The sequence below is a fragment of the Macaca nemestrina genome, chromosome X (genome assembly GCF_043159975.1).
Source record: "Macaca nemestrina isolate mMacNem1 chromosome X, mMacNem.hap1, whole genome shotgun sequence".
NCBI classification, from domain to species: Eukaryota; Metazoa; Chordata; class Mammalia; order Primates; family Cercopithecidae; genus Macaca; species Macaca nemestrina.
Window position 1 is genome coordinate 81402710 of NC_092145.1, and position 72089 is coordinate 81474798.

At 37.9% G+C, this 72089-nt stretch overlaps 1 protein-coding gene and 1 pseudogene across 1 annotated transcript; both read left to right on the forward strand.

Annotated features, from left to right (window-relative positions):
* Positions 1-5575: 5575 nt before the first annotated feature.
* LOC105496969 (leucine-rich repeat flightless-interacting protein 2-like) lies at positions 5576-40429 on the forward strand (annotated as a pseudogene).
* LOC105496962 (nucleosome assembly protein 1 like 2) lies at positions 40200-42743 on the forward strand. Its single transcript, XM_011767590.2, has one exon. It carries the CDS (start codon positions 40569-40571, stop codon positions 41955-41957), a length of 1389 nt encoding a protein of 462 aa, XP_011765892.1. The 5' UTR covers positions 40200-40568; the 3' UTR covers positions 41958-42743.
* Positions 42744-72089: the final 29346 nt, after the last annotated feature.

A 72089-nucleotide genomic window follows, 5' to 3' on the forward strand; every position in this document is an offset into this window, starting at 1 on the left:
TTGTGAGTATTCTTATGGCAATATAATTGTTTGCATCAATGCAATAAGAATTTAACTTTTTATTTTTATTTTTTGCAACATGACACAATGGGAAAAGGTCATTGTTTTACCAAGGCTTTGACTGGAAGGGTGTGCTTCTCTTTAAGGAGTCAATCTCAACTTGCAGCCAATAAAAGCCCAATGGGAGACTGGCCTCATACCCTCATCTACACAGTTCCTGTACAGGGTTTCTAACCTGTGGTCAGTAAATAATTCCACCTTATAGCAGGCTTAGGAGCTCCAAGTTTATCTTGGGACCTTAAGAGGAGAGAATCACCCAACTCACAGGTGTTTGAGGATACAATCCCATGGTTGGGCTCAGATTTAAAAGTTCTTTTCTGAGATTCCTTGTAGAACAGAATTCCATCAAAGCCAATCCAAAAGGCCTATGTAGAAATAATTATTCTTGCTTCACTTTATGCAAATAATCAGGCCTAGTATAAAACTAAAGTCTATTTCATAAACCACTCAGTCCTATGATGATTTGTTTTTTTAACAAAAACGAGGACTGGAGAGAGACAGAAATTATGTTCCAAAACTTATACATTCATCATTAAATTCTAAACTCACTAGTTGTATTTAAGTTTTCACGTACATTTTAGTCTAACCCTGCTTGCTCCTGTGAACCAACCAGCAATCCCTGGCTGCATCTCAGAAACAACAAGAGGGATAAGTAATGTAGAAATCTGGATCAATATTCTAGTTCTGAGCAATTATCCTGCAAATCCTGCCAGGTGATGGAATAATTGGGGAATAAATAGGTTGCTGATCACCTGGAGATTCCCTTTTGGGGAAGCCAGACCAAGGGAGCTAACCAAAGCCAAGCACCATGCACACAAATTCTAGCATGCATAACTATAACCACCAGTTAGCTGGGTGTGTCATAAGACCTCCTTTGCTCTCCCTTTTTGGAGGAGGATGCAGTTCCACAGTTGCACCTTAGCATTTGGCTTATAATAAGGAGCTCATTCAACACCTCCCCAACAAAAGATACATTTTTGTCCTAGACTCAATTCCAAGCTTCAGGTCAAAGCTTAGGGAAAGAAAACTGGATCTAAGGGATGCAGAAGCAAATGATAACAGAAGTTAAAAGGCACAGCACAGGTGAGCGTGGCTGATTCCTGCCAATTAAGCCAAGCCCAAGCTTCCTGTTTCATGGATAAAGGCCACATTGATATCTATGGAATAAATGAGGTATAGGGAACTCCAAGGCTACTGACAGCAGGGGAGATCAGGTGTATGTGAGTAAGAGTAGATGATTCCATCCCCCTAGGCCCCCCTGCTTCATGGGTGCAAGCCACTTTGGTACCCATGGCAGCACTTGCCAAGGTCACTTGGGACTCGGGGATGCAAGGATGTAAGAGTAAAAGAGGATGCTCCTCCGTCTCTCCCTCACATACCCTGGGTATCTGATAGGAAGATAAGGAAACCAGGGATGCCTTCTCCCCTCTTTCTAGATGGGTAGTCATTCATTTTTAGTCTGTACTCATTTTGAATGCATCCTGAACCCTTGGGACTACTTTTTAAAAAGCTCTTTTTCCTTTTTCCTCCTTGGTCCTCTCTTCACTGATAGGTAATTGTGTCTCTGTACTATGGGACATTCCCCTCAGATGCAGCCTCCAAAGTGGAAAGAGTTAATTTCCCTAACCTTCAACTAGTTGGCCTAGGATTGAGCTTAGGGGAAGGAAGCTCAGAAGCCCAACATACCCACAAAAGGGTAAAGTATTTTTTTTTTTTTTTTTGCTGTTTTTTTGGTTTTTTGTTTTGTTTTTTTTTTAAACCAGTCGGGCTTTTGGCCTCCTTCCCCCTGTGTAAACTGGTAAAAGGTCTTAGAATTTTTTAGCTATCCTTACCCATCCCCTTGTTTCATTTTGATACATGTTTTCTAATAACCCGGTTTCTCTGTTCTTGCCTTCAGGCCATCAGACTCCAAACGGTTATGCATCCAAAACCTCTGACTATTGCCCCTTCTGCTGGAAACCCTTTAATAGGCCTCTGAGGAAGCTCTGACTGTCATTTCCTGGAAACAGTTCCTCCTGACAGCAGGAAGCAGTTTAGATGGGTCTTCATCCCTATCCTTAATCTAAGGACAGTTAGATGTACTTTTTTTAGAGGGAGGAATAAGACAGCCAGGTGGGAGAGGGATCCCTGGAAAGACTCCAACCTGCCTGAACGCTGAGATGGAGCCTCAGGTAGTTTGCACCCTTTGCAGCAAGGAAGAGCCTGGCCCCTCCTCTTCCTGTGTGAAAACTAGGATTCAAAAGGCCGAGTAGGAAGCTGTGTGCGGGACTCTGACCTAGCAAGTGTCTCTGTTTCTCCCTTTTCTTCCTTTTCACCCAATAATACCCTGCTTTACTCCCCTTCAAACTGTCTGCAAGCCTAAATTTTCATGGCCGGAGATGCACAAGGACTCCATCTTTAGCTGAACTAAGGAAAAGTCCGGCAACAGTTGCAGCTCGGCATTTGCCTTATTTGAACATGGTTCAAACAGTTGGCTATGTATGATTGGCTAAAACTCAATGACTGGCACAAGTGTAGGCTACAGTCAGTTTACACCTCTACTTTTTACAGTTCATTATGTACAGAGAAACGTTTAAGCCAAACTTAAAATAAGTAAGGGGTCAGCTTTAGACTAAACTTGATTTCCCAATTTGTAGCACTTTTATTTAGAACTATACTCATCCCACCTCCCTGCCCCCACCCCATCTCTGTGGCATGGTAGCAATGAAAAGTAGAAAGCCTTCTGGCCAACAGAGAAGACTGCTGTCCTTTGGGGCTCTATTAAAAACTCATACTCAAAGCATAGTCAATATTATATCTGAATAGGAGCTCTTTGGAAAATATCTTTTCCCAGGGCATTGTCACTATTTGGTCTGACTCACACTTACTCTCACCAGAAAAGATGTTTTATATACAAGGTACTATCAAAAACAATAGCAATCAGCTGGCAACATCACTGATCCATAGAGCTGTCATTTCAGTTGAGGCTGTAAACCAAAAGTAAAATTCTAAGCCCCCTAACTGACTGAGTGGACCCTCTTCTTGGCCAAGGGGACCCAAAGAAACCTGAAAATATAGTTCAGACCATAAAAGGAAGGAGGGTGTTGGACATGCATCATTATACTTTCCTCTCTTTGGAGTTCAAGCACAACTCATCAGCATTAACATCAAAATAGAGATAGAGCAGACTCTTTGTAACAGTAAGATGACAAATTTAAAACTGACTCTAGTATAGCATCACATGATGATAGCAAGCCCTAAAGGAAATCAAAGTAGTTTACCCCAAAATATATTACTTTGACATATTTTAAATGGCTCTGCAAAACTATCTCTTATGCAGGAAATTTTGCATTCTGTACAGAATCTCCTTCCCTTACTAGGTCTTTCCAGATAATCTGGCACCTTTTAAGCTCTATGAAATACAACTGTTCTTTCTGAAGGTGGCTACCTGGAGGCTTCATCTATATGACAAGAACTTCAGCTTCCACAATTCCCTCTTACCTTAATTCAACCTGATTTCAACTCTTCAGGCAGGGATTCGCCCTTTAAACCAATTGTCAAATAGGAAACCTTTAAATCCACCTACAGTCTGGAAGTTCTCTCTTGGACATGTCTTACCTTCCAGGCCAAACCAATGTAAACCTTACATGAATTAGTTTGTGCTTTTGCCTGTAACTTCTGTCTTCCTAAAATGTATAAAATGAAGCTACAATTCAACTACCTTGGGCATGTGTTCTAAGGATCTCCTGAGGATGTGTCACAGGTTATGATGCTTAACCTTGGCAAAATAGACCTCTAAATTAATTGAGACCTGTCTCAGATACGTTTTTATTTACAAGGCAAAGAATAGTTTGGAGGAAAGTTTTCACGAAAGACCTAAAGAGTTAAACTACCATAGAGAACTTCAAAAAGCTCCGACATAATCTTGAAGATTTGAAAACCTGCACGCATGCACAGAGATGAGTGTATGCCTACAAAAAAACCTGTAAAAGGAGAGGGCTCAAGTAATTTATCTTGATTGACCTTGAAGCCCTGCATAAATAGGAAGTGAAAGCTCAGAATAACATGTAAACTGCCTGAAATTTGAAGACATCCCTTCAAATAAAGATAACTTTGGTAAAGAGTGGGAAATATATCATCCCAAGGAAATTCTTATTGACTAATTATTAGTCAATAACTAATATTAGACTAATTGACCACTAAATTACACTAAAATAGGGATGATACCTATAAATCCATTGTTTAAACTAGTTATTTAAAAATAACTAACAAGGAACTCAGTGGCTATGCTCTGCAGAAATACAGGATCCACAGAATTAGTTCAGGAAAATCACTAAACAAATAAGTAGCATCAAGAAAACAACAAGAATAAAAATAAAACAACAACAATAAATCCTCTGGTAGAATGGATCCAATACCAAAGTTGTTAAAATATATGATCTCAATGTCCAGTTTTCAACAAAAAATTATGAGACATGCATATAAAAGAAAAGTATGTCACATATACAGTAAAATATTCAGTCAACAGCAAACATTCCTAATGGAATCCAGATATTGAACATAGTCAAATATTTAAAATCAGCCATATAAATATGTTCAAAAAACTGAAGAAAATTATGTTTAAATAATTAAAAGAAAATAAGATGAATATGTCTTACAAAATATAAAATATTAAAATAAATATATAGATACTACTTTAAATTAATCGAAAATATTCTAGAATTAGAAATTTTTGCAACTGAAATTTAAAATTCCATTTTTTCTTCCAATATTACTGACTGGAAACATTTCCAGCATATCTCATCCACTTATAAGAACCAAAAGAATGTGTAGACAATTACACTTTGAATATATTATCCAAAAGGGAATGTGGGAGTTCAACATATAAGTAAAAGGAAAGCCCAAATTTTGGATGAAGAAGGAAAATGGGCAGCACCTGTGGCTAGGACTGGCTGAAAACTATGAGTAAATTTAAGATATGGAGAAGGTAACTGAGTTATTTTCTGTAGTTCACTTTCCCACTTGGGAATTGTACAATTCAGGCCACAGGAGAGTACACTGACCCTTATAATTTCTAAACCAGCTTAGAGAGTGGCCAGGAGATTGTGAGAATAAACTGCTCCATGTAGTGTTCCACACACTTCTTCAGACCAAGGCCAACTACTGAAAGATGTCATTCTTGACCCCAGCTCGTAACAAGCTGTTCATGGTCCAGGAATCTAGTGATGGCACTAGTCTTTGGCATTTGAGACTTGGGCTTGGGATTAGAGAATTAGGGCTTGAGTAGTGAAGGGGATAGATTCCACAATCAGAACTGAGAAATAAATATAGTGTGAACTCCAGACACTGGCAAAGGAACTGGGTTTCCCCCCTTGGGACCTGAGCAGGAAGACAGTTGCCAGAGAGGCTTGGTATTAAGCCGGGCAGTGTCTCTGTTGGCCTGGGTCTGTGTTACAGACTAAATGCAGTTGGCCATGAGTATCCCAATTGGCTGTCACAGTTGAGTTGGGTAAGAGAACCCTGTGAGGATTAGAGCATGAGAGAGAAGCAAATACCACTCTCATCAGCCAAAGCTGTGGTTGATGTGTATATTTATGAGGTACATGAGATATTTTGGTACAGGAATACAATGTGTAATAATCACATCATGTAAAGTTGAGCATCTAAAACCTCAAATATTTATCCTGTGTTACAAACAAACCAATTATACTATTTTAGTTATTTTAAAAAGGACAATTAAATTATTGCTGACTAAAATCATCCTGTTGTGCTATAAAATACTATGTCTTATTTATTCTTTCTTACTATTTTATTTTGTGGCCATTAACTATTACCACCTATCCCTGCCCTCCCACCACCCTTCCCAGCCTCTGGTAACCATACCTTTATTTTCTATCTCCATGAGTTAAATTTATTTGATTATTAGCTCCTACAGATAGGTGAAAACATATATTTGTCTTTCTGTTCCTGGTTAATTTTACTTAGCATAATGCATCCCAGTACTGTCCATGTTGTTGCAAATGATGGGACATCATTCTTTTTTTTTTTTTTTTTTTTCCTCACAACAGCTCTGGATCACATTTATTTTAGGCACATTTTAAAGATGAGGAGATTGACATGTGAGAGGTTGCATAATTCACACAGTAAGTTACACTGCCAAATTCACACAGTAAGTTGCACTGCCGGTAGTTGGACACAGGTATCATTTGTCCACCAAGCAAGTTCAGTTCATGCTCTGCCTACTGAGCCTCTCATTGTTCCATCCCATGGGAAAGAGTAACAATGGCCACCGCTCCTGACATCATGAGGATTTATCCAGGCTACTCTGCAGGAAGACAGCCAGTCTCTTAAATGGCTGTTGGTTCTGGGCACTCATCCAGAGTGCCACAGATACCTCTTTATGCATGAAGGAAGTACACGGTAAGCCTCTTTATTACTAGAGGAGAGTGGATGCAGACGTTGCCAGTTTTCCATTCACCCATTTGTTCTGCTCCTTATTTCTTCTGTTTACTTTTAACCATTTTCCTACTTACATTAGCATCTTGTATGTTGCTGTAACTCTTCCAGCAACATACACCTTAAGGCTAAAGAGAAAATTGAAATCATGTACTTCCGTAACAATGTCTGATAGGACTTGGCCAGTAAGAAATGACAATAAAGAAAACACCACTACTCTCACCAGGAAGGAAATTGTATCTATTAAAAAAAACTCAGTTTTAAAGTTATCTGAATTTTATCAATCCCTGATCTTGCTTGTCTCATCAGCTCAATTTGGAGCCTTTTGATAAGTACATAGGCAGTTGATAAGGTTAATCCCTATACAAGAAGGGATTAAAAAAAACAAAGCCCCATAATTTACATGGAAAATTAATATTGCTGGCTCTCATTAACTCTAGCATTCAGTACTATCATCTATAAAAGAAATCCAATTCAGTAAGTATTAAGAGATTACCATGGGAAACAAACACAGGATTGTAGACATAATGGGATTATACGTAAGAAATGTTTATTATTTACACAATAAATGAGATATTCCAGAGTATGAAAGGCCTACAGTTAGAGCAGATACCCACATAAGTAATGGTAACTCTGGCTTGACTGTAAGTGAGCCGCAGGAGAAACCCACAGGTGTTAGACATCCAGGAATTAGAGTACTTGCCACCGTCACCCTGATTACCAAGGTCATTAGGATGTGATTATAGTACGTATGGAAGGGCTCTGTAAAGAACTATAAAATTAAGGGATTTTTAAATCACCATTTTTATTACCCAGCACAGCAACTAAGAGTGTGCCCTCTGTACTCAACCTGCCCAGGCTGGTTTCCCTACTTTACAACTTACTCACTATGGAACCTCAGGTAAATTGCTTAAACTCAAAGCTTAAGTTTCTCAGCTATAAAAAGGGGGTAATAGGATCAACCTCATATAGATGTGTGATAATTTAATAAGTCAATATATGTAAAGGGATTTGCACATTAACCAGCACAAGACTGTAAAAGTATTATTGGTGGTTAATATTATTAGTAATCCATGCTTACCAGCCTCATCAGCTCAGAGGCAATGCAAAATATAAAGATTACCACCACTTGGCCCTTTGTAAGACTTTCTATAAAAGGCTTAAAATCACTTTATCCAAGTGAATAATTTCTCCACCAATATTCTTTGAGCAGCTGGGACATCATTCTTTTTATGACTTAATAGTGCTCCATTTTGTATAAGTGTGATATTTTCTTTATCCATTCACCTGTTGACAGACACTTAAGTTGTTTTCAAACCTTGGCTATTGTGAATAATGCTGCAATAAACATGAGAGTGCAGATATCTCTTTGAAATGTTGATTTTATTATTTCAGGATATATACTTAGGAGTGGGAGTTCTAGATTATATCCTAGTTTTATTTTTAGTACTTGAGGAATGTCCAAACTGTTTTTCATAGTGGTTATGCTAACGTACATTCCTAGCAACAGGTAAATAAGGTAGTGTATACAGGTTTCCTTTTCTCCACATCCTCACTAGCATTTGTTATTCCCTGTCTTTTGGATAAAAGCCATTTTAACTGGGGTGAGATGAGATCTCATTGTAGTTTTGATTTACATTTCTCTGATGATCAATGAAGTTGAACACCTTCTTATATGCCTGTTTTTCATTTGTTTGTCTTTCTTCAAGAAATGTCTATGCAAATATTTTGCCCATTTTTAATCAGATGATTTTCCTATAGAGTTGTTGAGCTCTTTCTATATTCTGCTTATTAATCCCTTGTCAGATGGGTAGTTTGCAAATATTTTCTCCCATTCTGTGGATTGCCCCTTCACTTTGTTGATTTTTTCCTTTGCTGTGTCCATTTAACTTGATATAATTTAACTTGATGTCCATTTAACTTGATGTAATTCCATTTGTCTATTTTTGCTTTGGTTGCCTGTGCTTATAGAGTATTACTCAATAAATTGTCACCCAGATCAATGTCCTGGAGAGTTTCCCCAAAGTTTTCTTGTAGTTGTTTCAAAGTTGGAAGTTTTATATTTGATTTTTGTATATAGCGAAACACAGGAGACTAGTTTTATTATTCCACGTATAAATATCTAGTTTTCCCAGCACCACTTATTGAGGAAACTGTTCTTTCCCCAATGTGTGTTCGTGGAATCTTTGTCAAAAATGTGTTCACTGTAGATGTATGGATTGACTTCTGGATTCTCTATTTTGGTGCACTGGTTTGTGTGTTTCTTTTTATGCCAGTACTGTATTAGTCCATTTTCATGCTGATAAAGACATACCTGAGACTGGGCAATTTACAAAAATAAAGAGGTTTAATGGACTCATAGTTCCACGTGACTAGGTAGGCCTCACAATCATCATGGAAAGTGGAAGTCATGTCTCACATGGCAGCAGACAAGAGAAGAGAATTTGTACAGAGAAACTTCCCTTTATAAAACCATGACATCTCATGAGACTTATTCACTATCACAAGAATAGCTTGGGAAAGATTCACCCCCATGATTCAATTGGGATCTCTCCCAAACATTTGGAAATTGTGGAAGCTACAATTTGTGATGAGATTTGTTTGGGGATACAGCCAAATCATATCACTCTGCCCATGGCCTTTCCAAAATCTCATGTCCTCAAAATTCAAAACAAATCATGCCTTCCCAGCAGTCCCCCAAAGTCTTAACTCATTTTAGCATTAACTCAAAAGTCCACAGCCCAAAGTCTCATCTGAGATAAGGCAAGTCCCTTCTGCCTATGTGCCAATAAAATCAAAAGAAAGTTAGTTACTTCCTAGATACAATGAGGGTAGAGGCATTGGATAAATACACCCATTCCAAATGGAAATTCCAATGAGAAATTGGCCGAAACAAAGGGCCTAATGGCCCCATGCAAGTCCAAAATCCAGTGGGGCAGTCAAATCTTAAAGCTCCAAAGTGATCTCCTTTGACTCCATCTCTCACATCCAGATGCAAGAGGTGGGTTCCCATGGTCTTAGGCAGTCCTGCCTCTGTGGCTTTGCAGGGTACAACCTCCCTCCCAGTGGCTTTCACAGGCTGATGTTGAGTGTCTGTGGCTTTTCAGGGCACACAGTGCAAGCTGTTGGTGGATCTACCATTCTGGGGTATGGAGAATGGTGGCCCTCTTATCACAGATCCACTTAGCAATGCCCCTGTGGGGACTCTGTGTGGGAGTGCCCATACCACATTTCCCTTCTGCACTGCCCTAGCAGAGGTTCTACATGAGCACTCCACCCCTACAGCAAACTTCTACCTGAACATCCAGGCATTTCCATAATCCTCTGAAATCTAGGCAGAGGTTTCCAAACTTCAGTTGTTGACTTCTGTGCACCCATGAGTCTCAACACTATGTGAAAGTTGAAGGCTTGGGACTTGCACCTTCTGAATCCATGGCCTGAGATGTAGGTTGGCCCCTTTTAGTCATGACTGGAGCAGCTGGGGTGCAGGACACAAAGGCCCTAGGGTTCAAACAGCAGAGCAACTCTTGGTCTGGCCAACAAAACCATTTTTTTTCTTGTAGGCCTCCAGGTCTGTAATGGGAGGGGATGCTGCAAAGGTCTCTGGCATGAGCTGGAGACATTTTCCCCATTGTCTTGGTGATTAGCATTTGGCTTCTCATTATTTATGCAAATTTCTACAGCTGGCTTGAATTTCGCCTCAGAAAATGGGATTTTCTTTTCTATCACATTGTCAGGCTGCAAATTTTCCGAACTATTATGCTCTGTTTCCCTTTTAAAACTGAATGCCTTTAATAGTACCCAGGTCACCTCTTCATTGCTTTGCTGCTTAGAAATTTATTCTGCCAGATACCCTAAATCATCTCTCTCAAGTTCAAAGTTTCACAAATCTCTAGGACAGAAGGAAAATGCTGCCAGTCTCTTTGTTAAAACATAATAACAGTCACCTTTGCTTCAGTTCCCACAAGTTTCTCATCTCCATCTGAGAACACCTTAGCCTGGATTTCATTGTCCATATCATTATCAGCATTTTGGTCAAAGCCATTGACAAGTCTCTAGGGAGTTCCAAACTTTTCCACATTTTCTTTTCTTCTTCTGAGCCCTCCAAATTGTTCTAGCCTCTCCGTTACCCAGTATCAAAGTCGCTTCCACATTTTCAGGTATCTTTTCAGCAGTGCCTCACTCCTGGTATGAATTTACTGTATTAGTCCATTTTCACACTGCTGACACAGACATACCTAAGACTGGGCAATTTACAAAGAAAGAGGTTTAATGGACTCATAGTTTCACATGGCTGGGTAGGCCTCACAATCATGGCACAAGGTGAAAGGCATGTCTCACATGGCAGGAAACAAGAGGAGAGAACTTGTGCAGGGAAACTTTCCTTTATAAAACCATCACATCTCATGAGACTTATTCACTATCATGAGAATAGCAGGGGAAAGAACCATACCCCATGATTCAATGACCTCCCACCGGGTCCCTCCCAAACATGTGGGAATTGTGGGAGTTACAATTCAAGATGCAATTTTCATGGGACACAGCCAAACCATATCAAGTACCATGCCATTATGATTACTAAACTGCTTTAGTATAATCTGAAGTAAGATAATGCAATTCCTCAAGTTTCATACTTTTTGCTTAGTATAGCTTTGGCTATTCTGGGTCTTTGTGGTTTGATATGAATTTTAGGATTGCTTTGTCTATTTTTGTGAAAAATGTCATAAGTATTTTGACAGGTATTGCATTAAGTCTGTAGATTTAATGCTTTGGGTTGTATGAACATTTTAAAATATTGATTTTTCCATTCCATGAGCATAAAATATCTTTCCACTTTTTAGTGTCCTCTTCGATTTCTTTCATCTGTGCTTTATAGATTTTGTTCCAGAGATCTCTTACTTCTTTGGGTAAGTTGATTCCTGTATACTTTATTTTTTTGTAACTATTGCTAATGGGATTGCTTTCTTGATTTCTTTTTCAGATTTTTTAATGTTGGTATATACAAGTGCTACTGATTTTTGTATTATTTTGCATCTTGCAACTTTACTGAACGTGTTCATTCATTCTAAGAGTTTCTTGGTGGAGTATTTAGATTTCTTTGAATATAAGGTTGCATCATCTACAAACAAAGATAATTTGACTTCTTCCTTTTCAATTTGGATTTCAGTTTTTCTGCATTCATTATGATACTAACTATGGATTTGTGCATGTGGCTTTTATTATGTTGAGGTATGTTCCTTCTATGCCCAATTTTTCAGAGTTTTTATCAAGAAGGGATATTGAATTTTATTAAATGCTTTCTCGACATCTATTGAAATAATCACAGGATTTTTGTCCTTCATTCTGTTTATATAATGTATCACATTTATTGATTCACATATGTGGAAAAATCCTTGCATTCCTGGAATAAATCCCATTTGGTAATGATGAATGAACTTTTTAAAGTGTTGTTGAATTTGGTTTGCTAATATTTTATTGAGGATTTTTGCATCAATATTTATCAGAAATATTGGCTGGCCTGTAGTTTTGTTTCCTGGATGTGTTATTGTCTGGCCTTGGTATCAGGGTAATACTTGCCTTAGAGAATGAGTTTGAAAGTATTCCTCCCTTCTCTATTTCTCAGAATAGTTTGAGTAAGATTGGTATTAGTTCTTTAAATGTTTGGTAGAATTCAGCAGTTAAGTCATCAGGTCCCAAGCTCTTCTTTGCAGGTGGGCTTTACACAACATGCTAAATCTAGTTGCACATTTTTTGTCTGTTCAGGTTTTAGATTTCTCTATTGTTCAATCTTGATAAGTTGCATGTGTGTAGGAATTTGTACATTTCTTCTAGATTTTTCAACTTATTGGTATATATTTGCACATCATAGTCATTAAAGATCCTCTGAATTTCTACAGTATCAGATATAATGTCTCCATTTTTATCTCTGATTTTATTTATTTGAATCTTATCTCTTCTTAGTCTCATTAAAGTTTTGTCTTTTTTTAAAATTTTTAGAAAGCCAACATTTTGTTCCATTGATTTTTTGTATTTTTAATTTCAAATATATTTATTTCTGCTCTAATATTTATTATTTCTTTTCTTCTACTAATGATGGGTTTGGTTTGTGCTTGCTTCTCTAGTTCTTTAAGATGCATCATCACGTTTTTTATTTGAAGTTTCTCTTCTTTTTGATGTAGGCATGTATTGATATACATTTTCCTCTTCATCCTGTTTTGGCTGTATTTCATAGGTTTTGGTATGTTGTGTTTCCATTATCATTTGTGTCAAGAAAATTTTCAAGTTTATTCTTAATTTTTTCGTTGACCCACGGGTCATTCAGAAGCATATTGTTTCATTTCCACGTGTTTGTACAGTTTCCAAAATTTCTCCTGTTATTGATTTCTAGTTTTCATTGTGGTCAGAGAAGATGTTTGATATTATTTCGAATTTTTCAATGTTCTAAGTCTCATTTTGTAACCTAATATATGATCTGTCTTTCAGAATAATCCACATGCTGTGGAAAAAAATGTGTATTCTGCAGCCATTGAATGAAACTTTCTGCAAATATCTATCAGATCACTTTGGTCTAAAGTGCATATTGTTTGATGTTTCTTTGATGACTTTCATCTGAAATATCTGTTCGATGCTGAAATTGGTTGTTAAACTCTTTGGCTATTATTGTATTAGAGTCTATCTTCTCTTTATCTCTAATATTTGCTTCATATATCTGGTTGCTCGAGTGTTGGGTGCATATATATTTAAAATTGTTATGTCCTCTTGCTAAATTGATGCATTTATCATTATGTGGTGACTACTTTGTCTCTTCTTACAGTTTCTGTCTTAATTTTTTTTTCTCTCATGTAACTACTCCTCCCCTTTTTTGTTTTCCATTGACATAGGAGATCATTTTCTATCCCTTTATTTTCAGTCTATGTGTGTCTTTATAGGTATAGGGTGTTTTTGTTGACAATAGATCACTGGGTCTTGCTTTTTTATCCAATCAGCTACCCTTTGTCTTTTGCTTTAAAAATTTAGTCCATTTATAGTCAATGTTATTACTGGTAAGTAAAGACTTACTCCTACTATTTTGCTATTTGTTTTCTGGTTGATTTTTGGTCTTCTCTTCCTTCTTTTCTTCCTTTCTTTCTTTATTAAAAGTAATTTCTTCTAGTAATATGACTTAATTTTTTGTGTTTTAATTTTATTTTATATATGATATTACCATGAGGCTTGCAAATATTATTTTGTTTTCCATTATTTTAAGCTGATAATAACATGTTGGTATAAGGAAACCAACAAACAAGCAAAACGAAAACATAAACATTTTACCTTTTTATTTCATTTCCTAGCTTTTTTATTTTTTATATGTTATTGTACTGTCTATGTTGTGAAAAGTTGTATTTATTATTTTTATTCATTTATCATTTAGTCTTTCTACTTAAGAGTTGTTTAGACACCACAGTTATGGTGTTATAATATTATTTGTGTTTCTGTGCACTCGCTATTATCTGTGAGTTTTGTACAATCAGATTATTTCTTACTGTTTATTCATGTCCTTTTTTTCTCATTGAAGTACTTCTTTTAGCATTTTTTATAGAATGGGTCTGGTGTTGATAAAATTCCTCAGCTTTTGTTTGTCTGGAGAAGTCCTTATTTCTCTTTCATGTTTGAAGGATATTTTTGCTAACTATACTCTTCTAGGGTAAGAGGGTGTTTTTTTGTTTTGTTTTGCTTTGTTTTTGGCACTTCAAATATACCATGCCATTTTCTCCTTGCCTGTAAAGTTTCCATTGAAAAGTCTGCTATCAAATGTATTGGAGCTCCATTGTATGTTATTGGCTTGTTTTCTTTTGCTGCTTTTGGTATCCTTTCTTTATCCTTGACTTTTGGGAGTTTGATTATTAAATGCCTTGAGGTAGTCTTCTTTGGCTTAAATCTGCTTGGTGTTCTATAACCTTCCTGAACTTGGATATTGATACCTTTCCCTAGCCTTTAAAGTTCTCTAATATTATTACTTGGAATACGCCTTCTATCCCTATCTCTTTCTCTATCTCCTTTTTAAGGCAAGTAACTCTTAGATTTGCTATCCTGAGGCTATTTTCTAGATTCTATAGGCATGGTTCATTTTTAAAATTCCCTTTTCTTTTGTCTCCTCTGGCTGTGTATTTTCCAATAGCCTTCTTCAGGCTCATTAGCTCTTTCTTCTCCTTCATCCATTGAGCTATTAAAGGACTCTAATGCATTCTTCAGTGTAGCAATTGCATTTTCACTCCCAGATTTTCTGTCTAATTCTTATTAATTATTTTGATCGCTTTGTTAAATTTATCTGATAGAATTCTGAATTTCTTCTCTGTGTTATCTTAAATTTCTTTGAGCTTCCTCAACACAACTATTTCATATTCTCTGTCTAAAAGGTCACATATCGCTGTTTCTCTAGAATTGGTCCCTGGTACTGTATTTATTTCATTTGGTGCTGCCATGTTTTTCTCAATGGTCTTGATACTTGTAGACATTTGTCTGCACAGGTCATTGAAGAGTTAGGTGTTTATTTTAGTGTTCACACTCTGAGCTTTTTTGTGCCTGTCCTTTTGTTGAAGGCCTTCCAGATATCTGAAAAAAAACTTAAATGTTATGATCTAAGCTGTATCTGCATTAGGGTGCACCCTAAGTTCAGTGACACTGTGGGTCTTGATGACCAGTGGTACCATCTTGATGGTCTTAGACAAGGTCTAGGAGAATTCTCTGGATTACCAAACAAAGACTTATGTTATCTTCCCTTAATTTCCCCAAACAAATGGAATCTCTGTCTCTCTGTCCTGTGGCCACAACTACTAGGATTATGCTGGGTCAGACTTGATGCCAGCACACCACTGGGTCTCACTCAAGGCCTGTTTTAACTATTCCCCATGTTCACTCAAAGCCCTGTGGCTCTGCAATCAGCAGGTTATAAAGCCAGCCAGACTTGTGTCTTTTCCTTCAAGGTGTCCTCTTTAGGCTAGTCCCTGAGTTGGCCCAGCAGTGTCATTTAGGAGTCAGCGACCAGAGTCAAAATGTTTAGAAGGCTCTCTGGCTTACTGTGGCTGAGCTGGGACTCAATCCACAAAGTACAGTCCTTCTCACTCTTTCTTTCTTTTTCTAGAGTCAGTGGAGCCTCACTCTGTGGCCACCACTACAGGCCCACAGGGATTACTGCCAGACTATTGCTAATGTTCCCTTAAGTCCTAAGGGCACTTCAGTCAGTGTGTGGTGAATGCTGCCTGGCCTAGAACTCACTCTTCAAAGCACTGGGCTCCCCTCTGATCCAGGGCAGGTTCAAAAATGCCATCCAAGATCCAAGGACTGGCATTGTGGACCCCAAGATGCTGTTTGGTGCTCTATACCCGGTGGCCAAGTTGGTACATAAGTTGCAAGACAAAGACTCTCACTTTTCCCTCTACTTTTCTCGAACAGAGGGGCCCTCTTCCCATCACCATCACAGGTGGGAATGTGCTGAATTTTACTTAATACCAACAAGTTTAAGGGTCTTACCCAAGTCCCATGAGTTACCCTTTGCATATCACTGCTGGTTATTCAAGGCCCAAGGGCTCTTTAGTTAGCCAGTGATTAGTCCTGCCAGAATTTGGTCCTTCCTTTTAAGGCAACACGTTTTCTTCTGGCCTACAGTGTGTCTAGAAATGCTATCCAGGAGCTAGGACTTTGTATGGGGTTCTCATGACTCTGACTCTTGCCCTACCCTGTTGTGGCTGAGCTGGTATCTTATATACAAGGCAAAATCTTCCCCACTCATTCTTCTTCTCCCATCAAGCAGAATGAAGGGTTCTCTTTTGGAGTCATGAGTTTTGCATGCTAGGTTTAGAAGAGATGTAGCATCAGCATTCCCTAGCTGTCTTGGCTGGTGTCTCAGTAGGCTGCATTCCCCTCAAGTTTCCTGGCTCTGCGCTCAGTTCAACCCTAGTACACACCTAGGATTTATATTCCTTGTGGCCTAGACTGCTTTTTACATTTATTTAGGGACCCAGAGTACTTTACCCTGCAGTGGTGAGGCTTGTGGAAACTCAAGCTCCAACCACTAGAGATGTTTTAAATGCTCTCTTCATTGAGCAGGTGTCAGCTGAATTAGTTCTGTTTTTGCTTTCTGCTATAACAGAGCAGCACCGAGTTCAACGCAATGTCTAAGAATTGCTGCACTCTCCCTCCTCCAACAGCTCAGATTCTTTGTGCCACATCACCACTGCTGGAGGATGGGAGAGGGGTGGTGTTGGTGATGCAGGTCTGCTTTTTCTACGTCTTCAGAGCCTCTTTCAGCAATATAAAGTTAAATCCAGTTACTGCAAGTATCTAATTTTTTTGCTCTTATGAAGGTCTTGTTTTGTGTAGATAGTTGTTGAATTCATGTCTTTGCATTGGGGGACAATTAGGGGAGCCTTCTACTCTGCTATCTTACTCTGCCTCCTCAGATGATATGTTTTTTTATGTAGAAAACAAAGATTTTAAAAAGAAAAACCTGTTAGAACTAGTAGGGCAATTCAATAAACAGGCAGGCTACAATATCAACAAAAAAATTCAATTACATTTCTATACACTAGCAACGAAAGATTCTGAAAGAAAATTTTTAAAAATATATTTTATTCACAATAACATCAAGTAGAATAAAATAGTTAGAAGTTAACTTAACCAGGAAGGCAAAAGAAATGTACAATGGAAACTATAAAACATTGTCAAAAGAAATGTAAAAAGACTTAAACAAATGAAAAGATATTGTATATTCATGCATTGTAAGACTTAATATTAAGATGACAGTACTAGTCAAAGTAGTCTACAAACTTAATGCAATCCTATCAAAAATTCCAATAATGTTTTTTTCATAAATAGAAAAGAATTAAAATTTATATGGAACCACAAAAGACCACAAAATATTTTGGCTGCATATAACCGAAGCAATTTTGAGCAAGAATAAAGCTGGAAGCATCATACCTCTGGATTTTAATATATGTTATAAAGGTACAATAATCCAAACAGTATAATGCTAATGTAAAAATAAAAACACAGATGAATGGAACAAACTAGAGAACCCAGAAATAAACCCACAAAAACATGATCAACTGATGCCAAGAATACACAATGGAGAAATGATAGTCTCTTCAATAAAAGATGTTGAAACAACTGGATATCCATATGCAAAAGAATGAACTTGGACCATTATCCCACACCACACACAAAAATAAATTCTAAAGTAATAAAAAACTTAAATGTAAGGCTTGGAACTGTAAAACTCCTAGAAACAAGATAGAGAAAAATCTTCTGGGCATTGGTCTTGGCAATGATGTCTTGAATAATGCATCAAAAGCACACACAACAAAAACAAAAATAGACAAGTAGGAATATGTCAGTCTAAAAAACTTCTGCAAAACAAGCAACCAACAAAATGAAAAGGCAATCTGCAAATGAGAAAAGTTATTTGTAAACAATATATTATCTGATAAAGAGTTAATATCCAAAATAAAAGAGAAACTTCCAAGTCAAGCACACATACACACAAAAATATTCTATTAAAAAGTGGGCAAAGGAAATGAAGATACATTGCTCCAAATAAGATATACCAATAGCCAAGAGATACATGAAAAGATATTCAACAACCCTAATCTTCAGAGAAATGAAAATCAAAATCACAATGAGATGTTACCTCACATCTCTTAGGATGGCCTTTATCCAAAAATAAAAGATAAAAAATGTTGGCAAAGATGTGAAAACTATCACAAGAACAGAAAACCAAACACCGCATGTCTCACTCATAGGTGGGAACTGAACAATGAGATCACTTGGACTCGGGAAGGGGGACATCACACACCGGGGCCTATCATGGGGAGGGGAGAGGGGGGAGGGATTGCATTGGGAGTTATACCTGATGTAAATGACGAGTTGATGGGTGCTGACGAGTTGATGGGTGCAGCACACCAACATGGCACAAGTATACATATGTAACAAACCTGCATGTTATGCACATGTACCCTAGAACTTAAAGTATAATAATAAATAAATAAATAAATAAAGTTATATAATAAAAAAAAGAAAATAAATATCTATCTGATGGCTGAATAATAAAGAATTTTTTAAACACAAAACCATAATGTAAAGACTAGTAATTAAAACTTTGTTCAGCAAATGATGCCACAAACATAATAAAACAATATTCAATAAAAAAAAAAAAAAGCAAACTCTTGTACAATGTTGGTGGGAATACAATTGGTGAAGACACCATGGGAAACAGAATGGAAATTTATCAAAAAAGTAAAACCAAAACTACCACATGGTCCAGGAACCCCACTTCTGAATATATATCCAAAGCCATTGTAAACAGGATACCTCTTGCCCCTCCTTCACCTCCTCCACCTGACACTTTGGCTGCAGGTCCTCTGGGGGCAGTTTCTGTTGACTCAGCTAGGGATCTGAGGGGACACCAACATGACTGACTGACCACCAGCTGTTGCCAGCAGCTGCCACTTCTAGCCCAGCCTACCTGGAGGGACTGAATTTACTCACTGCATGCTTGGCCCCCAGCCTTGCCCCTGGCCCCTTGCCCTTATTCCTTGATCTTTTGCCCCTTCCCCTGCAGGTGAGCCTTGTTACAAGCTGACACTTCGATGGTCCCATCTCAATCACAGCCTATGTCCAGTGTCATAGAGTGAAATTACTTTCAGAGTTAAAAGGTTATTGAAAAACAAGATGGGAGACAGATCCCAGAGTCCTCATTAATAAAGCAAGGTAATGGAAAGATGTCTCGTCTCAGTAATTTTCTAATCCAGAATGTGCACATGATAAAGCCTTACTTTATAATTTTTAATAACCATGGTGCCTTAATCATTTCTATGTTGATGAACTATTTGTGGTTTTGTTAAAAAATTGTAAACATAGCAATAATATAAACTTGGAGAACAAATTATATTTTCCTTTAATACTCAGTATCTATTTACAAATCATAAATGCATACCCTAAGGGAAAAAATGAACCTCCAACTTTGTATTAGGGCTAGTTATTTGGAGAAATTAATTAATTGGGAAAATATGGATACCTATTTCATAATGCCCAGAACCTAGTTTAAGTATAAATTTAATATTCTACCAGAAGACTTCAGAAAAAGAAAAGAAACAAGATAGAAACTTCTGGTTCTGGAAGGAAAACATCAATGAAAGCCTGATTTTCTGCAGAAGATGAAGCTTTGAGTAACATGCCAAAAAGGCAGAGGCAAGGCTGACAGTAAAATGAGTTGCCTGGGCAAAAGCAAGAGATATACACATGAGCAAACTGGAACAATGAAAAGAGTTGGATGAAAAATCTGACAAACAGTGTGCTAAAAATTATGCAAGGCCTTTATCTTGAAATTCTGCTCTGCAACAAACACCCTAAGTGGAAATTGATCCAGGTAAGGAAGTGGGAACACCAGCAGCTTAATAGGTCCAGATACCTAACTGAGTGACTTGTCTTTGTCTAAAGTGAAAGAGAAATGTAAGAAAACCATGGTTTCCAGTGCATAGTTATACAACAAGAACAATTTAGCCCACCAGATAGATACCCTCAAGCTTTTTATTGAAGAACAGGAGGAACAGATGATGGAATTTTATAGAGATAATGAAGAATGATCAAAGAAGATAGAAAGACAGAAACATATGTGTAGTGCACTGCAGCATACAATGGATAAACTTAAGCTTTTTGACAAAGGGATGAACTTATTGTAAACATGGCTTAGTTATAATCCCCAATGGCACTTGCAGTGGTAATGTCAATCACGAATCAGTGGTTGAAGCCATCACTGTTGTGTCTCAGGAAGCTGCTCAGGTCTTGGAGTCAGCAGGAAAGGGGCCACATAAAGCTACAAAAACCTGCTGGAGAAAAGGAAGAGCTACCATCACAGTTTAGGAAACTGAAGTTGCAGTAAGAGAAAGAATAGCAGGAGTCCTCCAGGGATGATGGTACAGCAGGTGACCTGGTGGAGTTGCAGAAAGACTCAGACTTGCAGTTCATCAAAATACAGAGAGATGCCAATAAGCAAATTAGTGACAGTTGAAGATGAACTCAAAGTAGGAAAGGGGAAAGTACAATGAGAGTTTATAAACAGCACTGGACAAGATTGAGGAGATGGAGATGACCCACAGCTACCGGAACAAGGGTCTAGAGAAGGTGAAGGTCAATAGGAAGGCACTTGTGGCCCAGCAACAGGAAAACCATCCTTCAACCTGGGTGGTTCTCTTTGACGCCCTGCCCGGAGGTACTGACTCTTTTTGTCCATTGACACAAACTTTTTTCAGTACTGTTTGAAGTTTGTCTTAAAAACTGGAACCTTTTATATTACAGTTTAAGAGAGAATAAAGCAGGTTTAAGTCTTCAAAAATAAACACAGATGTTTTTGTAGTTTGATTCTAGACTAAAAACTAATTCATGCTGTTTTTATTTTTTATTTCCACAATTTTAGAATCAAGTTTACTCAACATTTTCCCCCAGCTGCTTCAGTGATTGTACACTTGGAGGTGTTAAATTAAAAGTTCACAAGATCAGGCTGAGCACCGTGGCTCACGCCCATAATCTCAGCAATTTAGGAGGCCGAGGTGGGAGGATCATGAGGTCAGGAGATCGACACCAACCTAGCTAACATGGTGAAACCCCGTCTCTACTAAAAATACAAAATATTAGCTGGGTGTGGTGGCACGCACATGTAGTTCCAGCTACTTGGGAGGCTGGGGCAAGAGAATCGTTTGAACTTGGGAGGCAGAGGTTGCAGTGAGCTAAGATTGCACCACTGCACTCCAGCCTGGGCAAGAGGGAGAGAGTCTTCATGTAAAAAGAAAAAGAAAGAAAGAAAGAAGAAAGAAAGAAAGAAAGAAAGAAAGAAAGAAAGAAAGAAAGAAAGAAAGAAAGAAAGAAAGAAAGAAAGAAAGAAAGAAAGAAAGAAAGAAAGAAAGAAAGAAAGAAAGAAAGAAAGAAAGAAAGAAAGAAAGAAAGAAAGAAGGAAAGAAAGAAAGAAAGAAGGAAAGAAAGAAAGAAAGAAAGAAAGAAAGAAAGAAAGAAAGAAAGAAAGAAAGAAAGAAAAAACCGTAAGATCTATAAATTTAGAAACAGAGACTTATAAAGGATTGCAATCTGCAAGGTGGCCATCCAGCAGGCTGGAAAGCACAGCCTCTGGCAAAGACCAAAGACAGACACTTTGAAGGAGGAAGGGTTTAGGGAGGAGCTTTACACTGAATGGGTTGGCTAAACGCACATATTTAACAGGTAAAGGTGTATCTACTAATATTCAGGAAGGTGGTCCTAATGTATGCATATTTAACAAGCATGCATATAACACATGACCTACATTCACTATGAGGTGGAGACTTAACATTTAAGTGTATTACAGTTAGGCCTTAAACATCTAAGAGTCATTTCAGGGCACAAAAGCACTCAAGTACGCAGCTTCTGTAAAATGGCCACAACCAGTCCATGGTCAGTGGTTTTCTTAATCATTTCTATATATTGAGAAACATATAGAAATATATTCTATATATTTCTATATTGAGAAATATAGAAATGATTAAGTGGAAATATAGAAATGACTAAGTGGTCATTTCTATATTTCCTTCATTCTGAAATGTATAATTAAGGCAAGGATTGTCTTAGCAATGCGGGCTCTTCTTTGGTTACATATGAATTTTAGAGTGGTTTTTTCCAATTCTGTGAAGAAAGTCATTGGCAGCTTGTTGGGAATGGCATTGAATTTATAAATTACCTTGGGAAGTATGGCCATTTTCACAATATTGATTCTTCATATCCATGAGCATGGAATGTTCTTCCGTTTATTTGTGTCCTCTTTTATTTTGTTGAGCAGTGTTTTGTAGTTCTCCTTGAAGAGGTCCTTCACATCCCTTGTAAGTTGGATTCCTAGGTATTTTATTCTCTTTGAAGCAATTGTGAATGGGAGTTCACTCATGATTTGGCTGTCTGTTTGTCTGTTATTGGTGTATAAGAATGCTTGTGATTTTTGCACATTGATTTTATATCCTGAGACTTTGCTGAAGTTGCTTATCAGCTTAAGGACATATTGGGCTGAGATGATGGGGTTTTCTAAATATACAATCATGTAATCTGAAAACAGTGACAATTTGATTTCCTCCTAATTGAATACCCTTTATTTCTTTCTCTTGCCTGATTACCCTGGTCAAAACTTCCAACACTCTGTTGAATAGGAGTGGTGAGAGAAGGCATCCCTGTCTTGTGCCAGTTTTCAAAGGGAATGCTTCCAGTTTTTGCCCATTCAATATGATATTGGCTGTGGGTTTGTCATAAATAGCTCTTATTATTTTGAGATACATTCCATCAATACCTAGTTTATTGAGAGTTTTTAGCATGAAGTGCTGTTGAATTTTGTCAAAGGCCTTTTCTGCATCTATTGAGATAATCATGTGGTTTTTTTCATTGGTTCTGTTTATGTGATGGATTGTGTTTATTGATTTGCATATGTTGAACCAGCCTTGCATCCCAGGGATAAAGCCCACTTGATTGTGGTGGATAAGCTTTTTGATGTGCTGCTGGATTTGGTTTGCCAGTATTTTACTGAGGATTTCATGTCGATGTTCATCAGGGATATTGGTCTAAAATTCTCTTTTCTTTGTTGTGTCTCTGCCAGGCTTTGGTATCAGGATGATCTGGCCTCATAAAATGAGTTAGGGAGGATTCCCTTTTTTTCTATTGATTGGAATAGTTTCAGAAGGAATGGTACCAGCTCCTCTTTGTACCTCTGATAGAATTCATCTGTGAATCCATCTGGTCCTGGACTTTTTTTGTTGGTAGGCTGTTAATTATTGCCTCAATTTAAGAGCCTGCTACTGGTCTATTCAGAGATTCAACTTCTTCCTGGTTTAGTCTTGGGAGGGTGTATGTGTCCAGGAATTTACCCAGTTCTTCTAGATTTTCTAGTTTATTTGCGTAGAGTTGTTTGTAGTATTCTCTGATGGTAGTTTGTATTTCTGTGGGATCAGTGGTGATATCGCCTTTATCACTTTTTATTACGTCTATCTGATTCTTCTCTCTTTTCTTCTTATTAGTATTGCTAGCGGTCTATCAATTTTGTTGATCTTTTCAAAAAAGCAGATCCTGGATTCATTGATTTTTTGAAGGCTTTTTCATGTTTCTGTGTACTTCAGTTCTGCCCTGATCTTAGTTATTTCATGCCTTCTGATAGCTTTTGAATTTGTTTGTGCTTGCTTCTCTAGTTATTTTAATTGGGATGTTAGGTTGTCATTTTTAGATCTTTCCTGCTTTCTCTTGTGGGCATTTAGTGCTATAAATTTCCCTCTACACACTGCTTTAAATGTGTCCCAGAGATTCTGGTACATTGTGTCTTTGTTCTCATTGGTTTCCAAGAACATCTTTATTTCTGCCTTCATTTTGTTATTTACCCAGTAGTCATTCAGGAGCAGGTTGTTTGGTTTCCATGTAGTTGAGCAGTTTTGAATGAGTTTCGGAATCCTGAGTTCTAATTTGTTTGCACTGTGGTCTGAGAGACAGTTTGATGTGATTTCTCTTCTTTTCCATTTGCTGACGAGTGCTTTACTTCCAACTATCTGGTCAATTTTGGAATAAGTGCGATTTTGTGCTGAGAAGAATGTATATTCCATTGGTTTGGGGTGGAGAGTTCTGTAGATAGCTATTAGGTCTGCTTGGTCCAGAGCTGAGTTCAAGTCCTGGATATCCTTGTTAACCTTCTGTCTCGTTGATCTATCTAATATTGACAGAGGTTAAAGTCTCCCATTATTATTGTGCGGGAGTCTAAGTCTCTTTGTAGGTCTCTAAGGACTTGCTTTATGAATCTGGGTGCTCCTGTATTGGGTGCATATATATTTAGGATAGTTAGCTCTTCTTGTTGAATTGATCCCTTTACCATTATGTAATGGCCTTCTTTGTCTCTTTTGCTCTTTGTTGGTTTAAAGTCTGTTTTATCAGAGACTAGGATTGCCACCCCTGCTTTTCTTTTTTTTTTTTTTTTTTGCTTTTCATTTTCTTGGTAGATCTTCCTCCATCTGTTTATTTTGAGCTTATGTGTGTCTCTGCATGTGAGATGGTTCTCCTGAATATAGCACAGTGATGGGTCTTGACTCTTTTTTTTTTTTCCTTTTTTTATTGTTTCTCAATACACACATTTATTTGTACTGAAAATTGTAAAAATAGCACAAAGTTTCTTTTCATTACAATCCAAATTTTTGAAAGCCAGAAAATCCAATTATTATGCTCTAGCCAAACTACCCAGTGTTTTCTTTCTCTATTATTATTATACTTTAAGTTCTAGGGTACATGTGCACAACGTGCAGGTTTGTTACATATGTATACATGTGCCATGTTGGTGTGCTGCACCCATTAACTTGTCATTTACATTAGGTATATCTCCTAATGCTATCCCTCCCCCCTCCCCCCTCCCCACAATAGGACCTGGTGTGTGATGTTCCCCTTCCCGTGTCCAAGTGATCTCATTGTTCAATTCCCACCTATGAGTGAGAACATGCAGTGTTTGGTTTTCTGTTCTTGTGATAGTTTGCTGAGAATGATGGTTTCCAGCTGCATCCATGTCCCTGCAGGGGTCTTGACTCTTTATGCAATTTGCCAGTCTGCATCTTTTAATTGGAGCATTTATACCATTTACATTTAAGGTAAATATTGTTATGTGTGAATTTGATCCTGTCATTATGATGTTAGCTGGTTATTTTGCCCATTAGTTGATGCAGTTTCTTCCTAGCATTGACGATCTTTACAATTTGGCATGTTTTTGCCATGGTAGGTACTGGTTGTTCCTTTCCATTTTTAGGGCTTTCTTCAGGAGCTCTTGTAAGGCAGGCCTGGTGGTGACAAAATACAATTATGTGTCTTGGGGTTGCTCTTCTTGAGGAGTATCTTTGTGGTGTTCTCTCTATTTCCTGAATTTGAATGTTGGCCTGCCTTGCTAGGTTGGGGAACTTCTCCTGGATAATATCCTGAAGAGTGTTTTCCACATTGGTTCCTTTCTCCCTGCCACTTTCAGGTACACCAAACAAATGTAGATTTGGTCTTTTCACATAGTCCTGTATTTCTTGGAGGCTTTGTTTGTTTCTTTTTACTCTTTTTTCTCTAAACTTCTCTTCTCGCTTTATTTCATTAATTTGGTCTTCATTCACTGATACCCTTTCTTCCATTTGATTGAAACAGCTACTGAAGCTTGTGCATGTGTCGCATAGTTCTCATGCCATGGTTTTCAGATCCATCAGGTCATTTAATATCTTCTCTGCACTTTTTATTCTAGTTACTCATTCATGTAATCATTTTTCAAGGTTTTTAGCTTCCTTTCGATGGGTTTGAACATCCTCCTTTAGCTCAGAGAAGTTCGTTATTACTGACCTTCTGAAGCCTACTTCTGTCAGCTCATCATATTCATTCTCCGTCCAGCTTTGTTCCATTGCTGGTGTGGAGCTGCAATCCTTTGGAAGAGAAGAGGTGCTCTGGCTTTTAGATTTTTCAGCTTTTCTGCTCTGGTTTCTCGCCATTTTTGTGGTTTTACCTAACTTTGGTCTTTAATGTTGGTGACCTACAGATAGGGTATTGGTGTGAATGTCCTTTTTGTTGATGTTGATGCTATTCCTTTCTCTTTGTTAGTTTTCATTCTAAGAGTTAGGTCCCTCAGCTGCAGGTCTGTTGGAGTTTGCTGGAGGTCCGCTCCAGACCCTGTTTGCCTGGGTTTCACCAGCGGAGGCTGCAGAACAGCAATATTGCTGTCTGATCCTTCCTCTGGAAGTTTGTCCCAGAGGGGCACCCATCTGTATGAGGTTTCAGTTAGCCCCTTCTAGGAGGTGTCTCCCAGTTAGGCTACACAGGGGTCAGGGACCCACTTGAGGAGGCAGTCTGTCCATCCTCCAAGCTCAAACACCATGCTGGGAGAACCACTGCTCTCTTAAGAGATGTCAGACAGCAATCTTTATGTCTACAGAAGTTTCTGCTGCCTTTTGTTCAGCTATGCCCTGCCCCCAGAGGTGGGGTCTACAGAGGCAGCCAGCCTTGCTGAACTGAGCTGGGCTCCACCCAGTTCAAGCTTCCTGGTCACTTTGTTTACTTACTGAAGTCTCGGCTCTGGTGGACACCCCTCCCCCTGCCAGGCTGCTGCCTCACAGGTTGATCTCACCTTGTTGCACTAGCAGTGAGCAAGGCTCCGTGGTCATGAGACCCACCAAGCCAGGCGTGGGATGTAATCTCCTGATGTGCCATTTGCTAAGACCATTGGAAAGTGCAGTATTTGGGTGGGAGTGTCCCATTTTTCCAGGTACCATCTTCGGTGAAGGCATGGCTTCCCTTGGCTAGGAAAGGGAAATTCCCTGACCCCTTGCACTTCCTGGGTAAGGCAATGCCCCAACCTACATCGGCTCACCCTACATGGGCTTCACCCACTGTCCAACCCATCCCAATGAGATAAACCAGGTATCTCAGCTGAAAATGCAGAAATCACCCATCTTCTGCATTGATCACACTGGGAACTGCAGACTGGAGCTGTTCCTATTCAGCTGTCTTGACATTTACTCTTAATATTGGATAGCATTTATACTTTAGTGAAGAAACAAGTTCGCAGGTTGGATATCTGTTTCACTCAAATTTACGTTTGTAGGAAAACAACTTGATTGTAAAATATTTAGATTTATATAAGAAAACATTACAAATAAGTCACAAGAAGATATATAAAACTTGCTTTATTGCATGGGTCAGGGGAATTCCAATGCTTAATACTTTTAAAATGAGGGTAGACTACTTATTATTCAATATCAATTGTGCTGTATCTTTTAAGGTATTTAATCTGTTACTTATATGTGGAATGAAAGCTCGAATAGAAGAGGTGGTGTAGAAAGGTGGGAAATCAGTCTGAATATTCTATTAAACACATCCCTTTGCAAAACAAACAAACAAACAAAAAATAGAAAGCAGGATCTTAAAGAGGTATCTGCACACTCATGTTCATTGCAGTATTAGCCAAGACATGGAAGCAACCTAAATGTTCATCTGTAAGTGAATGGAAAAAGATGTGATACATATACACAATGGAATATTATTCAGCCATAGAAAAGAATGAAATTCTGTCATTTGCAGCAACAAGAATGGAACTGTAGGACATTGCAGTAAGTGAAATAAGCCTTTGAGAAATTAAAGAAAAATGAATGAAAATAATTTGTTTATGCATTGGAAGACTTGATACTGTTAAAATGCCAATTCTCCCCAAATTGATCTAGTGATTCAACGTATTCTCTTTTAAAATTCAAAGAGGTGTTTTCTTTGCAGAAATTGACAATCTTATTATAAAATTTGTATATAAATTCAAGAGACTCAGAGTAGCCAAAACTATTTTGAAAAAAGAAGAAGAAAAATGATGGAGGGCTTTCACTTTCCAATTTTTTAAAAGAAACTATCAATCTATGGTAGTCAAGATGGTATGGTATTTTCATAAGGTTAGACATTATAGATTAATGAAACTGAGTTCAAATTCTAGAAATAAATTCTTTTATTTATAGCTGTGGTAAGTTTGAAGATGTTGGGTCTGACCAAGGAAAACACAAAACAACATGGTATCATTGTACAACAAACTTTATTAAATGGTGCTTGAAGAGGGTTGTATGAAAGAGTAAATCCCTCACCACAGCATCCATGAAAAGCATCATGAGGTCTCAATTAAGAAGGTGAAGTGGGTGAAGAAATTTCCAGGAGACAGGTGATTCAGAGAGGTAGTTTATGCCTTTAAGCAGCATTGTTCAGCTGCAAAGTGAGAAGTCACTGGGTCAGAAAGCTCCAAAAGGCAGCAGTGATTTGGGATCTTTTACAGTTACAGTGTTTGTGTTATCTAAGGCTAACAGAAGTGGGGTGTACTTTTGTGGAGTGAAAGGCAGGAGGTAAAAGAGACAATAATATGCTTATTCAGGCTCCATTTAGAACATTTTGGATGTGTAATAATTTGAATTTGGTGCAGACAGGCTTTAAGCTAACAACCTGCTGTGAAGGAGTAAACAACAAGGGGGCCAATATAGAGAGGCCATCCTTGGCCTATTTTTACAACAGTCAAGTGATGTTATGATAAGGGTACCAATACAATTCATTGAGGAAAGGACAACCTTTTTAACAAGCTGTTTGGGGCAAAGGGATATCCACATGCAGAAAGCTAAGCCAAGACTCGTAACTCTCACAATACACAAAAAAATTAACTCAAAATACATTATAGACCTAATATAAGTTTTTTTTTAGAAGGGTCTTGCTGTGTTGCCCAGGTTGGAGTGCAGAGACACAATCATAGCTCACTGAAGCCTCAATTTCCTGGGTTCAAGTAATCCTCCGGCCTCAGCCTTCCAAGTAGCTGGGACTACAGGCACACATCACCACACCTGCTTATTTTTTTTATTACTTTTGGTAGATATGAGGCCTTACTATGTTGCCCAGGCTCCTAAATATAGGATTTAAAACTCTAACACATTTATCTATAGGAGAAAATATTTAATGTCTTGGTTAGGCAGCTATTTCTTAGTTATGACATAAAAACACAGTCCATTGAAAAAAAAAAGATAAAATGGATCCCATCAAAATTCAAAACTTCAGCACTGAAATACAGTTTCTCATTAGGCATAAAAAGACATTGCACCTTATGGTGAAAAATATTGCAAAATGTGTATCTGAAAAGGACTTATATCCACTATATGCATAGAACTCTTACACCTCAATAATAAAGGCAAACCAATTAAAAATAGGCAAAAGATTTGAAGACATTATACCAAAATATATATGAATTGCTAATAAAAATGTGAAGAGATGGTTATAAGTGCAATACAAATTAAACCACAATGTGATAGCATTTCATACATAATAGAATGATTAACATTAAAAAAGACTTGCACACAAATATTTATTCCAACGTAATTCATAGTAGCCAAAGTTAGAAATAGCCTGCATGTACATCAACTGGTGAAAAAATAAACATAATGCGATATATCCATATAATTCAATACCATCCAGCATAAAAGAAATTACTGTGGATACATGCTACAGCAAAGATAAATCTCAAAATCTTTATTTTCAATGAACAAAGTCATACACACGAGAGAAAATGTTTTTTTTTTTGTTTTTTTGTTTTTTTTTCAATTCTGTGGAGAAAATCAGTGGTAGCTTGATGGGGATAGCATTGAATCTATAAATTACCTTGGGCAATATAGCCGTTTTCGGATATTCATTCTTCCTATCCATGAGCATGAAATGTTCCTCCATTTGTTTGTGTCCTCTTTTATTTCATTGAGCAGTGGTTTGTAGTTCTCCTTGAGGAGGTCCTTCACATTCCTTGTAAGTTGAATTCCTAGGTATTTTATTCTCTTTATAGTAATTGGAAATGGAAGTTCACTCATGATTTGGCTCTCCGTTTGTCTGTCATTAGTGTATAGGAACGCTTGTGATTTTTGCTCATTGATTTTGTATCCTGAGATTTTGCTGAAGTTGCTTATCAGCTTAAGGAAATTTGGGGCTGAGATGATGCGGTTTTCTAAATATACAATCAAGTCATCTGCAAACATGGACAATTTGACTTCCTCTATTCCTAATAGAATACCCTGTATTTCTTTCTCTTACCTTCATTTTGTTAATTACCTAGTAGTCATTCAGGAGCAGGTTGCTCAGTTTCCATGTAGTTGTGAGGTTTTGAGTGAGCTTCTTAATCCTGAGTTCTAATTTGATTGCACTGTGGTCTGAGAGACAGTTTGTTGTGATTTCTGTTCTTTTACATTTGCTGAGAAGTGTTTTACTTCCAATTATGTGGTCAATTTTGGAATAAGTGCGATTTGGTGCTGAGAAGAATGTATATTTTGCTGATTTGGGGTGGAGAGTTCTGTAGATGGCAATTAGGTCTGCTTGGTCCAGAGCTGAGTTCAAGTCCTGGATATCCTTGTTAACCTTCTGTCTCATTGATGTGTCTAATATTGACAGTGGAGTGTTAAATTCTCCCATTATTATTGTGTGGGAGTCTAAGTCTCTTTTTAGGTTTCTAAGGACTTGCTTTATGAATCTGGGTGCTCCCGTATTGGGTGCATATATATTTAGGATAGTTAGCTCTTCTTGTTGAATTGATCCCTTTACCATTATGTAATGGCCTTCTTTGTCTCTTTTGCTCTTTGTTGGTTTAAAGTCTGTTTTATCAGAGACTAGGATTGCCACCCTTGCTTTCTTTTTCTCTCTCTTTCCATTTTCTTGGAAGATCTTCCTCCATCCATTTATTTTGAGCCTATGTGTGTCTCTGCATGTGAAATGGGTCTCCTGAATACAGAACACCAATGGATCTTGACTCTTTATCCAATTTGCCAGTCTGTGTCTTTTCATTGGAGCATACAGTCCATTTAAAGTTCATATGGAACCAAAAAAATAACCCACATAGCCAAGACAATCCTAAGCAAAAAGAACAAAGCTGGAGGCATCACGCTACCTGACTTCAAACTGTACTACAAGGCTACAGTAACCAGAACTTCATGGTACTGGTACCAAAACAAATATATAGACCAATCGAACAGAACAGAAGCCTCAGAAATAACATCACACATCTACAACCATCTGATCTTTGACAAACCTGACAAAAACAAGCAATGGGGAATGAATTCCCTATTTAATAAATGGTGTTGGGAAAACTGGCTAGCCATATGTTGAAAGCTGAAACTGGATCCCTTCCTTACTCCTTATACAAAAATTAATTCAAGATGGATTAAACACTTAAATGTTAAGACCTAAAACGATAAAAATGCTAGAAGAAAACCCAGGAAGTATCATTCAGGACATAGGCATGGGCAAAGACTTCATGACTAAAACACCAAAAACAATGGCAACATAAGCCAAAATCAACAAATGGGATCTAATTAATTCAAAGAGCTTCTGCACAGCAAAAGAAACTATCATCAGAGTGAACAGGCAGCCTATAGAATGGAAGAAAATGATTGCAATCTACCCATCTGACAAAGGGCTAATATCCAGAATCTACAAAGAACTTAAACAAATTTACAAGAAAAAACAAACAACCCCATCAAAAAGTGGGCAAAGGATATGAACAGACACTTCTCAAAAGAAGACATTTATGCAACCAACAAACGTATGAAAAAATGCTCATCATCACTGGCTGTTAGAGAAATGCAAATCAAAACCACAATGAGATGCCATCTCACACCAGTTAGAATGGCGATCATTAAAATGTCAGGAAACAATAGATGCTGGAGAGGATGTGGAGAAATAGGAACACTTTTACTCTGTTCGTGGGAGTGTAAATTAGAAGACAGTGTGACAATTCCTCAAGGATCTGTAACTGGAAATACCATTTGACCCAGTGATCCCATTACTGGGTATACACCCAAAGGTTTATAAATCATGCTACTATAAAGACACATGCACAAGTATGTTTATTGCAGCACTATTCCCAATAGTAATGTCTTGGATCCAACAAAAATTTCCATCAATGAAAGACTGGATTAAGAAATTGTGGCACATATACACTACGGAATACTATGCAGCTATAAAAAAGGGTGGGTTCATGTCTTTTGCAGGGACATGGATGAAGGTGGAAATCATCATTCTCTGTGAACTATCACAAGGACAGAAAACCAAACACCGGATGTTCTCACTCATAAGTAGGAGTTGAACAATGCGAACACATGGACACAGGGCAGAGAATATCACACCTCAGGGCCTGTGGGGGGTTGGGGGGCTGTGGGAGAGATAGCATTTGGAGAAATACCTAATGTAAATGACAAGTTGATGGGTGCAGCAAGCCAACATGGCACATGTATACCTATATGACAAATCTGCACATTCTGCACATGTACCATAGAAATTAAAGTATAATTTTAAAAAAAGTAAAGATGAAAAAGAGTCCCAGATTAGTCAGTGAAAAAAAAAGATAACATGTTGTATAATTTTATTTATAAGAAATACCCACAAAGGCAAAGCTATAAGACAAAAAGTGAATTAGTGGTACCTATAGCATGAGTAAGAAGTGTAACAGTAATTATTTATGAAAGATAATATTGAGATGATGAAAGTGTTCTAAAACTGATTCATGGTTTTAATTGTACAACTTGGTAAATTTAATTTAGTCTCAGTTTTAGTCATTTCTGCTCTGATTTTTATTTTTTCTTCTACAAATTTTGAGTTTGGTTTGTTCTTGCTTTTCTAGTTCTTTAAGATGCATTATTAGGCTATCTGTTAGTATTGCTTTTATTGTATTCCATAGGTTTTTGTGTGTTGCATTTCCATTGCCATTTGTATCAATAAAATTTAAATTTTTCTTCTTAATTTCTTTATTGACCTATTGGTCATTCAGGAGCATGTTGTTTAATTTCCATGTATTTGTATAGTTTCCAAAGCTCCACTTGTTATTGAGTTCTAGTTTTATTTCCTTGTAATCAGAAAAATATACTTGATATGATTCGGACTTTTTAAAAATTTGATGGGACAATTTTTGTGGCCTAACATATGGTACATCCTGGAGGTTGTTTCATGTGCTGTTAAAAAGAATGTGAATTCTGCAGCTATTGAATGTAATATTCTGTCAATATCTATTACATTCACTTGGTCTATAATGCAGATTAAGTCCAATGTTTGTTGATTATCTGTCTGGATGATAGGTCCATTACTGAACCTGAAGTTTTGAAGTGTCCTGCTATTATCATATTGCAATATATCTCTCCCTTTAGATATATTAATATTTGCTTATATGTTTGGGTGCTACAATATTCGTCACATGTATGTTTACAATTGTTATATCCTCTTGCTGAATTGATCTCTTTATCATTATATAATATAATGAGTTTCTTTTTCTCTTTTTACAGTTTTTGACTTAAAATCTGTTTTATCTGATATAAATACAGCTATTCTTGTTCTTTTATGGTTTATATTTGCATAAAGTATCTTTTTCTATCCCTTCATTTTAAGTCTATGTTTGTCTTTATAGATTAAGTAAAATGAGTTTCTTGCAGACAGTTGAGTCTGGATTGTTATCCATTCAGAAACTATGTTTTTTATTTGAAAAATTTTAAATTTCAATGTTTAATGTTATTGTTGATAAGTAAAGACTTACTATTGTCATTACTTGTCTGGAGGTGGGAGAGAGGTGATGCAGGCACTCCCTTGGTTGCCACCGCTTGTGTCATGCTGAGTCACATCCCAAGTCTACAGCCTCCAAGACCAGTGCAGAACCACACTTAGGCTTGCCCAAGGATCTCAGTCACTAGTTACCTGGTTGCCACTGAAATTTATTTGAGGCCTAAGGCCACTGTAGTTAGCCAGTCATAAAGTGGGCCAGGACTTTAACTCCTCCCACCAGGGCAGTAGATTCACCTCTGGGCCAGAACTGGTTTAAATGCTCTCTCCAGGAGAACCTGTGGAAATCTGTCTGGTGTTGTGTTCCACTGTGACACTATGAGATAGGGCAGCACTGAGTTCCACTGAAAAGTCCCACACTCACTTTTCTCTCCCTCCCTAGGGTGTACAGCTTCTCTCTCTGGGCTGCACTGCCTGGGATTGGGATGGGGGTGTAAGCAACGTAAGACTGTTCTTCTTTCCCTCTTCAATGCATCTTTTCTTTTTATTATGCTAAAACCAGAAACTCTGATATCTCATTTGATTTTTTACTTCTTATGAAGGTATTTTATGCATGGAAAGTTATTCAGTTTAATGTTCCCATGGGAGAAATGATTGCTAGAGAGTTCTATTTAGCCATCTTGCTCTGCCTCCAATTAGTAAATATAATTTTAAAAATCATTCATTCATGCACTTGAAATGGGTGCATTACGTGATACACAAAATAAGCCCAAGTAGAATTATTTTAAAAACAAATAAAACTGACATGAACATTATTGTACAAGCCTTTTTGTGTATTTACATAAGCAGGTCATTGCTGCATCCTCGGGGAGGCATGTGTTTAGATTTAGTAGATACTGCCAAACAATTTTTAAAGTTTTTATATCAGTGTACACTCCCATTAGCAATATCTAAGAGTCCAAATTGCTCTACATCTTTGCCAAAATTTTGAATTGTTAGACATTTTAATTTTAGCCATTGACAATTTTCTTTATATATTAATGATTTATTAGTTTTGTATCTATATAAGTGTTTGAGGTATCTATATTTCACCCATTTTTCTTAGGTCTCATTTTACTTAAGATGTTATTTATGTTTTTTGCTTCTTGGTTTGGGTTTTTTAAATTTATTTACTCATTTGCTAAAAATTTATTGAACATTTATTTTTTGCCAAGCATATACTGATGGGACCTTTTTATTTTTTTGAGACAGGTCTCGCTGTCACTCAGGCTGGAGTGCAGTGGCACAATCGTGGCTCACTGCAGTCTTGGCATCCTGGGCTCAAACAATCTTCCTACCTAAGCCTTCACTGTAGCTGGGACCGCAGGTGTGTACCAACATGCCTGGCTATTTTTTATTTTTTACTTTTTTGTATAGATGGAGGTCTCACTATGTTTCCCAGGCCGACTTCAAACTCCTGGGCTCAAGTGCCCCTCTCACATTGGCCCACCATAGTGTTGGAATCATGGGTGTGAGCCACTGCATCTGGCCAGGGTTTCTTCTTAAAAATTTTTTTTTGTTGATTCATAATAATTGTAAATATCTATGGGATACATGTAATATTTTGATACATGCACAAAATGTGTATTGGTCAAATCAGGATAATTAGGACATCCATCATCTGATAAATAATAAGTATTTATCATTTCTTTGTGTTGGGAACATTCAAAATCTTCTTTTATAGCAATATTGAAATATACAACAAATTACTAGTAGTAGTCACCCTACTGTGTGGTTGAACACTAGAACTAATTCCTTCTATCTAACTGTATTTTGGTACCCATTAATTAACATTTCCCTGCACTCTACCCTTCCCAGCCTGATAATCACTATTCTATTCACTACATGCATGAGATGAGTTTTTTAGTTCCCACATATTAGTGAGAACATGTGATACTCATCTTACTGTGCCTGGCTTATTTCACTTAATGTAATGTTCTGCAGTTCCTCCCCTGTTGTTGCAAATAACAGAATTTCATTCTTTTTATAGCTGAATTATATTCCTTTGTGTGCATGTGTCATATTTTCTTTATCTTTTATTGATGGACATGGGTTGATTCCATATCTTGGGTCTCGTTAATAGTGCTACAATAAACATGAGAATGCAGAGATCTTTTCAATATACAGATATTCTTTCTTTTGGACATGTACCCAGCAGTAGGATTGCTGGACCATATGGTAGTTCTATTTTAAGCTTTTTGAGAAATGTTCATACTGTTTTCCATAGTGGCTGTACTAATTTACATTCCCTTCAACAGGGTATATGAGTTTCCTTTTCTTTGCATCCTTGCCAGCATTTGCTATTTATGTATTTTTTTATAATAGTTATTTTAACTGGGATGAGATTATATCTCATTGTGGTTTTGATTTGCATTTCCCTGATGACTAGAACTATTGAGCATTTTTTTTCATATACCCTGGCCATTCATTCATGTATCTTCTTTTGAGAAATGTGTATTCTTATTTTTTGCTATTTTTTAATCAAATTATGTGGTTTTTTTTCTATTGAGTTGTTTCAGTTTCTTATATATTCTGTTATTACTCCCTTGTCAGATGGATATTTTGAAAATATTTTTCCCATTGTGTAAGTTGTCTCTTTACCCTATTGTTTGTTTTCTTTCCTGTGAAGAAGCTTTTTAGCTTAATGTGTTCCCATTTGTCTACTTTTGCTTTTGTTGCCTGTGTTTTTGAGGGCTTAAAAATAAAATCTTTGCTCAGACCAATGTCCTAAAGCCTCTTCCCACTTTTGTCTAGTAGTTTCATAGTTTCAGGTCTTACATTTAAGTCTTTAGTTCCTTTTTATTTGATTTCTGTATATGGTGAGAGATAGGGGTCCAGTTTTATTCTTTCTCATACAAATATCCAGCTTTCCCAGCATCATTTATTGAAGAGTCTGTCCTTTCCCTAATGTATGTTTTTGGTGCCTTTGTTGCAAATGAGTTGGCTGTAAAAGTGTGGATTTATTTCTGGGTTCTCTATTCGGTTCCATTGGTTTGTTGTGTCTATATTTATGACAGTACCATGCAGCTTTGTAGTACATTTTGTCATCAGGTAGTGTGATGCCTCCAGCTTTGTTCTTTTTGCTCAGGATCATTTTGGCTATTTGGGATCTTTTGTAGTTTCATAAAAGTTTTAGGATACTGTTTTCTGTTTCTGTGAAGAATGTCATTGGTATTTTGATAGAGATTGCATTGAATATGTAGATTTCTTTGGGTCGTATAAACATTTTAACAATATTGATTCTTCTAATCCATAAGCATGGAATATCTTTCCATTTTGGGGTTCTCTTCATCTCTTTCATTAGTGTTTTTATAGTTTTTATTGCACAGATCTTTCACTTCTTTGGTTAAATTTATTCCTAGATGTTGTATTATTTTCTTGTAGCTATTGTAAATGGGATTGTTGTCTTGATTTTTTAAAATTGCCTGCTGCTGGTGTACAGAAATGCTACTAATTTATGTATGTTGATTTTGCTTCATGCAACTTTGCTTAATTTGTTTGTTAGTTCTAACAGTTTTTTGTGGAGTCTTTAGGTTCTTCTAAATGTAAGATAATGTCTTCTGTGAACAAAGATATAAATTAGCAACTTTTTTTTCCAATATGTACGTCCTTTATTTCTTTCTCTTGCAGAATTGCTCTGGGTAGGACTTCCAGTACTATGTTGAATATGGTTTTTAAAAATAATTTTCTCTACACTTTATATTATGATAAAACATACATAACATAATATTTACTATTTTACCTATTTTTAAGTCTGCAGTTCAGCAGCATTAAGTACAATTACACTGTTGTGAACCATCATCACCATATATCTCCAGAATATTTTCTTTTTCTTGAACTGAAACTCCATACACATTAAACAATAACTTCCTTTCCTCCCTACCCCAAGTCTCTGAAAACCATGTTTCTGCTTTCTGTCTTTGTGAATGTGACTGCTCTAGATACCTAATTTAAGTAGAATCATACAATATTTGTTCTTTTTTATCTGGCATTTTCACTTAATGTTTTCAAGGTTCAACCTTGTTGTATTTGTCAAAATTGCATTCCTTTTAAAGCTTAAAAATTCCTTTCATTATATATATATTTATATAATAAACATTATATATATATGTTATGCATATATGTTATACATATTATATATAATGAAAAATGTTATATATATACACATATATATTACATTTTATTATCCATTCATCCATCAATGGGCTTTTGGGCTGTTTCTAACTTTTGCTTATTGTGAATAATGCTGCTATGAACAAGGGTATACAAATACTTGTTTGAGACCCTGCCTTCAACTTTTTGGGTATATACCCAGAAGTGGAATTGCTGAATTATATGGTAATTCTACGTTTAATGTTTTGAGGAACTGCCATACTGTTTTCCATTATGGCTGTACCATTTTACAATTCTCAGCAATGCACAAGAGTTTCGATTTTCCATGTCTTCATCAACACTTATTTTCTATGTGTGTGTGTATGTTTTCTAATGATAGCTATCCTAATGAACGTAGTATGTAACTGTGGTTTTGAATTGCATTTCCCTAATTAGTGATGTTGAGCATATTTTGATGTCATTACTGGCCACTTGTTTCTCTTCTTTGTAGAAATCTTTATTCCAGTCCTTTGGCCATTTTTGAATTGGTGTGTTTTCCTTTTCTTGGTTATTGATTTGTAGAAGTCTTTTATATATTTTAGATATTAATCTCTTATTATCATATATATGATTTGCAAATATTTTCTCCAAAAAAAATTGTCTCTTAAAGCTGTTGATAGTATTTTTTGATGCATGAAAACTTCTAATTTTGAAAAAGTCCAATTTGTCTGTTTTCTTTTGTTGTCTATGCCTTTGCAGTCATATCTTTTTTGTTTTATGTAACAAAACAGAGCATTTCCCTTGTGGTTTCTGTGAATGCCTGTATGACTCTGAGGACTCTTCATTCTTAAAAGTAGATAAAAATACTTTCTCTTTGTCCTTTCTAATAGTTTAACTGCATAATATATTTAAATAACAATACATTTTATTTTAAATAATGTATCGCATTTTGGAGAGTGCTTAAAAATATTGCAATATACTAACAAGAGGGAAAAGTTTGTAAAACCGTTTATTCCAGTTTTATTTTTCTAAACCTCCAGTCTAAACACAAACATATATATATATAACCAAATTAGAAAGAAAAGGACCAAAATGTCCACGTTGGTGCTCTATGGATTGTGAGGCTTCTAGTGATTTCTGTGGTACTCTAAAAATTATCTCATTTTCCAAATTTTCTAAAATGAGCATAAATAGTATTTATTATCTGAAAACTACAAGGAATATTGCAACTACAGAAATAGAAAAGGGAAACTTAGAATGGATGGGACTCATAACTATGGAATCACCAGACTGAGATAGGAGTCTCAAAATTTAATTTTGTAAATACTGTAATGATATGTAGTACACAGGAATAAAATAAGTAAAAGGAAAAATTTATCTACAAACTGACAGAATCTAGAAATAAATACAACAGTATGTAAACAGTTTTAATATCTGTGATAGTAGCAAATTATTCTTTAAATCTGAAAAATAATAGTCACTTAAAATTTTTAAAAATTGTTCAATTAATAAATGATCCAAATTAGAAATATGAACAAAATAAACCTCGCCAATGATTACTATAGAGAGGAAATTTTAATTACTGTAAAGCATTCCACCCAATGAATGCCTTATCAAATAGTTTAACCATTTCTTTAATGCTGAGATTTAGATTATTTCCAATTAACTCAAAAGCATCAAGCAAATGTTATGATTTCTAAGAATAAACATAACTTTCCATTTTGACTTTTATATATATGTATATTTCTAAAGGCTATTAAAGCCAGCATTAAGGAGAAGCAGAAAGTCAGTATTGGAACTGGGGTTATTTATAAGCCAGGCAGCTGGTTAATTGAGGTGAATTGTCTGGTGTGTTTACTTGCCACGTAGTTGTATACACCATACTGGTTTTTCATAACAGGCCCTCATTCGCCCCCACTGCCATCGGACTTCCTCCTCCTCTCCTCACAGGAAATGTTTCGAGAATTTTTCAATCTAAAATCGTATAGGTTGTGAAAAATACAGACAAACATAATATAGAATATTTAAATAACTGACACACCACCTAAAGACCATCAATGCTAATTCCTGGTGTTTTTAATCTTTGAAGCGTTTGTTTATCAGCTCTTCCACCATCCATCTCTCTCCTCCCCAGATCCCCGATCTAAAATCAAAAAGATTGATTTAGGATGGGTGGGTGCCTTTTCCTCTCTCATTGTTCAATATTTTAGTTACATTTTCTCTGAGCTCTCTGGGGAAAGCATAAATGTATAATATCGGTTAAAAGTTGGATGAAATGAACTAATAAACGCAATGGGATTCCAGAAAACTCCACGGGAGATGGGTTAGAGGACGAGGAGGAGGTGGATGAATCAGCCATATTAGAGAGTCTGGGAAGGTGAGCAGAGTTGAAAACTTGATAGATCTAATAATTTACTGGCTCTGGGTTTGTCAGTCACTACACTGCAGCAAATGAGATTAGAGCAGAGTTGTGGGAGGGAAGGAGGTGACGCAGCAATCTGTTTGCACCAAGAAATTTTAGGCAAGTGACAACTGCGTAATCATATTGCGGCACCGTTTTTTTTCTTGCAGCAGTAGCTGCTTGCGGAGGAGGTCTGCCCACTGCGGCTCTCTGCAGTCTCTGGCTCTCTCCTGCAGGATCGGTCAGCGCAGCCGTCGCCGCCCTCTGCACCCAGCCCAGGCCGCCACTGCTTCAATCCGGTTCTCAAAGCCTCAGCACCACCTTTTATCCCCGAGGCAGCCTTGATCGTCGTTCCCTCAGTCCGGACGCCGCTGCTAGGTCCGACCACCGCCGCTTCTGATATTTCGGTGAGTCTTTTCCTGCAGAGGTTTGGTCTCCCGATCTCTGTGGTAGCCACCTTAGGCGTGTACGGTCCTTTGAAAAAATGGCCGAGTCAGCGAACCACAAGGAGCTGTCAGAATCCAGTCAGCAAGAGGCTGGTAATCAGATAATGGTGGAAGGGCCCGGGGAACATCCGGAGCGCGGTGAAGATGCCGCTGCTGGGCTTGGAGATGATGGGAAGTGCGGTGAAGAAGCCGCAGCTGGGCTCGGGGAAGAAGGGGAAAATGGTGAAGATACTGCGGCTGGGTCCGGGGAAGATGGGAAAAAAGGTGAAGATACTGATAAGGACTCAGACCCAGACCGTCCAAAAGGACTTATCGGTTATGTTTTAGATACAGACTTTGTTGAAAGTCTACCTGTGAAAGTTAAGTACCGTGTGTTAGCCCTTAAAAAGCTTCAAACTAGAGCGGCCAATTTAGAATCCAAATTCCTGAGGGAATTTCATGACATTGAAAGAAAGTTTGCTGAAATGTACCAACCCTTACTGGAAAAAAGACGTCAGATCATCAATGCAATCTATGAACCTACAGAAGAGGAATGTGAATATAAATCAGACTCTGAGGACTATGATGATGAGGAAATGTGTGATGAAGAGATGTATGGTAATGAGGAGGGTATGGTACATGAGTATGTGGATGAGGATGATGGTTATGAGGACTATTATTATGATTATGCTGTTGAGGAGGAGGAGGAGGAGGAGGATGAGGATGAGGATGACATTGAGGCTACTGGAGAAGAGAATAAAGAAGAGGAGGATCCTAAGGGAATTCCTGATTTTTGGCTGACTGTTTTAAAAAACGTTGATACACTCACTCCTTTGATTAAGAAATATGATGAGCCTATTCTGAAGCTCCTGACAGATATTAAAGTTAAGCTTTCAGATCCTGGCGAGCCCCTCAGTTTCACACTAGAATTTCACTTCAAACCCAATGAATATTTCAAAAATGAGTTGTTGACAAAGACATATGTACTGAAGTCAAAGCTAGCATATTATGATCCCCATCCCTATAGGGGAACTGCGATTGAGTATTCCACAGGCTGTGAGATAGATTGGAATGAAGGAAAGAATGTCACTTTGAAAACCATCAAGAAGAAACAGAAACATCGAATCTGGGGAACGATCCGAACTGTAACTGAAGATTTTCCCAAGGATTCATTTTTCAATTTTTTCTCTCCTCATGGAATCACCTCAAATGGAAGGGATGGAAATGATGATTTTTTACTTGGTCACAATTTACGTACTTACATAATTCCAAGATCAGTATTATTTTTCTCAGGTGATGCACTTGAATCTCAGCAGGAGGGGGTAGTTAGAGAAGTTAATGATGCAATTTATGACAAAATTATTTATGATAATTGGATGGCTGCAATTGAGGAAGTTAAAGCTTGTTGCAAAAACCTTGAGGCATTAGTAGAAGACATTGATCGTTAGAGCAGAGTACATATGGCCCTGAAATTAACTGCCCTAGATATAGTTACTCAAGGTATAAGAAGTCTTGTATTCTGTACTTTTCTTGTAGTGTCAGTTAAAACATACGTTTCAAAAATATAAGAAAAGTTCAAAAACTAATTAATTTGCATTTTAGTAGTAGAATGTTTTAAAGAAACGTACACTGTGGTAAATGATTTAAAACACTAGTATAGTGTTGTGTAGCTTCATCCTTCTGAAGTCTTTTTGTCATGTAGCTATTCATCTGTGGCTATGAAACTATCAGAAATGCTAAGTGAGATCAATATTTGTTTGGAAAAAATCTTGGGAAGCAACCCAAGGGTTTTTGCTGTTGTTTTTCTTTTTCTATTTTTGTTTACTTAGTTCTTTAGCTAGTGGATTTAATTTTGTTGTGCCTGCTTCATTTTGCAGTAACAATGCAGTAGAATTTAAAACTCGAATGCTTAAGAGGCCTGCATATAGATAAGAATTTCAGGCAAAACTACATTTATTGTTAATAACGGCTTGTTCATACGCTCTTGTATTTTATGTATCTGTGATAAATAATGAAACTTAGTTATATTGAGGTTACTGTTTATCAGTGAAGTGTTAGTCATAGTATTTTCAAAAGTTTGCACATATTGTTCTGTGTAATTGTGTAAGCCATAATTACAGTGTATAATTCTCTTTTCCTATTAAATCATTCATTGAAAGTGATCACTTTACCATTTTGAAAAGATATTTCATGTTCTTTCACTGCAAAATAAAATGAATAAAAGTTTCAGAGTGTCTCATGTTTAAAAATTGATTTATTTCTTGTTGCAAAAGTAATATGTTCATTGGGGGACATTTGGGCAATACTGAAAAAATTCATTAATTAAACACAAAATCCATATACCACCCACCTACCCCAAAATAAGCACTGTTAATATTTTGATTTATTTTCTACAATTATGTTTGCATATGTTTATACACTCATGCAGATTTACTAAGACTATACTAAAATGTGCAAAGAAAGTATATCTTTCTTAGTGTTTATAATTATGCTGTTCATAATCTCGAGTCTACCTTCACTACACAAGGTTGCAGGGAAACAAAATTCTCAATTCTAATCAATCCAGTAATCTCAGTGCTATTTAATAATTTAAGCACCATTTAGAAATAACAGGCTCCTGTGTGTGTTAGATTGTATTTCATATTTCTTACCTATCCTTCTACAATGTCATCTGGGTATATATGGGATTACATTATTAATTGTGGCTGGGGTGGGAGTGGAGTGCCCTGATTCAGGATAATGGGATGTGATTGATCAGACCCTCGTCCCAGAGCTGACTTTGCCTTTGTTGCATGTAGAAACAGAGGCTGTGCTTCTCCCTCTGGCAGACTCTGAAAAGGTCACATTCATACCTCTAGTACAAGAGAGAACTTCTTGGTCCCCTCCATGCCACGTGGGAACTGAGAGTAACTAGAAAATGCTAACTCTGTCTCGTTATTGCTGCCTACCCACTCTTCCATCCCAGGTGGTTGGATGGATGTGATCTCGCACAAGTATAAACCAAAAGTGGACAGAAGTTCTGTCTGTGACTTATTCTTCCACTATTAAACAAAAGATCTTGGCCCAGAGAGGTAAGTTTATAGCAGTGCCAACTTTTCATATTTCTGTTTCATACCCCTCTACAATCAACTAATGAGGGAATTATGAGCTTTTTCTTTCCTTTTCCTGTCTGGACAGGACTCTCCTCTAATGCTAAATCTTCCTCCCAGAGATGGGGTAGATGTTCCCTGTTTTTCTCTGCAGTTGCAATAGTTGACAGGATATGGGGAAACAGACAACTTACTATTATAAGGAAACTTAAATCAGGAGATACTTTCAATGTATGCCTGGTAAGTATAGACTTATTTTAACACTTTTCAACACCATTAATCTTGACCTCTGTGAAATTATTGACTCTCCCCAGTGCCCTGTCACACACAGAGATTGGGCCACTTTTAATTGTGCCTACTGTTGTGCATTAAAAAGTCAAGGACATGGGTGTATCACTCCTGGTATTTCACAGAGGAGGCTCAGACATTTTGCAGTTTCTCCTATACCTTTCTTTTACCTTCATTAGATAGAATAGTAAAGATGCTTCTGGGTTTGCTCTGAGGGCAAGCCAGACCCCTTTGCTCTAACTGTCATGTCAGAGGCCTCTAGTCAAAGGCAAGGATATACCTATAGGTGAAGAAGTTGGGTTTATTCTTCACTGCAGTGAGAGAGAACATACTTCAGGGAACCATGGAATGTATCAGTAAGTGGGTGTTAGAAAAAACACTGGGTTGTAAGATTTGGTGGTGGGTCCAAGGAAAATAAGGTTTACTCTAGATCGGATGCTGACAGAAAATGCGGGCAATTTTATGGTTGGTAGCTCAATAAATCTTATCCATAGGGAGGGGAGACTAGAACAAGGATAGCCTGGACAGGGTTGGGGAGGTGTTGGTATGTCGTGGGTGACACATTGACCTTGTTTTTGTCTCTGCTTAGACAAAATTAAGTGGTCTTGCTTTGTCTCATTTTATTACAGTTCCAGAGTTACCCTATGGTTTGTATTCTATGAAATAGTTTATGTCCAATAGGAGAATAGCCTGGCCTAGCTGTGAGTGCCAGGCTAGCTTCCTGAGATCAGAAACTGTTCTTTATTTTTCTTTCTCTTTGGCCTTTTCTTAGGGTTACAATTTGAGGCTCTCATCCCTCCCACAGCTTGTTGTGGGAGGGAGGTTCATTCAATTGGTTTTAGACTAGTGTAGACAATTTAGGCTTTGAGGATAGGCCACCAGCTTCAGTCCACATACCATACAGTTCTGTACTAGGGTTAAGAACCTGTGTGTGACAAAAAAAATCAAGTTTTACCTTAGTTCACTTCATATTTGTCTTAAAAAAAAAAGATCACTATATTGGCCTGGAGAAGTCATAGAGGTGGCTGTTGGGCCTTGTTAGAATTTTGGTATTCCTAGGGAATACACTGAAATACAAATATACAATAAAATTCCATTTTGGATACGTGATAACTTATAGTTCACAATGATTAGTCTTTGAAGCCAGGTTGCCTGGATTCAAATCCCAATTCTGCAACCTGTTAGTTGGGTGACTTTGTGCAAGTTACTTTATGTATCTCTGTTTTCATATCTGTCAAAATGTAATAATTGTGCATCTACCTCATAAAATTATTAGGAAGAATTAACTAGTTTATGTGCTTAGAAATATGCTTGGTACATAAATGCTATACAGATGTATGTATTTTGTTATTTTTATAACTAAGTTTGTATCTATAAAATACTCAAAATTCTTTTCTGGGAGGGGGACACTGGAGTGCAGTGGTGTGATCATGGCTCACTACAGCCTCGACCTTCCAAGCCCAAGCAATCCTTGCACCTCAGCCTCCTGAGTAGCTGGGACCACAGGCACACACCATTTGGAAGTCAGATATGTATAAATACATGTCTGTACATGTACACAAGACGTGGAGCACATAAAGTGAATATTACTGGTTCTGACACCTACTGAGCAATTTCTTGTCACTACTAGTGTAGGTTTATTTGGAAGAAAAAGTAGATAATGTGATTATCTAACAGTAGTTCACTGCCTCTGTAAAATAGAGAACCTGTTAATTTAAACCTTATACAAAAGGTTCTGTACCCCAATTTGAATGTATCACTTGGCCATGAGAAAAAAGCTATCCTACCAGTTTTATTTGATTAGTGCTGAAATAAAAATTTCACAAAGCAACTTGACGAAAATGGTAAAGGTAACCATACATTTCTATTAAATGTTATATTCCACTCTTAACTTACTAGTAGGCCCTTTTTTTTTTTTTTTTTTTTGTGGAGTTTCACTCTTGTTGCCCAGGCTGGAGTGCAAATGGTGCAATCTCAGCTCACTGCAACCTCCGCCTCCCGGATTTAAGTGATTCTCCTGCCTCAACCTACTGAGTAGCTGGAATTACAGGCATGCACCACCATGCCCTGCTAATTTTTGTATTTTTAGTAGAGATGGGGTTTCACCATGTTGGCCAGGCTGGTCTTGAACGCCTGAACTCAGGTGATCTGCCCTCCTCAGCCTCCAAGGTGCTTGGATTACAGGTGTAAGCTACCACGCCTGGCCGACTCTCTCTCTCTCACATACACATACACTCACGCACAAACACACGCATGCACACACAAACACACAGGACAATATGATCCGAGTCAGAGAAGTTTGTAGAGAGTTTCCCAACAGGTGGAATCAATATCAGTGGTGCTTTGTCACTTAATATTTCTCCATCAGTTTTCAAGGTGAAAAGAGGTAATAAAAAGTGATATTCTGTATGCATATGCATGCTCGCATCTGTGCACGTATGTCCATATTTCACTGAAGAATGTACTGGCAGTAAGTAGAAATAATATTTAGATAATAATCTTTGTTGTCCAAAATATCACCTAGAATTTGTCAGCAATCTTATGAATAAGGGAAGACTGAATGATTTGTAATGAGTTCTCTTCTCCACTATGATGATGCAATTTTTATTTTATAGCTTAGAGGAATGGAAAAACTTTTCCTTGCCAAGACTTATGTTATCCAATCCAAAGCATTTATGTTTCATGTTCAAGCATTAAAATTGCATACTCTTACTATAACATGATGTTTGTAGAACATTTCAGCATTACGTTCTCAGTAGAGTGAGTTTGGACAGGAATGCTTATCTCCATTCTTCAGATGAGAAATCTGAGATGTAGGCATTGTAACTTGCCAGTATCATCCAACTAGTAAAGGAGAACTCAGCTCTGATCTTACTGCTTGTGCTCTTTTCACCATACTATGCTGCCTTCTGTGAAACTGAATGATGCTACTAGTTTGCTTAATATTTAAAACTCCCTCTATGCTTATTAAAACTGTGCAAGGCCAGGCGTGGTGGTTCACGCCTGTAATCCCAGCACTTTGGGAGGCCGAGGTGAGTGGATCATCTGAGGTCGGGAGTTCGAGACCAGCTTGACCAACATGAAGAAACTCCATCTCTACTAAAAATACAAAAATTAGCCAGGCATGGTGGTGCATGCCTGTAATCCTAGCTACTCGGGAGGCTGAGGCAGAAGAATCACTTGAAACCAGGAGGTGGAAGTTGCAGTGAGCCGAGATTGTGCCATTGCACTCCTGCCTGGGCAACAAGAGTGAAACTCCATCTCAAAAAAAGAAAAAAAAAAAAAACTGCTTAAAACTAGCACATGAATGGATATTAACTTATACTCCTTTGTCAGGTTTATTATCTCATAGACTTAGAACTTTTAACAGCCTAGCTGATGCTTTTTAAGAAAACATCCCAATACAGCTTTAAAATGTGAAAACCGTACAGGAATTGATTAAATCTCATTTTGTCTAAGATATTCTACAGCATAGACTTTGCTAATGTGGCCTATTTTTTCTCACATAATCATAGATTTAATTTAAATTGCTTGCCTTTTAAAAATGTTAATTTTTTTTTCTGGATGATTGTCTCTTTGTGAAATTTGTATATTATGTGACCTGGAACAAACTAATAAATCCCATTTTTCAGCAGTTTCCTCATCTGTACAAGGGAGATAATTAGTAGTGCCTATATATATATGTTATATGATTGTTTTGATGATTTGTTGTAATAATGACTGTCAAGCACAATGCCTGGTATTTAGTAATCCCTAAAACATTAAGTGATTATGACTGTAATTACCATAATCAATTCTTAGGATTGTTATGAGGATAAAATTATAATATGATGTGATACATAGTAGGAATTTAATAAATTATAGCTACTCTTTTATAGGTTTATACCTCTGAAGTGATCACAAACAGAAAGGAATATGAGATGATTGTCACTTCATGTTTTGTAATTTTTTATTTGAAATAATTATAGACTCAGCAGGAGATGAGAAAATAGGACATAGAATCCCATTAGCTTTGTAGATTTATGCTTTCTGACAAATTTTGAAAATTTTCAGCCTTTTTTTCATTGAATTATATTTGCTATTCAACTTTCTTTTTGGAACTCTGATGACATAAATGTTAGATCTTTTGTTATTGTCACAGCTGTTATGATTCTTTTCGTTCTTTCAGTCTATTTTCCTTTGTTGTTCAATTAGGACAATCTATTTATCTGTTTTCAAGTTCACGGATTCTGTCCCGCCATATACATTTTCCTGTGGAACCAATCCAGTGAGATTTTTGTGTTAGTTATTTTATCTTTTTCAGTTTTGTAATTTTCATTTTGTTTATTTTTACAACTTCTATTTCTTTGCTGAGATGTTATATTATTCATATGTTTCAAGAGTGTTCATAATCGCTTGTTGAAGCATCTAATGATGTCTGCTTTAAAATCCTTGTCAGATAATTCCAACAGCTGAGTCATCTTGGTGTTGGCATCTGTTGATTGTCTTTGCTCATTCAAGATGTGGTTTTCTGATATTTCGTATGATGAGTTATATTCATTATATCCTGGACATTTTGAGTATTGTTATGAGACACTGGATCCCATTTAAATTTTATATTTTAGCAAGAAGTCACCCAGTTTAGGCTTAGTGTCTCTGTATTGGTTTACTTGTTTTTGACGACCTTGATGATTTTAAAGAGAAGTAGTCAGGACCTTTGTAGAATGTCCTTCAATTCAGATTTGTCTAACGCTTGTCTCATAGAGCAGGTTTGCGTGTTTTTGGAAGATTACAGAGATGACATGTCTTTTACATCATGTCATATTGAGGGAAAATCCTGTCAATATGACATAACTGATTATGTTAACTTTGATCACCTAATTGATGTCGTGTTTGCCAATTCTCTCCACTGTAAAGTTACATTCATCCCCACCTCCACTTTCCATAATGTTACTCTTTAGGAGCCTGTTGCCAAATGTAGTCTATACTTAAGGGGTAAGGATTTGTGCTACATCTCCTAGAAGGGTGTCCACATAAATTAGTTGAAATTATAATTTACAGAAAATTGTCTCTTTTTCACTGTTTACTTATCTAAGCATTTTTTTTAAATATCAGGATGGACACATGGGTATGTATTTTGTGATTTGAGTTATTTCTTTTTTACACAAAGTATTTTAGCTTTGGCCATTGGTGGGAGCTCTTTTAGTTTTTTTCTTGCATCCTTAGGTATATCCTTATTTTTGTGTGTGTGTGTGTGTGTGTGTGTGTGTGTGTGTGTGTGTGTGTGTGTCTGTGTGTGTGTATGTGTTACCCATGTTTTTACTTTCTGGCAGTACAAGATGCTTCAGGCTCATCTTGTATATTCTCTATCCCAGTCCTAGAATCAGCCATTTGCCCAAGGAGCCCTTGTTCCTTTTATTGGAGAATGGTATCAGAAACCAACTACTATTTATTATTCTTATACAATAATTATAAAATGTATAATAATATTTAATTATTTAAGGCTGAGTAATAGTTAATTATACAAACCATAATTTGCTTATCTATTAATCAATAGATGGACATTTGGGTTTTCTCCCTACCTTTTACCTATTGTGAATAATGCTGCTACAACCATGGGTGTACAACCATCTGAGCTCTGCTTTGAAATTTTGAGGCATATATCCAGCAGTGGAATTGCTGAATCATATAATAAATCTTTTTAACTTTTTGTGGAACTGCTGTACTGTTTTCTACTGAGGCTGCACCATTTCACATTTCCATCAGTAAATTACAAGGCTTCCAATTTCTTTATATCCTTGACAACACATATCATTTTCTGCTTTTAATGGCCATTGTAATGATTATAAAGTTGTTTTTCACTGTAATTTTTGTTCAATTTTTCAGACTTATTAGTAACGCTGAGAATGTTTTCATGTGCTTCTTGCTAATTTGTGTATCATCGTTGGAGAAGTGTCTATTCAAGTCCTTTGCCTCTTTCTATTTTAGAAATTTTTCCTTGTTGATGATGAATTGTAGAAATTCTTTTTATGTTCTGAATACTAATTCCTTATCACATATATGATTTCAAATACACCCATACCTGGAAGATATTTTGGGTTCAGTTTCAGACCACTGCAGTAAAGCAAGTCATACAATTTATTTTTTGGTTTCCCAGTGAATATGAACTATGTTTACAGTACACTATAATCTATTAAATGTGCAATAACATATGTCTAAAAAGCAATGTACATACCTCAATTAAAAATACTTTATTGCTTAAAAAAAAATGCTAACTATCACCTGAGCCTTCAGCGAGTTATAATCTTTTGATGGTGAAGGGTGTTACCTTGATGTTGATGGCTGCTGACTGATCAAGGTGGTGATTTCCAAAGTTTGGTGTGCCTGTCACAATATCTTAAAATAAGAAAATGGTGAAGTTTGCTCCATCAGTTGACATTTCCTTTCATGAAAGATTTCTCCATAGTATGTCATGATATTTGATAGCATTTTACCCTCAGAACTTAATTTCAAAATTACAATTCTCTTCAACCCTGCTGCTGCTTTATCAACTAAATTTATGTAACATTCTAAATCCTTTGTTGTCATTTCCACAATTTTCATAGTGTCTTCACCAGGAGTAGATTCCATCTCAGAAACCACATTTTTTGTTCACCCATCAGAAGCCACTTCTCATTCAAGTATTTATCTCGCAATTTCAGCAATTCAGACACATCTTCGGATTCCACTTCTAATTCAAGTTCTCTTGTGACTTTCACCACATCTGCAGTGACTTTCTCCTTTAAAATCTTGAAACCCTCAAAGTCATTCATGAGGACTGGAATCACTTTCTTCCAAACTCCTGTTAATGTTGATATTTTGACCTCCTCCCATGAATCACAAATTTTCTTAATGGTAAATCCTTTTCAAATGGCATCTAGAGTGATGAATCCTTTCCAGAAGGTTTTCAGTGTACTTCTCCCAGATACATTAGCAAAATCACTATCTGATATGTTTGGCTGTGTAACCACCCAAATCTCATTTTGAATTGTAGCTCCCATAATTCCCACATGCTGTGGGAAGGGCCCAGGGGGAGATAATTGAATCATAGGGGCATTTTCCCATATGCTGTTCTCATGGTAATAAATAAGTCTCACAAGATCTGATGGTTTTATAAGGGGTTTTCCTTTTCACTTGATTCTCATTCTCTCTCTTGCCTGCCACCATGTAAGAGGTGCCTTTCACTTTCTGCCATGATCATGCCGCCTCCCCAGCCACATGGAACTGCAAGTCCATTAAACCTCTTTTTCTTTATACCAGTATCAGGTATGTCTTTATCAGCAGTGTGAAAATAGACTAATACAGTAAATTATTACTGGCAGAGTGGGGTGCTGCTGGAAAGATACCCAAAAATGTGGAAGTGACTTTGGAACTGGGTAATAGGCAGAGATTGGAACAGTTTGGAGAGCTCAGAAGAAGACAGAAAGATGTGAGAAAGTCTAAAACTTCCTAGATACTTGTTGAATGGCTTTAACCAAAATGCTGATAATGATATGAACAATGAAATCCAGGCTAAGGTGGTCTCAGATGGAGATGAGGAACTTGTTGAGAACTGGAGTAAAGGTGACTCTTGCTCTGTTTTAGCAAAGAGACTGCCAGCATTTTGCACCTGCTCTAGAGGTTTGTGGAACTTTGAACTCGAGGGAGATGATTTAGGGTATCTGGCAGAAAAAAATTTCTAAGCAGCAAAGCATTCAAGAGGTGACTTGGGTGCCGTTAAAAGCATTCAGTTTTAAAAGGGAAATGGAACATAAAAGTTCAGAAAATTTGCAGCCTGACAATGTGATAGAAAAGAAAATCCCATTTTTCTGAGGAGAAATTCATGCTGGCTGCAAAAATTTGCATACATAACAAGGACCCAAATGTTAATCACCAAAACAATGGGGGAAATGTCTCCAGAGCATGTCAGAGACCTTTGTGGCAGCCCCTTCCATCACAGGCCTGGAGGCATAAGAGGAAAGAATGGCTTCTTGGGATGGGCCCAGGGACCCCTGCTCTTTACAGCCTAGGGACTTGGTGCCCTGTGTCCCAGCTGTTCTAGCCATGACTAAAAGGGGCCAAGGTGCAGCTCAGGCCACAGCTTCACAGGGTGCAAGCCCCAAGTCTTATCAACTTCCATGTGGTATTGAGCCTGTGGGTGCATAGAAGTCAAGAATTGAGGTTTGGGAACCTCCACCTTGATTTCACAGGATGTATGGAAATGCCTGGATGTCCCAGCAGAGGTGCTTTAGGGGCAGAGCCCTCATAGAGAACCTCTGCTAGGGCAATGCAGAAGGGAAATGGGTGAAAGCCCCAACACAGAGTCTCCACTGGGGCACTGCCTAGTGGAGCTCTGAGAAGGCCCCCATCCTCCAGACCCCAGAATGGTAGATCTACCATCAGTTTTCACCATGCACTTGGAAAAGCCACAGACACTTAATGCCAGCCCATGAAAGCAGCTTGGAGGGGGGCCATACCCTGCAAAGTCACAGGGGTGGAGCTGCTCAAGACCATGGGAACCCAACTCTTGCATCAGCATGACCTGGATGTGAAACATGGAGTCAAAGGAGACCATTTTGGAACTTTAATATTGAATTACTGCCCTATTGGAAATCAGACTTGAATGGGGCATGTAGCCCTTTTGTTTTGGACAATTTCTCCCATTTGGAACAGGTGCATTTATATAATGCTTGTATCCCGATTGTATCTAGGAAGTACCTAACTTGCTTTGGTTTTACGGGCTCATAGGTGGAAGGGACTTGTCTTATCTCAGATGAGACTTTGAACTGTGGACTTTTGAGTTAATCTTGAAATGAGTTAAGACTTTAGAAGACTGTTGGGAAGACGTAATTGGTTTTGAAATGTGAGGACATGAAATTCAGACAGGGCCAGGGGTGGAATGATATGGTTTGGCTGTGTCCCCATTCAAATCTCATCTTGAATTATATCTCCCATAATTCCCCCATGTTGTATTAGGGACATTGTGGGAGATAATTGAATTATGGCGGCATTTTCCCCCATTCTGTTCCCATGGTAATGAATAAGTCTCATGGGATATGATGATTTCATAGGGGGTTTTCATTTTCACTTGGTTCACATTCTCTCTTTTGACTGCCACCGTGTAAAGCATGCCTTTCACCTTCCACCATGATTGTGAGAACACAAGGAACTGTGAGTCCATTAAATCTCTTTTACTTTATAAATTATTTAGTCTTGGGTTTGTCCTTATAAACAGTGTGAAAATGGACTAATACACTATGGTAGTTTTGTCTTATAAAATGTATTTCTTAAATAATAAGACTTGAAAGTCAAAATTACTTCTTGATCCATGGGCTGTAGAATGGTGTTGTGCTCGCAGGCTTGAAAACATTACTCTCCTGGTATATGCCAATCGGAGTTCTTGAGTCACCAGGTACTTTGTCAGTGAGTAATAATAGTTTGAAAGTAATCTTTTTCTCTGAGAAGTAGGGCTCTACAATGGGCTTAAAATATTCAGTATACCATGCTGTAAACAAATGTGCTGTCATCCAGGCTTTGTTGTTGCATTTAGAGAGCACAGGTGGATTAGATTTATTATAATTCTTAAAGGTCCTAGGATTTTCAGGATGGTAAATGAGCACTGATTTCAACCTAAAGCCAACAGCTGCATTAGCTCTTAACAAGAGGGTGAACCTGTTTTTTTGAAGCTTTGAAGCCAGGCATTGACTTCTTCCTATCTATGAAAGTCCTAGATGGCATCTTCTTCCAATATAAGGCTGTTTTATCTACATAGAAAATCTGTAGCTTAGTTAGCCACCTTCATCAGTATCTTAGCTAGATCTTCTGGGTAACATGCTGCAGCTTCTACATCAGCACTTGCTACTTCACTTTGCACTTCATGTTGTTTCTTTCCTTAAACCTCATGAACCAAGCTCAGCCAGTTTCCAACTTTTCTTCTGTAGCTTTCTTACCTCTGTCAGCTTCATAGAATTGAAGAGAGTTAGGGCCTTGCTCTGGATGAGCCTTTGGGTTAAGGGAATGTTATGACTCATTTTATCTTCCATCCAGATTACTAAGCTTTCTCCATATTAACAATAATAATGTTTATTATTATTATTATTAATGTTAGCTTGTGTGAAGTTCACTGAAGTAGCACTTTTAATTTCCTTCAAGAACTTTGTCTTTGCATTCACAACTTGACTGTTTGGCACAAGAGGCTGAGCTTTGTCCTCTCTCAGGTTTAGAGATGCCCTTCTCACTAAGCTTAATCATTTCTAGCTATTGATTTAACCTGTACAATTTCTTTCTTTCACCTGTACAATTAGAGGCCATTTTAGGGTTATTAACTGACCTAATTTCAATATTATCATGTCACCTGAGATAGGCAGGCCTTAGGAAAGGGAGAAAAATGAAGGAATAGCCAGTTGGTGGAGCAGTCAGAGCACACACAATATTTATTGATTAAGTTTGTGGTGCTCAAAACAATTACAACAGTAACATAAAAGAGCACTGATTGCAGCTTATCATAACAGATATAATGGTAATTATATTACTATTATATTAATCGAATTACTGAAAATGTTTGAAATGTTATGAGAATTACTGAAATGTGCCACAAAGACACAAAATGATCACATTCTACTGGAAATATAGAATCAATTGACTTTCTTGATGCAGGGTTACTACAAACTTTTAATCAGTAAAAATCTCAATATCTGCAGAACTCAATAAAGCAAAATAAAATAAAACAAGGTATGTTTATATTTTCTCCCATTCTGTAGATTTCCTTCTAGGTGTTGAACTACCATAATCTTGAGCTACATAAAACATAAGCAGGTTGTTAAAACCATTTAAACTAAGGAATTTAGAGACTTTGTTGTGCTGAAATGTTTTTTTTTTTTTTTTTTTTTTTGCAGTTTTTTAAAGTAAATTGTCCTAAGGTGGCTAATTTTAAAAAAGTATACATTTATCTGCATAAATTTCATAGCTGGGAACACTATACCCCGGAGGCTTTATGACTAGGTACTTGGATATCTTCTTGGTAAGTTTATTTTAATTCTATGGGAAGCAGAAAATTTTTCTAGTTGAGATGGATGGAAAGGGGCCAGGGGCAAAGTCCTTTGAATGGATGGTAATGACCCAGGGGGTAAAGCTCCTTATTTTTCCAGCTTTTTAGGAATTTGTTCACCCATCCTTGATTTGGAGGATCTGAATTAATTCTATCTCCCAAAATCTGTCATTATAATCTCACATACCCACCTCTTCTGTGATAGTCCCTGGACCTAGTGAGAAAGGTGATTATATAGTTTAGGCACCAGGGGTTTACCAACTAAAATAGCTTGGGCTTGGTGGGATTTGAAGTAATTTTTAAATTTTGAACCTATCAGATACAGATGTGGTTATTTCCACTCTTCTCTCCACTTTCCAAAGGCAGAGATGCCTCTTCCCATGGCCACCACGACCACAGGTCCATGGGGTGTACTGACAGACTACCACCAATATTTCCTTAAGGCTAAAATCCTCTTCAGTTAGTTTGCATGAATGCTACCTGTTGCCTTTCAGGGCAGCAGGTGCCCCTCTGGCACAAAGCAGATCCAGAAATGCCATCCAAGAGCCAATTCCAGGAATTAGAGACTCCAAGAGGCTACTTGGTCCTCTACCCCCTTGTAGTCACAACTTGAGTTCCTGCAAACTTTGCCATTATGGGCTACATGCTCTGGGGCCTCTAAGGTGCTCTTGTACCTTAGGTGGTGCCAAAGGTGCAAGACAAAGTTCCCTTTCCCTTTCCTTCTGCTTTTCTCATGTGGAAGGAGTCTTGTTCCATAGCCACCACAGCTGGAAATGTGCTGATTATCACCAGAAACCAGTAAGTCCCAAGGCTCACCAAGGCTCTCACTGTAATACCTGGGTATTGCTTCTGATTATTCAGGGCTCAAGAGCTGTTCAGTTAGCAAGTGGTGAATCCTGCCGAGACTGGGTCCTTCCCTTCAAAGCAGCAAATATCCTTCTTACCCGGGGTATGTCTAGAAATATTGTCCAGGAGCTGGGGCTTGGAAAGGTGGCCCTACGACTCTGATTGGTACCCTTTTCTACTGTGGCTGAGCAGGTGTCCAAGATGCAAGACAAAGTTCTTCCCACTCTTCTATCTCCTCAAGCAGAGGGAAGGGGTCTCTTTTGTAGCCATGTAACCCCAGTTCTACACCCTGGGGTTAGGGAGGGGTGATGCCAGCACTCCTTTATTGCCCCAGCTGGTGTTATAGTAGGTCATGTGTATCCCAAGTCTCCTGGCTCTGTGCCCAATTCAGCACTAGTACTCATCTAGTGGTCACAGCTTTTGTGGCCTAAACTGCCTTTTAAGTTTATTTGGAGCCCCAGAGAACTGTACCCCATAATGGCAAAGTTTGCAGGAACTCAAATTCTGACCACTGGGATGGGCAATTCACGTCTGCCTAGAGCTGGTTTAAATGCTCCCTCCATGACCAGGTGTCAGCTGAGTTTGGTTCAGTTTTGTTTTCTGTTATAATAGAGAATTACTGAGTTCAATGCCTCACAAATTCTGGATTCTCTCCCCAGCCTACAGAAATGTTTACACACCATGCCACTGCTGCCAGGTATGGAGGAGGCATGGCATCTGTGACTCAAGATTCTTTTTCCTACCTCCTCAGTGCCTCTTTCAGTGATATGATGTTAAAACCAGGTACTATATGTGCTCAACTGACTTTTGGTTCTTATGAAGGAGTTTGTGTGTGTGTGTGTGTGTAGATATTTGTTAAACTGGTGTCCTTGTGGGTCAGACAATTGGTGGAGCCTTCTATTCTGACTCCATGCTCCGCCCTTTCCCAGGGTTCCTCTTACTATCATATTTTAGCTGGGACAAATAGATGATATTTTAAAGGTAGTACAAATACCAAACCAGACAGGATTTGATTTGGGAGCCATACACAGGCTGTCATTGTAAAAAGGATAAAGTCTTAGCTAGTGAACTACAGCAGGAGACAGTTACCATTGCTCTTTCTAGAAGAAAAACTAGAGGCAGTTTAGTCTTGGCTAGCAAAAGGTGGCTTTTTATGTAGATGAAACACCTGAAGTAGTCAAAAATACTTAATTTTTGCTGGCCTTTTAAAATTTTCATTTTTCATTTTGCAGCTGCCGAAGTTTAACCAATTCACAGGTCTTGTTATTCATAATTTGGAATTCTCCTTTGGATTTAACCAAATAGGATAGAGTTGGTCAAACCCAATGTGAAAAAGAAAACAACAATGACAAGAAAATACAAATAATGAAATCAGAAACAAATGAATAAACACAAAATAGTTAAGCAAAACAAATTATTATACTGTTTATACTATAAATGAGCACTCTAATGATAAGGAGAAATTAAGATCAGCTTATTGTAAATAATAACTTTTAGTTATTAAGGAGAATTTTTAATACAAAACTCCAGCTCAGGTACTTACTTAGGAATGGGGCCCAGGCTGAAAACTGCTCTCTACCATCTTAAAAGCTGGAAAAACAAGTCTTCCCTTTTGGAAGTGAGTAAACTCCAGAAAAAGACTTGTACAGCAAAATAAACATTAGTTATTACCCAAATTTGGGGAGATTAGTGATCCTCTGGGAGGGGGAAGCTTCCAGATGTCAGCAAATTTTCCTATTGGTTTGAATAGTCAAAATAGCCAAAGCCTAAGCAATGTTTGATTTGTATGTATATATAAGCTATACCAAGCATCAATCAGGGAATGTGTGGCAGGTTAGGGCCACCTTCACATGGAGTCCTGTCTGTTGGTCACTAATTTGTAAGCCAAAAAGTATCTGAGATAGGTCTCAACAAATTTAGAGTATATTTTTCATTCTTATGAAGGAGCTTTTCTGTTGGCTCTTGACACAGCCTCAGGAGGTTCTGAAAACTTGTGCTTGATTTTACAGCTGGATTTTATACATTTTAGGGAGACAGAAATTACAGGCAATATATGTAACTTATACATTGATCGGCCCAGAAAGCAGGACACCTCAAAATGGTGGCTCCCAGATGATACGTATATTCAAAGATTTTCTGATTGGCAATTGGTTGTAGGAATTAAGCTTTGTCTGAAGAGTTGAAGTCAAATTGGGTTAAGGTAAGGGGGTGTTGTGGAAGCCAAGGTTCTTATCATGTAGATGAACCCCAGAGAGAGCAGGCTTCAGAGTGAATAGTTGTGAATGTCTCTTATGAGACCTTAAAGTGTGTCAGACTCTCATGAAAAGACGTAGTAAGAGATGGAGATTCTCTACAGAATATAAATTGCCCACATAAGAGGTAACTTTTCAGGGCCATTTCAAAATATGTCAAGGAAATACATTTTAGGGCGAAATACTTTGATTTCCCTCAGGGCCTGCTATTTGTCATGTGATGTTATAGCAGAGTTAGGTTGGAATTTGGTGTTATATTGTAACAAAGCGTCTATTTTGTCAGTCTTAAGATCTCTGTTTTAACGTTAATTCTCATCAGTTGTGTCTAAACTCTAAAAGGAGGAGGGTATAATAAGATATGTCTGATCCTCCCTTCCCATCATGGCCTGAACTAGCTTTTCAGGCTTTTGGGGGATCACCTTGGCTGAGAAAAGGGTCCGTTCTGTTGGTTGGTAGGCTTAGAATTTCATTTTTTGGTTTACACTATCCATTATTAAAAATAAAGTTTCAAGATTTCAGTATTATTGTACAGTTGTCTGGTTCTCCCTTCAATTCCATCAATGTTTGCTTCATACGTATATATAGGCTGTGATATTTGGTGCACATATTTTTATAATAGTTTTTTTCTTTTTGTTGAAATGATTATTTTATCAATATATAAAATCCTTCTTTTCTTGTGAAACAATTTTTGACTTCTAATTTATTGTATCTGATATTACTATAACCACCCTGATCTCCATTGTTTACTATTTGTGTGTAACATCTTTTTACATTTTTTAAAAATTTCAACCTAAGTTTGTCTTTATATGTGGAAAATCTTTTGTAGTCTGCATATAGTAGGGTAACTTTTTCAATTGATTCTACCAATCTGTGCTTTATTATTAGGGAGTTTCACCTATTTACATGAGGCGATTACTTGCTGCAAAGAACTATTTCTAATTTTCTATATCCTATAGTGCTTTTATCCCTCATTTTTTCCCTACAGTCTTCCTCTGTGCCTAGTTGATTTTTTGAAAATATATATTGAAAACATTTTTTTGTGTGTGCATTCTATACATTTTTTCTGTGGTTACTCATGGGAGTCACATATAATAAACTAATAACAATCAATTTTGAATTGATATAAACTTAACTTTAATCACATGCAAAGACAACTCCTTTACAGCTCTATCCCCTATCACCACCCTCCACACCTTATTATATTGATGTCACAAATTACATATTTATATATTGTATACCTATTAATATAGATTTAAATTATTTTTATACATTTTTAAATCAAGTAGAATAATTAAAAGTATAGTTATTAACCAAAATTACAATACTTTTCTTGTGTGTGTTTTTTTCCACTTAACCCACCAATCCCATCATTGGGTATATATCCAAATGAGCATAAATCATTCTATTATAAAGACACACGCACATGCATGTTAATTGCAGCACTATTCACAATAGCAAAGACATGGAATTAACCTAAATGTCCATCAACAGTAGACTGGCTAAAGAAAATATGGTACATATACACCATGGAATAGTACCCAGCCATATAAAAGAGTGTGATAATGTCCTATGCATCAACATAGATATCCTAAGCATCAACATAGTTGCAACTGGAGGCCATTATTTTTGCTTCCTTCAGGGTCTCTTGTAAGGCAGGCCTGGTGGTGACAAAATCTCTAAGCATTTGCTTGTCTGTAAAGGATTTTATTTCTCCTTCACTTATGAAACTTAGTTTGGCTGGATATGAAATTCTGGCTTGAAAATTCTTTTCTTTAAGAATGTTGAATATTGGCCCCCACTCTCTTCTGGCTTGGAGAGTTTCTGCCAAGAGATCTGCTGTTAGTCTGATGGGCTTCCCTTTGTGGGTAACCCGACCTTTCTCTCTGGCTGCCCTTAAGATTTTTTCCTTCATTTCAACTTTGGTGAATCTGGCAATTATGTGTCTTGGAGTTGCTCTTCTCGAGGAGTATCTTTGTGGCATTCTCTGTATTTCCTGAATTTGAATGTTGGCCTGCCCTACTAGGTTGGGGAAGTTCTCCTGGATGATATCCTGAAGAGCGTTTTCCAACTTGGTTCCATTTTCCCCCTCACTTTCAGGCACCCAAATCAGACGTAGATTTGGTCTTTTTACATAATCCCATACTTCTTGAAGGCTTTGTTCATTTCTTTTTCTTCTTTTTTCTTTAGATTTCTCTTCTCACTTCATTTCATTCATTTGATCCTCAATCGCTGATACTCTTTCTTCCAGTTGATCGAGTCGGTTACTGAAACTTGTGCATTTGTCACGTATTTCTCATGTCATGGTTTTCATCTCTGTCCATTTGTTTATGGCCTTCTCTGCATTAATTATACTAGTTATCAATTCTTCCACTCTTTTCAAGATTTTTAGTTTCTTTGCACTAGGTACGTAATTCCTCCTTTAGCTCTGAGAAGTTTGATGGACTGAAGCCTTCTTCTCTCATCTCGTCAAAGTCATTCTCTGTCCAGCTTTGATCTGTTGCTGGCGATGAGCTGCGTGCCTTTGCAGGGGGAGATGTGCTCTTATGTTTTGAATTTCCAGCTTTTCTGCCCTGCTTTTTCCCCATCTTTGTGGTTTTATCTGCCTCTGGTCTTTGGTGATGGTGATGTACTGATGGGGTTTTGGTGTAGGTGTCCTTCCTGTTAGTTAGTTTTCCTTCTAACAGTCAGGACCCTCAGCTGTAGGTCTGTTGGAGATTGCTTGAGGTCCACTCCAGACCCTGTTTGCCTGGGTATCAGCAGCAGAGGCTCCAGAAGATAGAATATTGCTGAACAGTGAGTGTACCTGTCTGATTCTTGCTTTGGAGGCTTCCTCTCCGGAGTGTACTCCACCGTGTGAGGTGTGGGGTGTCAGTCTGCCCCTAGTGGGGGATGTCTCCCAGTTAGGCTACTCAAGGGTCGGGGACCCACTTGAGCAGGCAGTCTGTCCGTTCTCAGATCTCAACCTCCATGTTGGGAGATCCACTGCTCTCTTCAAAGCTGTCAGACAGAGTTGTTTGTATCTGCAGAGGTTTCTGCTGCTTTTGTTGTTGTTGTTCTTGTTGTTTAGCTGTGCCCTGTCCCCAGAGGTGGAGTCTACAGAGAGACTGGCAGGCCTCCTTGAGCTGCTGTGAGCTCCACCCAGTTCGAGCTTCCCAGTGGCTTTGTTTACCTACTTAAGCCTCAGCAATGGTGGGCGCCCCTCCCCCAGCCTCGCTGCTGCTTTGCAGTTAGATCGCAGACTGCTGTGCTAGCAATGAGGGAGGCTCCCTGGGCATGGGACCCTCCCAGCCAGGTGTGGGATATAGTCTCCTGGTGTGCCCGTTTGCTAAGACCCTTGGTAAAGCACAGTGCTGGGGTGGGAGTTACCCGATTTTCCAGGTGTTGTGTGTCTCAGTTCCCCTGGTTAGGAAAAGGGATTCCCTTCCCCCTTGCACTTCCCATGTGAGGCGATGCCTCGCCCTGCTTCAGCTCTCGCTGGTCGGGCTGCAGCAGCTGACCAGCACCGATTGTCCTGCACTCCCTAGTGAGATGAACCCAGTACCTCAGTTGAAAATGCAGAAATCACCTGTCTTCTGTGTCGCTCATGCTGGGAGCTGGATACTGGAGCTGTTCCTATTTGGCCATCTTGCTCTGCCCTGGAGGCCATTATTTTAAACAAAGCAGGAACAGCAATCCAAATACACTATGTTCTCACTTATAAGTGGGAGCTAAGTATTAAGTACATATGAACACAAAGAAGGGAGCAATTGACACAAGGGCCTATTTGAGGATAGAGAGTGGGAAGAGGGTGAGGATTAAAAAACTACCTATTTGTTATTATGCTTATTACCTGGGTGACAATCTGTATAGCAAACCCTCATGAAACATAATTTACCTATACAAAAAAGTCCCCACATGTACCCCTGAACCTAAAATAGAAGTTTTAATAACTCAATAATGCTGCTTTCATATATTTGCTCCTGTATTTACCTTTATCAGATATTTTTATATCTTCATATGGCTTCAAGTTACTGTTTAGCATCCCTTTATTTCACCTTAAATAACTGACATGCTTTTCCATTTCTTGTAGGCCAGGATGAATCATAATAAACTCTCAGCTTTTGTTTATTTGGAAATGTCATAATTTTGCTGTCATTTGGAAAGACAATTTAGCAAGATATAGACTCCTCAGTTCACATTTTTTTTCATTCATCACTTCAAGCATATCATCTGTAAACCAAAAGTAAAATTCTTAGAGTCACAACCAAAAAAAGCACCCAGCTCTCAACTAAGGGGATCCAAAGAAACCTGAAAAACTAGTTTAAACCATGATAAGATGATGGGGAAGGGGGATCAGACGTGCCTCATTAAGCCCTTTCTCTTTTGAAGCTTAGACACAACTGACCATAATTAACATTAAGAGGGAGATCAGAAGACTCTTTGGAGCAATAAGATACCAACTCCAACCTAAGTTTTGTATAACATCATATGACAGATAATAGCCACTAAAAGAAATCAAAGTATTTTACCCCACAATGCATTTCTTTGACATGGTTCTGCAAAGACTTCTCTTGCAGGCAAAATTTACATTCTACAGAGAATCCTCTCCCCTTTCCAGGTTTTTTCCTTATCCAGTAGAGATTTAATTGAGAGTCAGACACCTTTTAATGTCGGATAATAGACATTCACATCTGTCTCTCTGAAGTCTGCTATCTGGAACCTACATCTATACAAAAAGAACCTTTGCTTCCACAACACACCCCTTACCTTACTCAAGGTGATGTCAACTCTTCATATAGAGCTTAACTCAACCAATTGCCAATCAATAAATCTTTGAATTCACTTATAACCTGGAAGACCCACTTAAAGATGTCCCACCTTTCTGAGCCAAAACAATGTATACTTTACAGGTATAGACTTATGTTTCTGCCTTTAATTGCTATATTCATAAAATGTATAAAATCAAGCTGTAACCAAAACACCTTGTGTACATGTTCTTAGGATCTCCTGAGGCTGTGTCATGGGTCTGTGTCCTCACGTTTGGCTCAGAGAAAACCTTTTGAAATATTTTACAGAATTTGGCTTTTATTTTTGTAAACACATCCCAATGCCTGATAGCTTCCATGATTTCTATTGATAAATCTTTTGAAAATCTTATTGAGATTCCCTTGTATGTGACAAGTTGCTGTTGTTTTGCTACTTTAAAGATACTCTCTTTGTCTTTGAATTTTGACAGTTTTATTATAATGTGTTTCTGTGTGGGTCTCTTTGGGTTTATACTACTTGAAATTTGTTGACTTCCTTTTATTTTTATTTAAATATTTTCTCAAATTTGAGAAACGTTTAGCCAATTATTTATTCAAATAAGCCTTCTGTCCCATTCTCTCACTCTTCTCTTTCTGGAAATTCTATAATATGTATATTGGTCCTTATGATAGTGTCTTGTGTTCCTTAGGTTTTGTCCACTTTTCTTCATTTTTTTCTCATACTCAATAATTTTAATTGTTCTGTTTTTGAATTCAATGATTCTTTTTTCTGTGTGCTTCAGTCATTTGTTGAAGTTCTCTAATGAATTTTTAAATCAGTTATTGAATTTTTAAGCTCCCAAATTTGTTTGGTCTCATTTTATAAATTCTCTTTGTAAACATTCTATTTTTTCTTTTTAGAGATGGATTCTCACTCTGTTGCCCAGGCTGGAGTGCAGTGGCATGATCTCAACTCACTGCAACCTCCATCTCCCAGGTTCAGGCAATTCTGCTGCCACAGGTTCTCCAGTAGCTGGGACTACAGGTGCATACTGCCACACTCAGCTAATTTTTTTTGTATTTTGGTAGAGACGGGGATTCACCATGTTGCCCAGGCTGGTGTCAAACTTCTGAGCTCAGACAATCCATCCACCTTGGCCTCCCAAAGTGCTGGGATTACAGGCATCAGCCACTGCACTCTGCCTAATATTCTAATTTTTATATAAAATTTCTCTGATATCCTTTAGTTTTTTGTCTGTATATTTTGACAATTTGAGCACATTTAAGTCTGTTGTTTTAATTACTTTGTCTAGTTATTCTGATGCCTGTGTTTCTTTTTCTTTGCTTTTTTTTTTTTTTTGAGACAGAGTCTAACTCTGTTGGCCAGGCTGCAGTGCAGTGGCATGATCTCAGCTCACTGCAGCCTCCGCCTCCCAGGTTCAAGTGATTCTCCTGCTTCAGGCTTCCCAAGTAGCTGGGACTACAGGTACTTGTCACCACACCCAGCTAATTTTTGTAATTTTAGTAGAGACTAGTTTCATTATGTTGGGCAGGTTGGTGTTGAACTCCTGGTCTCAAGTGATTCACCTACCTCAGCCTCCCAAAGTACTGGAATTACAGGCATGAGCCACCACACCCAGCCTGCCTGTGTTTCCTGAGTGTTGATTTTCACTACTTTAATTTATTTATTTCAATGGGCCAGGTTTTCCTGTTTCTATGAATGCCTTGTGAGTTTTTGTTGTTGTTTTTGCAGTTGTTATTGAAAATTGCACATTTGGAAAAAAGCCACCTCTTCTAATCTTTGCAGACTGCTTGTGCATGGGACGTCCTTCACTAATTAGCAGGGCATGTTCTGACCCTAGGGATCAGTCTGAGTAGAAAGATTAATATCTCTTCACTTCTTTTCTGAGCATACATATTGCCTGGGCTTATATGTTGCTTTTTCAATTCTCTCACATACATGACTGTGGCAGAAAGTCAGGGACCCCGAATGGAGGGACTGGTTGGAGCTGTGGCAGAGGAACATAAATTGTGAAGATTTCATGGACATTTATCACTTGCCTAATAATACTCTTATAATTTCTTACAGCCGTCTTTACTTCAATCTCTGAACATAAATTGTGAAGATTTCATGGACGTTTATCAGTTCCCCAAACTAATACTTTTATAATTTCTTGTGCCTGTCTTACTTTAATCTCTTAATCCTGTTATCTTCAGAAGCTGAGGATGTATGTCACCTCAGGACCACAATAATTTTATCTAACTTTACAAATTAATTGTAAAACGTGTGTGTTTGAATAATATGAAATCAGTGCACCTTGAAAAAGAACAGAATAACAGCGATTTTAGGGAACAAGAGAAGACAATCACAAGGTCTGACTGCCTGTGGTGTCGGGAAGAATAGAACCATATTTTTCTTCTTGCAGAGAGCCTATAAATGGACGTGCAAATAGGAGAGATATCACTAAATTCTTCTCCTAGCAAGGAATATTAAATATTAAGACCCTAGGAAAAGAATTGCATTCCTGAGAGGAGGTCTATAAATGGCCGCTCTGGGAGTGTCTGTCTTATGTGGTTGAGATGAGGACTGAAATATGCCCTGGTCTCCTGCAGTACCCTCAGGCTTATGAGTGTGGGGAAAAAAATCCCACCCTGGTGAATTTGAGGTCAGACCAGTTATCTGCTCTCGAACCCTGTTTTCTGTTGTTTAAGATGTTTGTCAAGGCAATATGTGCACAGTCGAGCATAGACCCTCAGTAATTCTAATTTTGTCTTTGCCTTGTGATCTTGCTTTTCCCTTTGCCTTGTAATCTTTATTGGCCTCAGAAGCATGTGATCTTTGTGACATACTCGTTGTTTGTACACCCCCTCCCCTTTTGAAGTCCTTAATAAAAACTTGCTGGTTTTGCAGCTCAGGGGACATTAGGGACCTACCAATATGTGATGTTACCCCTGGAGGCCCAGCTGTAAAATTCCTCTCTTTGTACTCTTTCTCTTTATTTCTCAGATCGGCCAACATTTAGGGAAAATAGAAAGGACCCATGTTGAAATCTTGGGGGTTGGTTCCCCGATACATGCTGCTTTAAATATTTTAATTTTCCAAACACTCTCACCTCAGCTTTTCCTCAGGGCCTTCAATGGTTGAGTGTACATCTCCACTTGTGACATCTTGGCCCAGACATCTGTGGATCCTTTTATTAGTCAGGGTTCTCTAGAGGGACAGAACTAATAGGATATATGAATATACAAAAGGAGTTTAATAAGAATAGTTGACTCACACAAATGCAACTTGAAGTCCCACAATAGGCCATCTGCAAGTTGAGGGCAAGAAAACTAGTGGTGGCTTAGTCCAAGTCCCAAAACCTCAAAAGTAAGGAACCCAATAGTGCAATATTTGGTCTGTGGCCAAAGGCCCAGGAGCCCCTGGAAAGACACTGATGTGAGTCCAAGAGTACAAAAAGCTGAAGAACGTGTAGTCTGATAGTCAAGTGCAGGAAGCATCCAGCATGGGAGAAAGATGAAGGTGAGAAGACTCAGCAAGTCAGCTTCTTCCATCTTCTTCTGCATGCTTTTTCTAGCTATGCTGGCAGCCAGTTGGATGTTGCCCTTTGAGTTTGCCTGAGGGTGGGTCTTCCTCTCCCAGTCCACTGACTTAAATGTTAATCTCTTCTGGCAACACCCAGAAACACCCAGATACACCCAGAAACAATACTTTACATCCTTTAATACAATCAAGTTGACACTTAATATTAACCATCACAATCCTAGTCCTACAGATTTTATACACCATATTTGCTGCTTTCTGCTGCTTTTTCTGACATGAGCTCTAAGATAGATACAACAGAGACTTGTTTTTCAGGCAGCTCTCAGTTTAGGACATGCAAATATTGTCCTCTTTTCTTCCTCCAGTTGGAAGGTGGAAGTTAAGAACTGGGCTACTGCCCCCTCCAGAGCAAGATTGTGTCACTCTGGAGAAGGTAGGTGGAGTGAGAAAAACCAAAAAATGTTTTACTATTTGGTATGTGTTTTTTTTCTTTTTTGTCCTTTCACTTAGTTGTTGACTCTTTTTCAGGGTTCCCAGAAGATTACTTTAGCCAAATTTTGGTTGCTTTTCAATATTTCCTTGGGGGAACAATTTATTGGACCTTCCTATTCTACAATTCTACTGACATCACTCATACACAGTTGCATTCACGTGTCTTAATTTTCAAAAGAGTCTCACTCCAGCTTCTCCTCAGAGTGTTAGATGGCCTATTGTGTATCTCACGTATAATCTTTTTTTTATTATTATTCTTTAAGTTCTGGGATACATGTGCAGAATGCACAGGTTTGTTACATAGTTATAAATGTGCCATGGTGGTTTGCTGCACCCATCAACCAGTAATCTACATTAGGTATTTCTCCTAATGATATCCCTCCCCTATCCCCCCACCCCCCCCAACAGACCCCAGTGTGTGATATTCCCCTCCCTGTGTCCATCTGTTCTCATTGTTCAACTCCCAATTATCAGTGAGAACATGCAGTGTTGGTTTTCTGTTCCTGTGGTAGTTTGCTGAGAATGATGGTCTCCAACTCCCTCCATGTCACTGCAAAGGACATCAACTCATCCCTTTTTATGGCTTCCTGGTATTCAATGGTACATATGTGCCACATTTGCTTTATCTGGTCTATCATTGATGGACATTTGGGTTGGTTCCAAGTCTTTGCTATTGTAAATAGTGCTGCAATAAACATACATGTGAATGTGTCTTTATAGTAGAATAATTTATAATACTTCAGGTATATACCTAGTAATGGGATTGCTGGCTCAAATGGTATTTCTGGTTCTAGATCCTTGAGGAATCATCATACTGTCTTCCACAATGATCGAACTAATTTACACTCCCACCAATGGTGTAAAAGCATTCCATTTCTCCACATCCACTCCAGCATCTGTTGTTTCCTGACTTTTTAAGGATCGCCATTCTAACTGGTGCGAGATGGTATCTCATTGTGATTTTGATTTGCATTTCTCTAATGACCAGTGATGATGAGCTTCCTTTCATATGTTTGTTGGCTGTACAAATGTCTTCTTTTGAGAAGTGTCTGTTCATATCCTTCATTTACTTATTAATAGGATTGTTTGTTTTCTTCTTGTAAATTTGTTTAAGTTCCTTGTAGATTCTGGGTATTAGCCCTTTGTCAGATGGATAGATTGCAAAAATTTGCTCCCATTCTGTAAGTTGCCTGTTCACTCTGATGATAGTTTCTTTTTCTGTGCAGAAGCTCTTTAGTTTAATTAGATCCCATTTGTCAATTTTGGCTTTTGTTGCCATTGCTTTTAGTGTTTTAGTCATGAAGTCTTTGCCCACGCCTATGTCCTGAATGGTATTGCCTAGGTTTTCTTCTAGGGTATTTTATGGTTTTAGATTTTCAGTTTAAGTCTTTAATCCATCTTGAGTTAATTTTTGCATAAGGTGTAAGGAAGGGGTCCAGCTTCAGTTTTCTGCATATGCTTAGCCAGTTTTTCCAATATCATTTATTAAATAGGGAATCTTTCCCCATTGCTTGTTTTTGTCAGGTTTGTCAAAGATCAGATGGTTGTAGATGTGTGGCGTTATTTCTGAGGCCTCTGTTTTGTTCCATTGGTCTATATATCTGTTTTGGTACCGGTACCATGCTGTTTTCACTACTGTAGCCTTGTAGTATACTTTGAAGTCAGGTAACGTGATGCCTCCAGCTTTGTTATTTTTGCTTAGGATTGTCTTGGCTATACGGGACTGTTTTTGGTTCTGTATAAAATTTAAAGTAATTTTTTCTAATTCTGTGAAGAAACTCAATGGTAGCTTGATGGGAACAGCATTGATTTTGTAAATTACTTTGGGCAATATGGACATTTTTGTGATATTGATTCTCCTATTCATGAGCATGCAATGTTATTCCATTTGTCTATGTCCTCCCTTATTTCTTTGAGCAGTGGATTGTAGTTCTTCTTGAAGAAGTCCTTCACATCCCCTGTGAGTTGTATTTTTAAGTATTTTATTCTCTTTGTAGCAATTGTGAATAGGAGTTTAGTCATGATTTGGCTGTCTGCTATTCTATTATTGGTGTATAAGAATGCTTGTGATTTTTGCATATTGATTTTATACCCTGAGACTTTGCTTAAGTTGCTTATCAATTTAAGGAGATTTTGGGCTGAGATAATTGGGTTTTCTAAATGTACAATTATGTCATCTGCAAACAGACGCAATTTTACTTCCTCTCTTCCTATTTGAATACCCTTTATTTCCTTTTCTTGCCTGTTTGCCCTAGCCAGAACTTCCAATATGATGTTGAATAGGAGTGGAGAGAGAGTGCATCCTTGTCTTGTGCTGGCTTTCAAAGGGAATGCTTCCAGCTTTTGCCATATTCAGTATGATATTGGTTGTAGGTCTGTCATAAATAGCTCTTATTATTTTGAGATACTTTCCATTAATTCCTAGTCTATTGAGAGTTTTTAGCATGGAGGGGTATTGAATTTTATCAAAGACCTTTTCTGCATCTATTGAGATAATCATGTGTTTTTGCCATTGGTGCTGTTTATGTGATGGATTACATTTCTTTGTTGCATATGTTGAACCAGCCTTACATCCCAGGGGTGAAGCTGACTTGATTGTAGTGGATAATTTTTTTGATGTGCTGCTGGATTTGGTTTGCCAGTTTCTTGAGGATTTTCACATTGATGTTCATCAGGGATATATGTCTGAAATTTTTTGTTGTTGTTGTTGTGTCTCTGCCAAGTTTTGGTATCAGGATGATGCTGGCCTCACAAAATGAGTTATGGAGGATTCCCTTTTTTTTCTATTGTTTGGAATCATTTCAGAAGGAATGGTACCAGCTCCTCTTTGTACCTCTGGTAGAATTCAAGTGTGAATTCGTCTGGTCCTGGGCTTTTTTGGTTGGTAGGCGATTAATTACTGCCTTAATTTCCGAACGTATTATTGGTCTACTTACGGATTCTATTTCTTTCTGGTTTAGTCTTGGGAGAGTGTATGTGTCCAGGAATTTATCCACTTCTTCCAGATTTTCTAGTGTATTTGCATAGAGGTATTTATAGTATTCTCTAATAGTAGTTTGTATTTCTGTAGGATCAGTGGTGATATTCCCTTTATCACTTTTTTGTGTCTATTCGATTCTTCTCTCCTTTCTTCTTTATTAGTCTGGACAGCAGTCTATTTTTTAATCTTTTCAAAAAAAACCAGCTCCTGGATTCATTGATTTTTTGAAGGGTTTTTCATGTCTCTATCTCCTTCAGTCTGCTCTGATCTTAGTTACTTTTTGTCTTCTGCTAACTTTTGAATTTGTTTGCTCTTGCATCTCTAGTTCTTTTAATTGTGATGTTAGGGTGTCAATTTTTTATCTTTTCTACTTTCTCCTGTGGGCATTTAGTGCTATAAATTTCCCTCTAAACACTGCTTCAGCTGTGTCCCAGAGATTCTGGTACGTTGTGTCTTTGTTCTCATTGGTTTCAAAGAACTTATTTATTTCTGCTTTTTGTTATTTACCCAGTAGCCATTTGGTTTTCATCTCTTTCATTTCGTTTATGACCTTCTCTGCATTAATTACTCTAGCCATCAATTCTTCCACTTGTTTTTTCAAGATTTTTAGTTTCTTTGCGCTGGGTACGTAATTCCTCCTTTAGCTCTGAGAAGTTTGATGGACTGAAGCCTTCTTCTCTCATCTCATCAAAGTCATTCTCCATCAAGCTTTGATCCATTGCTGGCGATGAGCTGCGCTCCTTTGCCGGGGGAGATGCACTCTTATTTTTTGAATTTCCAGCTTTTCTGCCCTGCTTTTTCCCCATGTTTGTGGTTTTATCTGCCTCTGGTCTTTGATGATCGTGACGTACTATGGGGTTTTGGTGTAGGTGTCCTTCCTATTTGTTAGTTTTCCTTCTAACAGTCAGGACCCTCAGCTGTAGGTCTGTTGGAGATTGCTTGAGGTCCACTCCAGACCCTGTTTGCCTGGGTATCAGCAGCAGAGGCTGCAGAAGATTGAATATTGTTGAACAGCAAGTGTTCCTGTCTGGTTCTTGCTCTGGAAGCTTCGTCTCAGGGGTGTACCCCACTGTGTGAGGAGGGGGGTGTTGGTCTGCCCCTAGTGGTGGATGTCTCCCAGTTAGGCTACTCAGGGGTCAGGGACCCACTTGAGCAGGCAGTCTGTCCATTCTCTGATCTCAACCTCCATGTTGGGAGATCCACTGCTCTCTTCAAAGCTGTCAGACAGTGTCTTTTATATCAGCAGAGGTTTCTGCTGCTTTTTGTTTAGCTTTGCCCCATCCCCAGAGGTGGAGTCTACAGAGACAGGCAGGCCTCCTTGAGCTGCTGTGGGCTCCACCCAGTTGGAGCTTCCTGGAGGCTTTGTTTACTTAAGTCTCAGCAATGGCGGGTGCCCCTCCCCCAGCCTTGCTGCTGCCTTGCAGTTAGATCTCAGACTGCTGTGCTAGCAATGAGGGAGGCTCGCGTGTGTGGGACCCTCCCAGACTGGTGTGGGATATAATCTCCTTGTGTGCCATTTGCTAAGAGCCTTGGTAAAGCGCAGTATTAGAGTGGGAGTTACCCGATTTTCCAGATGTTGTGTGTCTCAGATTCCCTTGGCTAGGAAAAGGGATTCCCTTCCCCCTTGAACTTCCCAGGTGAGGCGATGCCTCACCCTGCTTCAGCTCTCACTGTTCGGGCTGCACCAGCTGAGCAGTATGGATTGTCTGGCAGTCCCCAGTGAGATGAACCCTGTACCTCAGTTGAAAATGCAGAAATCACCCATCTTCTGTGTCGCCTGCACTGGGAGCTGGAGGTTGGAGCTGTTTCTATTCGCCATCTTGCTCCGGGACCTGGATGAGTTCTTTAGTGGTGATTTCTGGGATTTGGGTGCACCCGTCACCAGAGCAGTGTACACTGTACCTAATATGCCATCTTCTATCACTCATCCCTCTTCCGCCATTCCCTGCTGAGTCACCAAAGTCCATTATATCATTCGTATGCCTTTGCATCCTCATAGCTTAGAGCCTAATTGAAATTGAGAACATACAATATTTGGTTTTCCATTCTGAGTTACTTCACTTAAAATAATGGCCTCCAGCTCCATTCAAATTCCTGCAAAAGACATTATTTCATTCATTTTATGGCTGAGTACTTTTCCATGGTGTGTGTGTGTGTGTGTGTGTATATATATATATACCACATTTTCTTTATACACTCATTGTTTGGTTCCATATTTTTGCAATTGTGTGGCTGTAAACATGCTGGTGTGTGTCTTTTTCACATAATGACATTTTTTTCCTTTGGGTAGATATCCAGTAGTAGGATGACTGGATTGAATG

Excerpts from the sequence above, each read along its gene's own strand:
- LOC105496962 (XM_011767590.2), top strand. The coding sequence starts at position 40,569 with ATGGCCGAGTCAGCGAACCACAAGGAGCTGTCAGAATCCAGTCAGCAA.